Source organism: Capsicum annuum, chromosome 9 (genome assembly GCF_002878395.1).
Source record: "Capsicum annuum cultivar UCD-10X-F1 chromosome 9, UCD10Xv1.1, whole genome shotgun sequence".
NCBI lineage: Eukaryota > Viridiplantae > Streptophyta > Magnoliopsida > Solanales > Solanaceae > Capsicum > Capsicum annuum.
Window position 1 is genome coordinate 191,142,758 of NC_061119.1, and position 72,089 is coordinate 191,214,846.

The 72,089-nt window shown below is 35.0% G+C and overlaps 2 protein-coding genes across 11 annotated transcripts; both read right to left on the reverse strand.

Annotated features, from left to right (window-relative positions):
* Positions 1 to 22,816: 22,816 nt before the first annotated feature.
* On the reverse strand, positions 22,817 to 28,616 carry LOC107842314 (secretory carrier-associated membrane protein 1). Of its 2 annotated transcripts, none has more exons than XM_016686081.2 (13): positions 28,165 to 28,616; positions 27,010 to 27,069; positions 25,528 to 25,635; positions 25,371 to 25,433; positions 25,034 to 25,067; positions 24,805 to 24,927; positions 24,312 to 24,374; positions 24,137 to 24,230; positions 23,961 to 24,006; positions 23,808 to 23,875; positions 23,563 to 23,611; positions 23,281 to 23,346; positions 22,817 to 23,196 (listed from the first exon to the last, which is right to left on the reverse strand). In XM_016686081.2, exons 1-13 carry the CDS (start codon positions 28,225 to 28,227, stop codon positions 23,110 to 23,112), a joined length of 924 nt encoding a protein of 307 aa, XP_016541567.1. In that variant the 5' UTR covers positions 28,228 to 28,616; the 3' UTR covers positions 22,817 to 23,109. The 2 variants fall into 2 exon arrangements, with proteins under 2 accessions (XP_016541567.1, XP_047253099.1); XM_047397143.1 differs by lacking the exon at positions 28,165 to 28,616 and adding an exon at positions 27,286 to 28,158.
* Positions 28,617 to 37,723: 9,107 nt separating this feature from the next.
* LOC107842312 (protein STRUBBELIG-RECEPTOR FAMILY 3) lies at positions 37,724 to 55,651 on the reverse strand. Of its 9 annotated transcripts, none has more exons than XM_047397148.1 (18): positions 55,568 to 55,651; positions 54,399 to 54,436; positions 54,000 to 54,189; positions 52,814 to 52,943; positions 52,663 to 52,734; positions 52,499 to 52,561; positions 52,280 to 52,351; positions 52,131 to 52,202; positions 51,975 to 52,046; positions 51,834 to 51,899; positions 51,670 to 51,735; positions 49,196 to 49,596; positions 48,473 to 48,876; positions 46,198 to 46,469; positions 45,640 to 45,778; positions 39,137 to 39,273; positions 38,899 to 39,055; positions 37,724 to 38,258 (listed from the first exon to the last, which is right to left on the reverse strand). In XM_047397148.1, the coding sequence occupies exons 3-18, from the start codon at positions 54,103 to 54,105 to the stop codon at positions 38,163 to 38,165; spliced, it is 2,325 nt and encodes a 774-aa protein (XP_047253104.1). In that variant the 5' UTR covers positions 54,106 to 54,189; positions 54,399 to 54,436; positions 55,568 to 55,651; the 3' UTR covers positions 37,724 to 38,162. The 9 variants fall into 9 exon arrangements, with proteins under 9 accessions (XP_047253104.1, XP_047253103.1, XP_047253100.1 ...); XM_047397147.1 differs by lacking the exon at positions 55,568 to 55,651 and adding an exon at positions 55,148 to 55,253; XM_047397144.1 differs by lacking the exon at positions 55,568 to 55,651 and adding an exon at positions 54,988 to 55,096.
* Between the last annotated feature and the right edge of the window lie 16,438 nt (positions 55,652 to 72,089).

Consider the following 72,089-nt stretch of genomic DNA (forward strand, 5'->3'; position numbering starts at 1 on the left):
ATAGGTGGTGGTGTAGGTTAATCCCCGTTCCTTCTTCTATTATTTCTTATAGGTGGCATTTTCTATATACAAATGAACGACGAGTTAGAAAAGGGAATTCAATAAAGCTTATGGTCTTTTGGATGATATGAATATGAAAGAAAAGAAACTTTTATTAAATATATCATAGCCTCTCGCCAAAAAAGTGTGATGCGTTTCACACCCATGCACAAGACTCTACTTGATGTGGCTTTCAGAAACCTAGGACACTTTAAAACTCATAGGCATGATACTAGTTTGTCATGACCCGAGACTACCCTCTAGTCGTAACACGGTGCTTAAGGAAATAAGTGCAAGCTAACCCATAATCTGGTATTTTCTGTGAGAACTGAATAAAGTAATAATAAAACATCTTATAAGTAAGCTAATTGATAAAAACTCAAATAATATATAATACTGAAACAATACCCAATGTGACTGAACTTTTAATAAAAATTAAAAATAAGTCTGACTATCCGAAAGCCTCTAAAACATGATAAGTTAATGGGACAAACATCGAACAAACTCAGACTAACTCAAATAAAGAAAGTACTGAAAATAACTACAAATAACTTGTCCTCAAAGGATGAGGACTCACTATAACTGCTGCTGAGTGGCACTGAACTGTCTAAGGGCGATCAGAGAACTAAGCGTCCGAACCTATGTTATAAGACAACATTGCACAAAAAAGAGTATGTGATTAGTACTTTGAATATAATGCTATATGAGATGGGACTAACTAAAATAAATATAAGTACTGAGCATGAATGCATAAACATGTACAATGAATGAAAGACCAACTAAAGTATGTGCTAAAATAATCTGTAAAACTAAATAACTGATGAACTGAACACTTGGTCATGCAAACCTGAGTCGATGTGGTCTGAATATTGAACTGATATTGTGGGAGCTAACATTTAACCAGCATGCCCCAATCAGAACTAATTGGGGTCCAACTTGTAACCCCAGTTAGAAGGGTATCAATACCTTGCCACGGGTGCTGACACTGACAGTGTAGATACACAAAGCTAATGTCTCAAAGAATGAGGGTGCCAGTCCTAATCTGGCGGGTAACCCCTAAGAGAGTATCAGTCCAGAATTGGAGGGCGAACACTCATAACCTACGCTGGCTACGTAGTTCTAGAACTTAAGGACTTCTACTAAAGGTATCAGTCTTATACTAGTGGGTGAGCCTTCATCCCTAGGTTCACTCGGTGCTAAGTATTACTCTTAACTGAATAGACATAGAAGCATAAACTAGTACATGCACTTATAATTGATTTGCTCAATTATGGTATTCTAAAAATAATAGTGCATTTATAATTTGAATATAATGATACAAATATGGACTGAATGACTTGTGACTTAAAAATCTGAAACATGCATGAACATACAGGTATCAAGTTTTCATAACCCACCAACACTGAATAAAATAATAAATACAATAACATTATTTGAAGACTGTAAGGAAATTCATGATTTGAAAACCCACATAGTATATATCACTAAACCTATGAAATCCATGATTATGAGTATAGGAAGATGTTAAACTTATGAGGACAACATGCTCACATGATTCAATTTTAAGATTTGACTGCAATTTAAGAAAAATCATAGTTCACATAAAACCCTAAGCATAAAGAATGAATTAAACTTGAGATTTTTTGGAAAACTTTTTGACTCAATGGGTAAAAAGGACCCATCGATGAATATCCCACATGCTTGAGTTGCTTGAATTCTTGAAGAAAACTTGGAATTAAGACCTTGGGAGAGTGAATTCCTTGAAGAAAACCCCTTGCTTTTGTTCTAGAGTGTGAGAGAGGATTAAACATTGTTAACTGACTGAAAAGGGGCAAATAGTGCCTCTTTTAATGTTGTAAGCCGTGGATTGGGTGTTTAAGGAGAAAGGACCAAAATTCCCTTCACCCCATAATAAAGGTTGCATGATTTTACACTGCAACATGGCATAGTTCCTATTATGGAGGCCAGCCTCCGTGACACACTGCTTATCATGGAGGCTAGCCTCCGTGACACACTACTCATCGTGGTGGTAACCTTCGTGACATACTGCATATCACGGAGGGCCACCTCTATGGCATGTTAAAAATATGGAGACATACTATCTCCGTAGTCCAAAATCACCCCGAAGCTCTTCTAATAATTCTGAAACTCTCCCAGCTGACCCTTTTAATATTCCTAAACATATTTCAACTCATAGATCAATATTTGGAACATGTGAAGGCCAAAAATAAAATGTTCAAAATCTTAGGGGGTGTTAAAATGGCCATGTCACTTGTACTTAGTCTGAAATAATTTTTTTGGGCCCTTTAAACATGTGATAAATAGCTGGAAACTTGTCTAGAATCTTGGGGGTATTACACCACTAATCCTATACATCTCACACCAAGACGGGGTCTGCTAGACTATATTCACCTTGGCTTGAGTTTGTTCACACCTAATTTACTAAACTGAATCATCATTTGATTTGCAAGGCTAACAATTGAGTGGCCAAAGTTGTTATATTATCCACCTCAACCATGCCTATAGCTTTTCACCACAGCACTAGAAATATCACCATGCCAATTTGGATTACCTTGTGTAATTTTATTCAAGAGAGTATAAAGCTCATAATATATTTTCTCCAATGCTTGACCACTTGCAGCTTAATCTAGCAAAACTTTTGTGTTATGGTCAAGAGCTTCAACAAAAGTGTGAGCTAATACCTCATTGGTTTGTTGGTGATTTGGGAATTCCCTGAGAAGATATTTGAACCTCATCTTTGCATGATACAAGTTCTCATCTGAATTCTACTTGAAACTTAAAATATCACTACATAATCTTACAGTCTTGCTAGATGAGAAAAATTAGAAGGGGAACTTTCTTGCCAGATCATCCCATGTAGTGACGAATTTTAAGTGTTCTACATTCAACCATTTCTTTGCTTCTCCCAGAACTGACTAGAGAAAGAGAGTGAGCCTCACGTAGTTAGTGTGGACTCTAATGGGGATAAAGGTGTGATTAATCTCTAAGAAATTTAACAAATGGACCAATGGATCCTCATGTGACAAGTTAGTGAATTACCCACTATTGTGTAATAGTTGCACTATATTTTATTTAATCTTGAATCTACCTCCATGTTTTGGTCTGCGACTAGCATAGGTAGCATTAGTTATGAGTGGTATTGCCACTTTTCGAACAATCCTATGAGCTGGTTAATGTTCAACCATATTGGTGTAGGTATAGCTTCCTCCTGATGAATTTGAGATATTTTATAAAGAAGTGTTGTTTCTCTCCTTAGCTGATACAAGTGTCACTCAGGTTCAGGATATGGGTCGACCAAATCCCTTTCCCTTTCTAGCTTACTCAAGTTTCAAACTTGTACCGGTAAATCAAAAGCTAAGATCAAGTTATTAGTACCTATGAAACAAACTTAGCAAAACTAAAAATAAGACATTTTCCAATTTTCAAGTCCCCGGCAATGGCTCCAAAAACTACTTGTGTCCTAGTGCACACACAAGTGTGCATAGTCACCCAAGTAGTAAAGTTACCTTTAAAAGTCAAGTATCAACCTCACAGGGACTTTTTCTCTGTAAAAATCCAATTTTAGCATTACTAAAAATATTGAATAAGTGTTATTGTAACCAATAGCATTCAAAAGTTGAGAATTAAAAGTAACTATAACTATTCAAAATTATAAAGTGTTGGAGACAATAATAAGGAAGGATCTAAAGTCAATGCACTACGAACAATCTTACTTAGCTATATAATTTTGTTGGTTTAGTCAATTATCTTGGTATTTAATTCACGGGGTTGATAACATGACTATGGTCTTCCGATCCTCTAGTCGTCTATCTAACTTAGCCCCACATCTACATTGTTGAGTGAAGATTCGAGAACTAAGTTAAACGCATTTATATATCTTCCCATATGTAAACAAAATAGGGATAATTAGGTACATTCCTATCCTAAACGTAAATCCTAACTTCAATCCCTCGAACATTTAAGATCCCACTCGATATTAGCCCCTGTTCTAATATATTATTCTTCTTTTCGTGCTCAAAATAGAAATATAGATTTATTTCAAGGGATGAAAATACATATGATAGTAAATAAAATTATATATGAGAAAAAAAACATGATAATAAAAATAAATCAACTCAAATATAATCATAAGTATTCATGTTCTTGCCCTCAACCCTAGACGAGGGTGTTTAGCCACTCATGGTCTTGCAATGAATCGCAATTAAGGAATTCATGTATAAAAATCAAAATTAAACAAGAGGAAAGATTAATAGACCTAATTTCAGACTACTTATGTGTATTTCCATCACCAAAATTCGTCCAAGGTGTTTATAACAAGTACCAGGTATCCTATTTAAAATATGAGAAATGTTAGCCGTTTTGGTGCCTTGGCCATGTCACGCTTGTGTTGCTCTGAATTTAGGGTTGTGTCATGCCCTTAAAATGTATTCACACTGTTTTGGACACATTTATTTTGTATCTAAGGGTGTTTTACTCCATTATCTTGGAAATCCAAGGACATGACACGCACATGGCCTCAGAAATTCCAAATTTCAACTTCTTGAACCCCTTCCTTTTGTCTTTGCTTTCCTCAGTGTTTGTCCACTTTAATGTCAGATATTTTATCTTCAAAAAAATGATAATAACATCATTAATGGTCTCTTATAACATTAAACAAGATTAATTAGTGCATATAACACAATGAAATCCATCGAGATACACTAGAACAACACATAGCTCGAGTTAGTAACACTAGTTTTCTTGTCTAAACTCTAAATGATCATTTTGGTTCCAAACTTATTTTTAACACACCTTAAATATCATAAAAAAGTGTTTTAACACTTATATTCTCAATTGTATGAATATCAACTCACTACGAACACAAGAAGTCCTCTAAATAAGGCTAAACAAGCGTATATTATGACACTTAGGTGCATAAATCCACCTAAGATCAAGAAGTTGGAACAATAGGTTGGAACAAAGTTGTGTTATAACTAACACTATGCTATAATAAGATATATACTAGGATAAAGGATTAAAGCTCTAAATGGAACCCTTCTAACCAAAGGAACTGAAAGTAAGCACCACATTGGTGTTCCAAACTAATTTAAAATTCTTGTGTCTCATTTACTTTCTACACATTTCCTATTATTGTACTTTGTTCTTATTGTTGCTGATCTTTTTATTGCAGGATTTTAGTCGACTAAGGTATACACATAGTCAACTATGCTGAAACATTATTTTTAAAAGAGGGCAATTCAACCCCCCCCCCCCCTCCTTCTCTTGAATTTTAATTGGTATCCTTGTAGGTCTTACCTTAAAGTGTTTCTTAACCTTATACGAGTAAATATTAAATGGCGAACTACCAAATTCCAGGTGTAATCCTTCAGGATGGACACTCATCAAAAAATAGGCAACCCTACTTCAACTGCCAACATTACTCACATTGGAATAATAAATTCAGAATCTTCATTCAGTCAACCGACTTCCAAGCTTGGGTGGTCATCAAGAAAGGACTAAAACCAATTTCTGGACTCAAATATGAAGAAAGAGAATCTAGTAAAAGAATTAACCTTGAAACCTTTGAGGTCACTAAGGAACAACAAGAGGTAATTTAAACTAACACTAGAGCTATTAGTTTTCTTTATTATGCAGTTAGTGGATCAGAGTACGACAAGATCTTAACCTGTGAAACTGCCAAAAAGATGTAGGACAAACTTGAGGTTATGTATGAAAGTAACATACAAGTGAAGGAAGCTAGGGTTGGTGCACTCATTAATGAATATAAACTATTCAAGATGAACGATAATAAGGGAGTAGAATTAATATTCTCAAACTATAGAGAAATAGTCTGTGAACTCAAGTCATTGGAATAATATACTTAAATAGTTTGAAGGTTAAAAAATTAGTGAGAAGTTTTCTCAAAGAATGGGAAATTGAAGTAGCCATTCTGGAAGATGGAGATTTGCACAAAATGACATATGACGAACTACAAGGTAATTTACTTACTTAAGAACAAAATCATATCAACAGAGTACAACAAGGAGGAGAAAAATAAAACTATAGAGTTCATTGTTGCAAGTCCTGAAGAAGAAGGAAACATATATAAAGATAAAAGTGAAGGCACGGCTCTCATAAATCATGGAGTAAGACACATTCTAAGGCAAAGACAACAAACACCACAATAATCCTTCAGAAATAATAACCACTCAAGAAACAATGATTGTTTCTACTACTATGGGAAATATGTCATATCAGGTAAAATTATTTTGAACTAAGAAGAAGGTTGACCAAGAAAACAAACAAATTCAAAGATGCGAGCGATGAAGATAAAATAGAGGATGATGATAAAATTGTAAACTTGTACTTTATGGCCATGAGGGAATCTAGCAAGGAAGGAACTTACAACTGTCACAACTACAATACCTTAAAAATGGATTTTGATGTGATAACTTATGAACTTCAAAAGGTCATTGATGAATATAACAAGATTGCTCAAGGAGAGAAAAAAATGATAGACTCTCTTAAGCAATAGAAATAATGATGAAAGAAAAAATTGGCAGATCCAACTAGAACCAAGTCAGATAGAACTCAAATTGCTTCATCAAGAGCTTAATGATCTTAAAATGCAACTTAATAGCATCAGAAAATCACCAAGTCACAGCTCTGTCAAGTCAAATGCTTTCAAATACAAATGTACATCTATTTCTGATTCTTTCACATTTGTAAGAAGTTTCTTTTCTTATTATATCCTACTTGATAGATACGTGGTAATAAAGGCCACAAATCATAAATCTGCAAACAAAAATCTCATACACCATGGATTTGGAGACCCAAAGAAACTGTCTCTAATACTCAAGGACCTAAGGATATTTGGATACCTCAAAACTAATTTTTTTTGTTTTACAGGGTCACACTCAGTGATCATAAAAAAGGAAATATGGGTTATCAATAGTGCATGTCCCAGAAACATGGCCAAAAATAAAAAGACTTTCAAAACTATCAAAAGATAGATGAAGGATACGTTAGATTTTTTGATAATGCAAAAGAAAAGGTAGTTGGAGTGGGATCCATTGCCACCATTCCCTTTTTTGAAGTACTCGAATTATACATAGTTGATTGAATCAGACACAATCTACATATATTTAGTCAATTATGTGATGCAAGATTTGACGTTCTATTTAATGCTCACAAGTATACAATAAAAAATCTCTGCAAAAGTATTGTTTTAATCAGTGATAGTAAATAATACTTATGTCTTAAATAATGTTAAGTTGCCCACTTTAAACTAACTTACAACCATATCCAGTGATCCATTGTTGTGGCATAAAAAGCTTAACTATGCAACCATGCACGCCCTTGAAAACTATCTAGACTTGAATAAGTAATAGGTCTGCCCAAGCAAAAATTTAAAACGAACCACATCTGTGATGCTTGTCAGCTTGGTAAACAGATGCGTACCTTATCTAAAGCCAAGGACATAGTTACTATTTCTATGCCCCTCTAACTCTTACAAATGAATCTATTTGGGACCACTAGAATGGCAAGTATCAGTGATAAATGATACGTTCTCATCATTGTTGATGATTTCTCTAGATTTAAATGGGTTATATTTCTTTATATTAATAATAAAGCATTTACTAATTTTGAATCTTTCTATAGAAAAGTACAAAGAGAGGCAGGTTTCTTCATTTCTAAAATTCACAGTGATTATGATAGATATTTTGAGAACAAGGACTTTGAGTAATTTTTTAACTTGAATGGTTATACTCAAAACTTTTCATCTCCTTGTTCTCCTAAAAAATAGAGTAGCTGAATGGGAGAATTGATTCCTTCAAAACACCACTTGATCCATGCTTTTAGAACAAAGTTTGTCTGGTCACTTTTAAGTAGAAAAAGTAAGTATAGCTTGTCATATTCTAAATCGTTGCCTTCACCCAATCCTCAAGAAAACTCCTTATGAGTTGTGGAGAGGTAAAAATATAGGCATAAGCTATTTCCTTTTGTTTGAATTCAACTGCTTTGTCCACCATAATGATAAGAATAATCTTGGTAAGTTTGACCCATGCAGCAATAAAGGTATATTTCTTGGTCAATCATTTTATGTATTAAATTAAAGGACTCTAAATGTTGAAAAGTCCCTACATGTAGTATTTGATGAAGTTACTCCAAAGTGTGTAGATTACAGAAGAAGAACATGCAAGCACTTCTCAAAAAATATGAAATCTTATCCCAAAATATTGAGACAACAATCTCTGAATGCCCTTCTATTAGGCCGACTACAGAAGTAACGAGCCAACTCCTTAAACATTAAAAATAACGGTTCCTAGATATGGAAACATAATGCAAGTTTTCCAAATGAATTCATCCTATGATATCCTAATGGAAAAAAAAAAGTAAACAAAAGCCTCTCTTTGAAATCAAGCCTCACTTGCTTTGGTCTCTCAAATAGAACCAAAGCTCATTGATGAAGCACTAATTGATGAATCCTGGCTAAATGACATGAGAGAAGAACTTGACCAATTCAAAAGAAATCACATATGGAATTTAGTAGTGAGACCAAAAAATTATTTCATCATCAGAACCAAATGGTTATTCTGAAATAAGCATGATGAAGATGGAAAAGTTATTAGAAATAAGGCCAAACTAGTAGCTCAAGGTTACTCCAAACAAGAAGGTATTGATTACAATGAAACATTTTCTCCTACTGCAATATTAGAATCTATTCGTATTTTTATTAGTCTATGATTCATTCAAACATTTCAAGCTCTACCAAATGGATGTAAAAAGTGTTTTCTTAAATGGGCTTATTAAAAAAGAAGTTTTCATAAAACAAGCCCCGATTTTGAAAATCCTTCTTATCCAATTTATGTATTCAAATTATCTAAAGTTGTTTATGGTCTCAAACAAGCCCCTAAATCTTGGAGTGAATGACTAAGCACTTTTCTATTGACAAATAATTTTGTATGAGGAGAAACCGACACCACTCCTTTTATACAAAAGCTTGATTCAAATATTCTCATTGTTTAAATATATGTTGATATTATTTTTGAAAGCTCTAATACTCTAATTTGGGAGAATTTTGCAAATCTTATAAAAGATGAATTTAAGATGAGTTTCGTGGGAGAATTAACCTTCTTAATTGGGGATCAAATCAAACAAGCCTCGAGAGGGACCTTTATCAGTCAGATGAAATATACAATGAATTTGATATAGAAATTTAGGACAGAAAAAGGGAAGGCGTTCAACACTCCTATGATCCATTTCACATGTCATGATATTGATGCCCCAAGTAAATACATAGATGTAAAAAAATTTAGAGGTATCATTGTATCTCTTCTTTATATAATTTCTAGTTGGCCAGACATCATGTTTACTATTTGTAAATGTGCAAGATTTAAATTAAATCCAAAGTAATCACATATGACTGTAGGGAAAAGAATTATTTGATATCTTATTAGAACAAGGGACTTACTTCTCTGGTATTCATGCTCTAATAATTTTGATTTAGTTGGATACTCCAATGAAGATTATGCAGGTGATAAAAAGGATCAGAAGAGTACCAGCAGTACATACCAAATTATCAAAAACTCTTTTTTTTTCTATAGTAAGAACCAGACCTCAGTAGCTCTTTCAACTACCTAATCTTAATATTTAGCCGTTGGAAGCCGTGGCACTCAATTATTATGGATTATGCATCAATTACTTAATTTTGATTTATGTTATGAATCTCTACCTATGCAATGACCCTCCAAGTTAATTCCTTTATTTGTGTGTATTTTTAGTATTTTGAGCCTTTCTATAATGGATATGGGTCATTAATGATTTTTTGGAACTGTCGGTTTGGTTATTAGACAATTTATTAGGATTTTAGGCGTATTTCCTTATTTTGGAGCTTTTGATGTTTAGGAATTGGTCTCAGACCAAAATTATAGTAGATGACATTGAATAAGAATTTTGACAATGCCATCAACTCTAAAACATTAATTTTAGGATAGACAGACCTTGGTTCAGGTCTCTAGGCTTTCAAACTTATTTTAGGCTATTAGGCAGATTATGTGGAAAATGAAACTATAAGTGTTGGCCCAACAATTAGTTGAAATAATCTTGTATGAAAGTTTCAATGGTTCTATTGAGTATGGAATATTGAATTTTGTTAGGTAGCATAGTTTGTTTGCACATACAGGGTTCTGAACAAATCCCAAGCTTGCAGTTGAAGTCTGTGTTAGACTTGGGAAAAATCTAGTGCATGGCACTTGATAGGACTGCTTAAGAACCTATTGGGCCACTTTAGAGATAAGCACTTTAGTTCCCACAGGACTCTTTATCGAACCTGGCCCATTGGTAATGGTGCACTTTAGTTCCCAATGGTCACTAAAGTGGTGCCTGCTTTAGCAGCACCTATGAATTTCCACCATACCACTAAAGCGATTGATACGCTGGTATAGAGATAGGCGCTTTAGCGCTCAGGTGTCTATTTTAGCAGCACCTGTAGCCTTTTTATCACTATTTTATCCTCCTAATTTTTCACCATTTCTTTCACTATTTTCATACTAAATTAAGATCTCAAAGAGAGGAAAAAGTGGAAAATCATCCATTGAAGCTAAGATAAGCTAGCCTAATACTCCTAGGTCATTTTTCATTCAATTTCCATCCTAATTCATGGTAAATTCTTACAAATTAGGTCTTAAATTTCCAAACTTTAAGGGTTGATTTGAGACCCAATTTGTGCTCAAATTTTGAGCACACATTCCATGTCCTTCTAGGGATCTCGTGATGAATTCAATTTTGAATTTTATGTGCGGGCCCATTCTTGATCCAAATTTTTACTCGACCCTTAATATAGAAATATGAATATATTTTACTCCTACTGACGTGTAGATTACAATTTTAATAGTGTGGTGGAATTTTGAGACTGTAGTGCAAAGGCGGATAATTTATAGACGATTTGAGGATATGCAGTTTGGCATCGATATAGGCTCCTTTCTACTCTTATTCATGAGATAGTGTATTTTTTATATTGCATATAAGATAGGGATGTTAGAATGTGATTATGGGTAGAACACCATGACGTAGCCTAAATGATGAGTTTGGGGATAAAGGGTAGAATTCATCCTTAAGATGAATAACGTATTATGCTTCTAGGATTGCTAGTATATTAGGCTTAGTTGAGACTTATAGTCCTTTAGTATAAGGTTTACTATGTTACTCGATGGATTACGATCATTTCTCGAGTTATTATACAGTTATGATGGATATATATTATTAGGCCCAAGGTCATGATTATGCTATTAGTTGGATTACGGGAAGTGATTTATCCTTGTAAAGGACATGGTCTTAGTTTATAGATGTTTAGATGCTTCTAATCATATTGTTTGGATAATGGTGATGGCATGCATAGATTTGGTATGTTTATGCTCACTGAAGCGATAAATGGTACGATTCTAACTAAAAATATGGTTTTCCTACTATTTTCTAGAAAAGGAATGATTCTCACTTTTCTATTTTAAAATGGATTCTTTCACAACGGGAATTGTATCACCTTAATAAATGATTTATGATCCTTTAAGACTAAAAGTAATATTTTTGAGATTTGATCGAGATAGATTCTGGTCCTCAATTTTACTACTATTATTTACCTTAGTCGAGAGATATTCTGACCCTTTCTACACTTTTATAATAATTTAGTCTTGAAGTTTATCTCAAGCAATGATATATAGACATACAATATTTTAACCACGGTTCAAGTTCGTACATTTATATATATATATATACACACACATACATATCTCCTTGGTATTGGAAAGAATAGAGTGATGATGATAATGGTTATTTGAAATCCTGGATCGAGACTAGGTTGATGTATATGGGTACTCCTAAACCCCCTAGAGGCCCTTTCATTCGTAAGACATCGTGCCAGAGAAAAGAGGTCGTCGTAGGTCCTACCTCACAAACCGTTGAGCTAGAAGAGATATATACACTAGGTTACGTTATGATACTTGGTTCAGTTATAGTAGTGTGTATTATACTTTGTATTCATCCTTGCATGCGCATTGCCTATTACTAGTATGCGCCTCTTATATACTAGACTAATCTCTATATTGTATTCAGAGATGGGTTATATCAATATATTTACCTAGTACTTCATTTTATAGTCTTATTATGTTAGAAGATCATGTATTGATTCCACCAGGTTTTAGAACTGATTCATATATATTAACCTTTTATTATATTTATTCTGCATTCTTTCTTCATTTCTCTTAGTAGTCTGTTACTAGCAGTTCTAGACTAAGAGTTGGCTTACCTACTGATGGGCTATAGTAGGTGTCATTATGACCTGACAAATTGGTATTAGAGCTTAGGTTTACCAATGTGTTGGTACAAGAGCTAAGTGTCTAGTAGAGTCTTATGGATCAGAGCAAAGACGTTTGTTACCTATCTTTGAGAGGCTACAGGGAATTCTTAGAAAATTATATTCTTGACTTCTTGCCATGTGTACATATTTCTATAATCCTTAAGGATTTTCTTTGACTCAATTATATCCCAAATAAATAATGTGAGGTTGTCAATAGATGTAGGCGGTACTTTGGCATACGTTTCTAGAGATTTAGTGCAGCATCAGACAAGGGAACCATGGATGGATATTTAAGACCTTCGGCATCATCTAGAGAATTTAAGGCTATCCTAGGCTCCAATGGAGTTTACTATTGCTTTATCCTTTCAAAATTTAGTATTGGGGATTCCAAGCCTCTTCGTGGATACCTCCTAACCAGAGATGACATCTGGTTCATCGAGCAGCTCTTAGCTAAAGTTGGGTTTATTGGTGTTTAGCAGGGTTTCTTATTAATTTTAGAGTACGAGATTAGGTTTCTTGACTACACATAGCATATTCCTACGCTATATCCTTTAGAGCATGAGATAGTGTGTGGATTTGATAGAGTATTAGCATTGCCATTGTATTTGTCAACATAGTACTTGATAGCAATTGGGTCTTTCTTCTCTCAGGTTACCGAGCATGCGAGGGCCACAAAGAAAGTATGTATAGAGATTGTAGAGGTAAGATAATTGGCCATGTCGTTAATATAGTACTGGTGGTATTCCATTTGGGAGTGATGATCCTTTTGGCAGAGGTTAGCTTTGCTTGCAGTCTATCGGTTCTATACAAATGGAATTTCAAACTATGGGTGGCTCTCAAATTAGTCATGGTGATCACAGCGGGTAAAGTTCTCATTGAATCTTACAGAGTATTCGGTATGGGACTTTAGGTGGCGGTCATTCTGGATCAGTAGGGGCAGCATCTCAGACTATTCCAAGAGTTTTTTTTGGTTGTGGTGATATTGTACATTGGCTTAAGGAGTGCCTCAGATGTAATGGTTTCCCAAAGAGGGTTAGCATGTATGCCCTAATAGTCTAAAGCTCCTGAGGTTTGTTATGATTGTAGAGAGGATGGCTATTTTAGTAGAGAATGCCCTCGATGTCAGTTCATCAACCAATTAGGGTCAACTTATATTTTTTGCTAGGTTAGGTCTGTAGGGGTTCATTACGACTATAGAGAGATCGATCACTGGTCCAGAGAGTGTCCCCGATATGGGACTAGTAGTCACTTAGATCATTTAGATTAATCTCATAGTGTTGTGTCACCTTTAGTCATAGTCAATACGCTTAGCGCCTCAATTAATAATTCAGACACCAATTTGAGTTTGGACCCGCTCAAATTCTTATTCTCTCAAGCACAGGCATATGACTTTGGACTCTACTATGATATGTTTGTTTTTATTTCTAGGCATTACCTTTTGTTTATGTATATTAGCGTCCTTATACCTATCGATGATTGTGTTCCTTGGTAGATTTATGTTTATTGTTGGGTTCCTTGATATAGAGCTTGTGATTATATGACTACACCTGTAAAAGATTTTATTTAGTAGTAGATAGAGTGGATTAGTGTTGATATTTCCCGGGGGATGTAGCATTTGGGTTCCAGTCCTATTATCTTGTCATATTGACCTTTTTGTGACCCTATAGTGGTACTTTTGGTCTTGCCTACTCTTTATATTGACGTTTATACTATTGTTGTTATTATTATCACTGTTTGGTGTTTATCAATCCTTACTTGGTAGACAATTAGACCAATATTATCTAGTTAGAATTTCCTTCCTCGTGATTCTTATTTGTTAGCTTGGGCGGCGAGTTTGGCTGGATAATTTCTCTTTTATAGCAAGTTGAGGTTGATTATTTCCTCTTTTATTGGATATGCTACGTTAGTTATGGAGTGGATTATGGAAGTGAAGGTAAGTTGACTTTCTATGGTTCTATTATAGTTCCAGAGTTGGTGATTGGGTTGTGTGGCCTATTTTTGACATTGACCAATTTGGGGTTCGTTCTTTTGATTTGACTAGTCCATCACATGATAGCGGTTTTGATGTTGATGTAGAGAGGTCTTAAATTCACCTTTCAGGCTTTTGGGGTTTACCTTTTTGTGGTTTTTGTTCTAAGTAAGGTTAGAGAGTTAGAGATAGGTAATCTTTCCTGTGACCATTTCCTAAGTTGGTGAATTGAGTATTCATTATTGAGATGGAGTATTGGATTAATCAGTTTCTGGCTAAGGTTGCATTTCTCCAAGTTGCTAGAGATTTGTCTATTACCAGCATGGTTTGCGGCCTTGGTGGGTTCTTTAGTATGCCTTGATAGTTCATGCTCTCCAACAAATATAAAATTGATTACTCAGATTTTTAGCTAGTGATTAATACTCCATGCTGATTTGGGCTTCAGCTACATTTCGGTTTAGGTTCTGGTATGATTCAGTAAGGATATATCTTATTAGGATAGTAAGGTCGATTTGAGTATTGGGCCTTAGTTCAGACTTGTTAGCTCATTTTCAAACTTGACACCTTAGAGTGGCGATTTGGAGGTTATGATGGATTTGGACTATGGATGTTTACCCATATTTAAGTTTGATTTTGGTAGTGGAGATCGATCGGCCCAGCCTTGGTTTTGAGATTTCAGCTAGAAGTCAAAGAGTATAGATGCAGCCTTTGTTTTAAGATTATTGGAGTTTCATCTATAGGCTAGCTAAGCCTACTCCGTGTCTAGCTATTTGGTCTTCTTCAGTTTAGATGGGTTATGGTTGATAAGTGTTCAGATGATAGTTTATGGGCACGATATTGGTTCCTTCAACTTTGACCTCTGGTTTTAGTTATTGTTGGGGTTTCTAAATTATTTACTCAGCAAGAGTAGTATGTGTGAGTCAGATTCAGCATAGCTTCATCCTTAATTAATGGGACATCCTAGAGAAGATTGTTCAGTGGTGAGTGATTTTCCTTCAGACTCTTGGCTTTCAGGTTTGAGGGTTATCCATTCCTCATGTGGCAGTGGAATGGATTGCAGACCTTGGTTAGCTCTATTTGTGTTCCCAGGTAGCGCCTTATGGGCTTATTCTTATGCTTGCCATTATTGATTTTTGGTAGATTAGCTTCTGTCTTTTAGTTTATTGTGATGGGGTTGTGGGGACAGGACTCAGGTGACTTTCTTCTTGGTTTAGAGTGGATAGCAGGTTTGGAAAGGAAAAATACATTTATGTTTGGAATTAGGAGTTGATCGCATGACTCATGCCTTGGTATACCTTTGGCTTGGATAAGTCTTCGCTTAGTTGTACTGGTATTGATATGGTATTAGTGTGTTGTGGTTTAGATTTGTGCACATCATCCTTCCTCGATTCCATTGGAGGCCAGTTGGTAGTTGAGGTTGAGTTTTGTTGATTTGAGAAGTAAAGAAGAGAAGTTGGTGTAAAAAGGGAAACCTATAGCAAAATCCCTTGAAAGTGTTGTCTCTTCTTAGAGGTTATCTGGGGAGTCTTACTAGGACCATATGAGCCCATACCTCATCCCCTGGAAATTTTTGTGCTTCTTCTATCCATTGACTTTTGCGAATGAACGTCCTTTTAGTTGTGGATATTGTTATGTCACTCCAGGTCATTTCCTTGATTTTCATGCATTTTTGGTATTTTGATCCTTCCTACAGTGGTAAAACGTCATTTATGACTTGTCAAAACTATTGGTTTGATTATTGGACAGTTCGTTTGGATCTTAGGCTCATTTCCCTATTTTGGAGCTTTTGTTGTTGAGCATTTGGTCTCGAACAAAAAATACTAGGATATGACCTCAGATGAGAATTCTGACAGTTCGATCAGCTTTAAAATATTAATTTTGGACTAGAGGGACCCTTGGTTCAGGTCCAGAGGCTTCTGGACTCATTTTAGGTTATTGGGTGGATTGTGTGAAAATGAAACTTTAGGTGTGGGGCCCATATTTAGTCAAACAATCTCGGATGAATGTTTCAATGGTTCTATTTAGTTCGAAATATCGAATTTGGTATGGTAGGATAGTTAGTTTGCATGTACTGGGTTCTGAATGAATTCCAAGCACCTGATCGAAGTTCGTTTGGACTTGACAAAAATCTTGTGCATGGTACCTGATAGGACTGCTTAAGCACCTATTGCGCCACTTTAACCTAAGCATTTTAGTACTTATGGGCCACTTTAGCATCCCGAGCCCATTAGCAGTGGTGCACTTTAGCGGCACCCGCAAATTTCTGCCAAGACCGCTAAAGCAATAGAGATAACGCTTTAGCGATAGGCGCTTTAGTGCCCTGGTGTCCTCTTTACCAGCACATGTAGCCTTTTTATCCCTAATTTCTCCACCCAATTTTCCATAATTTTCATACTAAATTGAGGGCTCAAAGAGAGGAAAAAGTGAGAAATCGACCATTGAAGCTAAGGTAAGCTAGCCTAGCACTCCTTGGTCATTTTTCATTAATTTTCCCTTCAATTTTCATCCTAATTCATGGTAATTCTTAAAAATTAGGTCTTAAATTCATAAATTTTAAGGGTTGATTTGAGACCCAATTTGTGCTCCATTTGTGCATAACTTTTGAGCACACATTCAGTGTCCTTTGAGGGACCTTATGATGGATTCAACTTTGGATTTCGTTTGCGAGCCCTGTAGGCCCGTCTTAACTCAAAGTTAAATTTAATACTTAAAATAGCAATATAGGTCTCAGTTTACTCCTAATGACGTGCAGATTAAGATTTTGATAGTGTGGCGGCATTTCAAAATCATGGAGCAAAGGCGAATGATTTGTAGTGATTCAAGAATTTGTGGTTCGATGTCGAGGTAGGCTTCTGTCTAATCTTCTTCATGAAATAGTGTATTGTATATATTGCATGTTAGATAGGGATGTTAGGATGTAATTATAGATAAATATTATGACTTAGCCTAATTTATGAGTTCGGGATTGTGGAGTGAATCAACCCTTAAGATGTATTACGTATTACGCTTCTAGGATTCTATTACCATAGGTTGATAGTATGTTAGTATTAATTGAGATATATAATCCTTTAGTATAAGGTTTACTACTTTACTAGGTAGATTTTGATGGTTTTTTGAATTATGATATGGTTATGTCCGATATGTATTATTGGGCCTCAGCCATGATTATGCAATTAGTTGGATTTTAGGAAGTGATTTATTCTTGTAAATGACATGACTGTAGTTTATAGACATTTAGATGCTTATAATTGTATTGTTTGGATACTAGTGATGGCATGCATAGATTCGGTACGTTCATGTTCACTAATGTAACACCCCGATTCGCTGAACCGGAATACTACACGGTGCTCATGACCCCGAGGGACCACAAGCTAACCCATGACTGATATCTGTACCTGTATATTGCAAATCATGATATAATAATGCGGAATACATAGAACTGTAAGGCCATAACGTTCAACTGAATAAAATCATGTGGGTGAAAATACCCAAAACAAATAAATCTGAAAGCTAAGTCTGAACCTAAATCTGAAAACCTCTAAACTATCTGAATAAGGAGTTGAAGGAACATGTCTCCAACTAACTCCATAAAAATAAACTGAAGAAATAAATGTATCAAATCATATTATCCTCGAATCAATGAGGACTCACTGTGTCTCTGCGACTGGAATGCTACCGCTACTGCTGGGATGGAGCTCGTGTCTCGGAACCTATGGTGTAACATGAAAAGAAAGCACCATAGCGCAAATGCGTCAGTACAACTAGAGTACTGAGTATACGAGGAAGGTAGCTGAACATAAAGGGTTTCATGCATGAACAACAATGACTGACTAATATGAACGTGGGAGTGCAAACACACATATATAGAAATTGGGACCGTGAATACGTGATAACATGACCTATAAGCTAATACATGGTTTACTGATAACTGTCATGACTGATACTGAAACTGATAATATGGACGACTGTATTTGACAGTCTTGTATATACTGAAATCTGAAGAACGCCCTGAGTTCTTTTACTGAGACAGATACTGAAACTATGGGAAGTAGTGTTTAACCGACATGCCCCATGTATGCCGTTATGGCTAAGCTGGGGTCCAATCTTTTCCCTGACTAGAGGGGTGTCAATACCGTGCCACTGGTAAGGACAGCCTATGAGTGACCCTTATCTGGCAGGTACTCAATGAGAACGATGGGAACCCTAAACTGATGGGTTAAGCCACCTCATCAAACCTAATCTGACGGGTTAAGATGTCTCAACCTACGCTGGTTATTTAGTTCTGGAACACAAGGATGACTACTAAGAATCACACCCTGAACTGGCGGGTGAGTTCCCATCCTTGGATTCATTGGGTGCTAACCTCTACTCCCATCTAGAGGGACTGGACATGAATAACTGACTGAGCATGACTTAATTTTACTGAATTTCGTTGACTGGCGGAATGTTACTGATATCTGATAACTGACTAAGATCATGAGGTTTTTCTGAGTCACATGACTGACTGAAGTCTATGGAATCATAGCTTGAGTTCAGATATCTTGAAACATGACATGGCTCTAGGCACACAGCTATAGTTTTCGGGTACAAGTACCCCCAGACTCGATGGAAAGAAACTGACACACATAACTGACTTGATCATAAGAGTAGAGTCCACAATTTATAATATCATAAGTAGGAATCCATACTAAGCATGGTTATCAACAATGTATTGCATGGAAAGGATTTCATATCATATGGAAGTACTTGCACAATCTTAATATCATGTTCATTGCATAATCATATTGGCAACACATACCAATAGCATGGAAGTTCATGTGGATTGCATGGTTATCATACATCTTGTTCATAAGTAGTATTTGCAAGTAAACATAGCATAATCCCATAAGAATAGTTCATGAGTATTCCAACAACATTTACAAGGCACATTATCAACATAGAAGTCATTGGAACGTAAGGGCATATCATGAATTCTTCACTTAGTCATAATTTAGCTATATTGCATGATCTCTAGCTTCTTAGGCATTTTATCAAACACCTTACATGCACCTCTTAAGCATAGGTGAAATCATCAAATTCATACATCATGAACAACCCAATTTACATATTTCCAACTCATATGATATCATGAAATTCAAAACAAACATATAAAGATTCCATCTTGGGAATCACCTAATATCAACAACATGATCATCAACACCCAACAATATAGAAATCATACTTTATAATGAAAAAAAGGGTTTTTGAACTTTATGGATGAAAGGGATCCATAAATCAACTCATGCATACCTTAGAAGGAAGATTCTTGATGATTAACGGAGGAATTTCCTTGAAATCGGATCTTTAAGCTTAGTTACGCAACCCTAGTTGTTTTTCTCTTTTAGTGCTCTTGGATGATGAGCTTTGAGATGATAATAGGGTTGTAATATGATTAGAAGCTATATATTTCGTAGGGTTAAGTTTAGGGACGTGTAAGGAGTGTTAAAAGACTTAATTACCCTTAAAATAACTCAAAATGGAGTGTTTTTGGCACCTGGAATTGACTTAGGCGGCGCCCAAGTGATTGCCTAAGCCAGGTTAGGCGGCGCCTAACCAATCGCCTATGCTAGGGTTGGGCGGCGCCTAACCAATCACCTATGCTTACTGTCTCTCACGAAAATGGGCATAACTTTTCGCTCGGGTATTGGATTAAGGCGAAATTTGTATCGTTGGAAAGCTAATTCGATTCTCTACAATTAGGTGGGTCTAAATCAGCCAAAATACCACATTAACATCAAGTTATACTCGTTCAAAGATGACCCTTGCAAAATCAAACACTAAAACTTGATGAATTCAAAAACTCTTAGCTTGAATTACCTTAAGTGACTCATATGAACATGCTTAATGCATCATAAGCTATCCTATCCCTAGGATATTCATTTTAAGTCATGTACTCAAGTATAAATCATAGGATAGGAGATCTCATACGTACGAATACTTATTCACTTTCTAGCTTAGAAACATGCGGGGTATTACAACTAAAGCGGTATAGTTCCAAACAAAAATATGATTTTACTACTATTTTTTCAAAAGAGATTTATTCTCACTTTTCACTTTTAAAATGGATTCTTTCGTAAATGAAACCGTACCATCTTATTGAATGATTGATGAGACTTTGATACTAAAAATGATGTTTTTGAGATTTGATCGAGATAGACTCCGGTCCCTGGTGTTACTACTATTATTTGCCTCAGTCAATAGAGATTCCGACCCTTTCTATACTTTTATGATGATTTAGTCCTGAAGTTTATCTTGGCAATGATATACGGACTTACACTCTTTTAGCCACAGTTCAAGTACGGAAAGGGTCGAAATTTCTCTTGACCGAGGCAAATAATAATAGTAACACCAGGGACCAGAGTCTATCTCGATTAAATCTCAAAAACATCATTTTTAGTATCAAAGTCTCATCACTCTGATCCGTCCAGGTTAGTAATTTTAATATTATGTTTTATATTATTTTGTAAATTATATTATTTTTATATCAATTCATTAATTTTCTTTATATTGGTGTAGATAAAGATTATTTAGTGGACTCAAATTATCCAACGACGATTGGTTATTCAGGACCATATAAAAGGGAAGTGTTATCATCTCCTTGATTTCAAACGTAATTCTAACTTCAGAAATTCAAATGAGACTTTCAATTTCTTTCACTCCAGTTTGAGATGTACAATTGAAAGAACATTTGGAGTTTGAAAAAATAGATTTGCTCTCCTACGCTCAATGTCATCTTTTAAATTCGACACTCAAGTTCATCTTGTTAGAACTACTATGGCTATACATAATTTCATACAACAACGCTCTACTACTCATAAAGACTTTAATTATTATGTTAACAAAGACATCATCACAGAGTTCGAAGAAGGAAATGAGTCTTCTGGTAAACAGATCTTCTACTAGTATGGAGACATTGCGTGATAAAATTAGAGATGAAATCATTGAGATTTTTTATCATGCTTGAAGGACTAATTATTTTTGTCGTTAATTTTTTCATATATAATGATTTAATTTATGGAATAATTTTTGTATTTATTTTTGTTTGATGTTTTTAATTAATATTTAAATTATTTAAGTAATATATCATTATTTAATATTCTTAAATATATTTATGTATATAAATATTGATTGAAAATTCTATATTACGTACTTAATAATTAAATAAAAATAAAATTTTAATTAAAAATTAATAGGTATTTAAAATAAATTTTCTCTATAAATTGATTTTAGTAGTAAAAGTCTATTGATACATGTCCTTTTTAGTCATTTGTCTCAAAATAAAACACTTCTTGAAAAAGATTATCCAAACATAATCTGTTTATCAATAGAACTTTTCAAATGAATTTATCAAACATTAATTATTTTTAAAAAAAAAAGTACTTTTTCTGAAAAACTATTTTATAATTTTCTAACAATCCCAAACCGGCTCTTACTTGTATTATGTCAAATTGTTTTGACAGTCAATGATAATTTCATATTCCAACAATGTTCATTAGCATTTTAATTAATTTTGCGAGATCTTTTATCAGTAATCCTTGTATGAAAATTTTTCATTTTGAATTGCATAACAGTCGAATATTTATATGATGATGCATTGGTAGGTATCCGACTGGACTGCAGAGTCATTGTGTGAGTGGTTTGAAAAATAAATTTGGCAATGTGGCGAAAACACAAAGTTAAAAAAAAAAAAAAAAACCTACTATTAATAAGTGAAGCTTCATGGTACAACCAAGGTCATACTTGATATTATCTCTGTTTTTGTGGGCAATTTGACAATTCCAATTTCTCTTCTATACCCGTGTTTTAATGTAGACAGAGAAAACTTCTTTCCACCTCCTCCTTCCATGAAGCTCTCTATCTCTGTATCGACAGTGTCTTACTGCATAATCTCTCTATCTAATGTTACTATTTTCTTTCTTTCCTTCTCTATGTAGATCTTACTGTATAATTTCCATCAATTCGACACCAAAAGCAGGAAAAACCCTTTTCCTCCTCAAGGTTCCATCATCAAAACTTCATTAGTGATTAAAAATTAACTTTCCGCTTCGAATTGTGAATTCGAAGAAGAAGAAGAACGCCATGTGACGACCCTTTTCTTCCTTTATATATTTTTGTTAATTTTCCGCTTTGATAAGTTTATTATAGTGTAAGTAATAAGATCAGCTACTTGAAAGTGAGCCTCAGCACAATGGTAAAAATTGTCATTATGTGACCAGATCACAAGGTTCAAGCGTTTGCATCTGAAAAAAATACAAGGGTAGGCTGCTTATGATAAGACCAAATGTGTTCTAAACTATGGTATGAACATCACCTACTCTTCCTCTATTCCATTCCGTTGCTTGACAAGAAATGCCCCAGCTCCTCCAAGCACATTGCGCCAACAATTAAACAAACGATAAAAAACACAGTAGAGCTATTCAATGATTTTTGTATATTTGCATATGGTAATGTTCTTCTAAGAGCATGCAGAAGATCCCCAGAGACAGATAGGATATGATACCAATTAACATCGATGTTCTGATAATGCTTGCGACAATACGTACTAGTACTAATACATCATGCATATATATAGCCGGTTCTAACATGACTATGTACTTCCGAAATCACATTTCCAGCGCTCGAGTGTGATATATGGTGTGAGAAGAAAGGAATCAAAGAATTCAACAGCCTGGGAGCACAAAAACTGCATGCCTTTGCGACCATATTGTCATAGTGCTGCCATCATTGTCGATCTTGCAGCCTCTTTCTTCATCTCAGCAGCTTTGCCACTCCCTCGGAAATACATGTACACTTGCTGCAGATCGTACAACGGATGGAAAGATGTTCAGGTAAGAGAAGACAGCAAAAGCAATGAGATAGGAAGGGCAGATGTTTCAACCTGAATAACCCATATGCTGGCCAGTGATTCAATACAGAAGAATGCAAACCCGATGAAGTAGAATATCTGTAAGTAAAAGCAATGTTTACAAGTTTTTTTGTTCTTTCAGAAAAGCAAGCAAAAAATAAATACCCTTTTAACCATGGGAATAAGACTACACAAAAAATCCTACTATAAGTCAATGAAATGTCTAAAAAAAACTTGTTAAAGTCAACGAATTGAAGACGATCATTTGACTGTATTCCAGTTCAAGTTAAATTTTAGACAGCAAAAGAAGCTTACCCCAACCAGACCGCTCCAGCCTAAAAGATCAAGTGCAGGCAAGATACCACTGTTAAACAAGAGAATACAAAGAGTCATTACATGTTAGCATACATAGAGAGTTAAAACGTATACATATAAGTCAAAGTATGAGATCAACCAAACATGGTCCTATGATGATAATGCAAAAGGATTCCATGTTCTAGAATCTAATTGTAATTTGTACCAGCACAAATTGCTTGTCCCAATATGGCAAAGCAACTTACGCTAAAGATTTTCCCTTGAAGAAAATAGGAGGTGCCACCGTAGCAATGATGCAGAATCCAATGTGAAACTACAATATGAATATAACAATCAGTACTGTTTCTCAATAATCAACTGTACAAAGAGGAAACTGCGAAGGGCGATGTAACATTTACGAGATAACATAAGAAGAACCATCCAAACTTCAGTGCACTATCCGTCCTGCAAACAGAACGAACATAGCAACATAAACATTTCGCAAGGTGGAGGATAAACATTTCGCAAGGTAGAACTGCATTACCTAAAAAACACTAGAAAGGTATAATGTGAAAATAATTTCCCAGAATGGTACCTCATTGCACGATAAAGGGGACGATACCACAACACATAGGCTCCTGGGACACCAGATATTAAGTAGATAATAGCAAGAAGCCAGATAGTTATACCTACAATGACAAAATGAAAACTAGCTGGTTAGTTTTCATTTGAAGATTTAAGGAATTGTTTAAATCTAGTTCAGCAGCAACCTTCTCCTTTGATCCAAGCTGAGGTAACTGCTATAAGGTTCCATAGAAGACAGCCTGCCAAACCTGCAATTCACCATGTGCAAAGTTAATCGATAAGTGCATTAACTAGAGAGACCAATTAAAGTTATTAAAAAAAGAATTCTGATAAGCCTATACCTTGACCTAAATCATTCTAATAAACTATTTAGCACAGTTTCCCCTGTTTTCTTTTATCTTTAGTTGGAGTGGCAGCTTTAAGAAGCAATTTTTTTGAATTACTACCACAAACATGACTTACAAACCTAATCAAAACACCAAAGCTATCAAAAAAAAAGTTCGGAATAAAGCCAACCAACTATAAGTAGCGAGAATTATCACTATGCATCTCAACCTTCAGTTGACATGTAACTAAAAGGTTGAAGAATATTTGCTAGAACGGTTAACTAAGAAGCCATACAAGTATCCGTTCACTAGGGGCTATGCAGAAGACATTAAGGGAGTTAGATAGACATACCCAACCACGTAAAAAATGCAGCATACTGCAACTGCTGTAGATGGACTGGAATATCATTTGCAATATCATGATGAATAATGGGGAAGAAAGGTGGCCAATTCTTCTCCTCTATGATAACTCCAGCTGTAATATAAAACAAAAAATAAAATCAACATGTTAAAAAAAGGAATCAAATGGCTTAATTTAGTTCATATTCACAAAAATTGTATATGTAATGCTGGAGAACTACCTCTTGCTATAGCATCTTCCCTCCTTTTCAGGTCCTAAATGAAACCAATAAAACAGCCAATTAACAGAATATAAAATGCCTAAGGTAAATATAGTCAATTCCATAGACTGTTTTAAACACTAAATCGAGAACAAAAAATAATTTCCCTATTAACACAAAAGCAAATGAGGTATAACAGCTGCCAGAGCTAGACACGACAATCACGTGATGTTCATAGTTAATGAACCTCTGAACTGATGAAAGATCGATGACACAACAGTGAACTTACATTGTTTCTAATATATAAGAAACACAGAAGCATGATAAGTAGCAACAATAGGGTGTAACACAAGCTTGCCTGTTCTCTTTTTCTTAGTTCAGCTTCTCTAGCTTGGAGTTCTTTTTCTTTATTCTTCATATCCTGAATTGTTATATGAAAGAAGTATCATTCAACACCAGTATTGTGGTCAAGCGTCGAAAACTGTACAAACATGAAAGTTAACTATCTGTTTTACCTTAGAATTATCAAGAGGTATATCAACTGTTGCAGCATGATCATAGTCAGCGGGTTCATGAGGAAGAGGTGAAAGCCTTGAATTTGTAGCAGGAGGAACACTTGGATTCTGAAAATTTAGTGAGTAAATAATGCATAAGCAAGATAATACACAATCATTAATTGGCATGAGAACAGAGACATGTAAATCGGTATTCTCACAAATTCAAGATCATGAGCAAGCCCTCATGTTAATATGTAGAGAAGAAAAGGAAAAAGAAAGACTCAAGTTCACTTTAACATGATAAAGGACTCCTGTTCCATTTATATTAGAGTTCAAATTAAACTATATCATAAACTAGAAGCTCGGAGCAGTCCCTAAATTAAGTCATGAGAAAAGGACAAGGGAGGAGGAAGAAAACACAGCCTTCGTCCTGAGGTAGTGTGGATAGATATCTTGATGTTTTTAACTTATACAACGGGTAAACGCTAAGGTCTCAGAATTAGCTACAGTACATCATAGGAGAAAGGTTAGACAGGTATAGAAGACAAATACTGACCATAGGAGAAAAGTAGAAGGTTTAAAATTTGTAACAAGACGACATAAAAGACAACTACTACCCCCTTCATTTTGCTAACCATTCACTAGTTGCAGCTGAAAAACAAATAGCATCTTGTATAGCATTATGAGGAATGCCTGATTTGTTGAGAAACTCTTGTCTTCCTTTATGGGAGGCGACAGCAGGAGACAGGATCAAGATATATATTTATCTGGGGACCCCTTAAATAATGGTGTTATTCACTATACTATAAAATCAATTTAATTATTTGTATGGTGAAAACAGTTCCTACTAGGAACTACAAGGATAATTCTGACTCTGGTATTCCAGGTTCATTGTTTCTTTCTAGGTGATGGGGGTACTCCTCTCACAAAACAAAACCCTTAGCCTCCGCCTTTCAAGCAGGATCAATGTCTTTTCATGATTTTCATGATCTTTACCCATTTACATATCTCAGATTATCCGGTTGTACCACCTCCATCTCAAATTTTTTTATCGACATTCTTTCATTTCTGGGATGTCCAAGAATGTTGGCTACATTTCATTTCTATACATCTTTCACAGCTTTCAAAAATTCATATACATTAAACTATGTCTAACTAATTTCAATCACTATTCTAATGTTTTCTAAAATCACTAAATATAACAAAGGGCAAGTATAATAAAGGGCAGCCCGGTGCACTAAAGCTCCCGCTATGCACAGGGTCCAGGGAAGGGCCCCACCACAAGGGTGTATTGTACGCAGCCTTACCTTGCATTTCTACCTAAGGCTGTTTCCAAGGTTTGAACCCGTGACCTCCTGGTCACATGGTAGCAACTTTACCAGTTACTCCAAATATAATACATGAGTCAAAACCATAACAACCTTCATATAAAGAGAGACAAAGAGACTATTAGTTCTGAGCAAATCCGAGTTTCAAACTGGGAGAAAGTAATAAGCTTACCGTCATATAAAATGGACCACTACCATAATCTGGTTGACCCTTTCCTCGAGCCCCTTGGTCCTAATAGAAGAAATATGAGATTATCTTATGAAGAAAAAATCTAGAATGCACAGAACTAATCGTGTTGGTTACAGAAATGAAGCATGCCAAAATTTAGAAAACTTTTACAATAAAGATTTCTTTATGAGACTACAACACATAATGACTTCAGCATTCAAACAACAAGAACTACGAATCCAACAGAGTTATAATTATGATCCTCCCCTTTTTAATTACCATTGTTCTCTTTATGATATTTTTTTACCGCTTCCAGGGAACTCTCACCATTTTGCTCCCTGATGACTCAAAACCAAAACCTTAGGTTTGAAGGTGGGGAGTGCTTACTATCCAAGCAACCCCCTCTTGTCCTTGGATATGTTGTGGTTCAACGACATAAAAATTCTCTCTCAATCTCCAACAAAATCATTCCATAAGCTTAAATCTGACCATGTAATCCGATTGCAACCAGCTTTTTAGACATTGAACGCATCCATCTTGTTACATTCTTAGTCAAAATCAAGTCACAGCTCAAGTCTACAATAAGAATTCTAAGAAAGATAATTCAATGAAATTAAAATCCGACTACAACCAGCTTTTTAACCGGTGAACGCAACAGTCTCGTTATATTTCTTTAGTCAAAATCAAGTCGCAGCTCAATTCTACAATATGAATTTCAAGAAAGCCAGTTCAATGAAATTAAATTAACTCCTAGTCCTAAAGAACAAAAAAAACCTCAGCGTTTTTCAGTATATTCTCTGAACAAATGAGTTGTTGCATACTAAACAAAAAAACGAAATGCAATTCACACATCAAGAAATTGTACCAAGCAAAACAAACACAAATCAACACCCATAATTTTGCTGCACCAATACATTGTTCCTAAAAAAAAGGAAGCCCGGAACATCAAAGCTCCCGCTATGCGCGGATTTTAGTACTTAACTGACACAAATACATTGTTTCTAACACCCACAAAAAAAAAAAAAAAAAAAGAACCACCGACAAAACCCACATTTATCTTTGAACCTAAATCACACCCACGATCATTCATCTAAATTACATAGGAAAAATATAAAAAGAAAAAGGAAGCAACAAAATTGGACGTTAATGTGAAATTACGGAAAAGGGGTTATGTTCTTGTTCTTCATCAAACGGATTGTCATTGTAATAACGTCCAGCCATGACCAATAAACCCCAAAAGATAATCAGAAATTTATAGAAAATGGAAATGTGACAGATCTTGAAAACGGAGGTTGAATGTAGATCTTAAAAAATGTAAAGGGGGTTAAGATTTGGAAAATGTATATCTTAATAGACGTGATGGTGTATATTTCTTCTCTCTTTTTTTCACATGTATTTATTTGCTATTTTTATAATTCCTTTATGTGAAAGCATGTTGTAATTTGGGGGAATTCATGTGAAAGAAAAGGCTGAAAGAGAAGTCATTTCCCGGGAAGGGAGAAAATCTTGAGGTGGGGGGGGGTTTATATAGGTTTTGAGTTCTATTATATTGTGGGTTGGTGGAGATTAGGAAAGATGGATGTTAGCATCTCTTCTTTAAAATTGAATGTTTTTAATTGTTCAATAGGAGTATCATGGGTTCTTAATGTAGTGGTGTGACTGCTACCCTTAACCGATTCCAATAGTGCAAGATTTAAACTAATTGAAATTCTAACATGTGTATCTAGGGTGTGCAAGAATCGAAACGATCGATAAATCGAACTGATAAAAATGTTATTGATTTATTGTTATTGAATTATTGGGTTAACAATTTTTTAATGATTTTATAAAAAAATTTATTGGGTTATTGTTCAGTTCGATTTTTTCTTATTGGATTATTGGATAAATCGATAACCCAATAAGAATATATATATGACTTAGTATATATTTCTCTTAATTTCTCTTTAGTTTCTACAAATTAACAAACCCATTATTTTAACTATACAAACTCTTAATTTCTCCTAACAACGTTTAGTTCAAACTTGAAGGTTCTTGTAAATTAAAACACATCATGTAGGATTTTTTGTGGCAACTAAGATTCGTTTTTTTTTATTAGTTACTACTCCCTCCGTCCCAAATTATGTGTCATCATTTCCTTTTTAGTCCGTCCCAAAATAAGTGTCGCCTTTCCTTAGTAGGCAACTTTTTAAAAATACAATTACTCTTTTACCCTTATTGGCCCCACTTAATTAAAAAAAAGATATTGGCACATTTTCTTATAAAGGATAATTTGGTAAATTTTACCAAGTCTTCCCTTTTTACTTAAACTCCGTACCCGGTCAAATGGCGACACATAAAATAGGACGGAGGGAGTACTATTTCTATTTTATGAGTATTTTCTTATCGGTTAAATCGAAAACCAAATCGTTAAGGACTAAAATCAATAAAAAATATCTTATTGGTTTAGCAGATTTAAAAATCGAGAACCGATAAATCGAACTGATAATATATAAAATTGAACCGAACCGACCGATGCACACCCCTATGAGTATCGAATATTAAAAAGTAAATCAAAAAAGGAAAAAAAAAGAATTATGAGTATAAAAAAAGTTGATTGAGTGATAAGTAAGGAGCATTAGTCTCAAAGAAAGATTTTCGGATATAAATATAAAATGTTCGAGCCTTAAAAAGATAAAAATAGGTAATATCTAATTTTCTTCCCTACAAGAATGATAATCTTATGATACACTAAGCTCTTGTCTACTTCAAGTTTGCACTTAGATTCATATAAATTTGTCTTTCAAACTATGTCATATTGAGTTGCAAAGACTATTAGGACTTTGTTCTGATGTGCATTTGCATAAAGTATCATGTGTACCTTATCTTCAAAAGCTTACTAATATAGATACTTGGGAATTGCAATTTAGTTGATTACACTCCGCAAGCAAGATTGGACGAGGAGAAAAGGAAAATCTTTTGGGAGGTTTTGTTAGGATCTCCTAATTTAGGTGAATATTTTCTTACGTATACAAAATATATTTTCTTAATACTTTAGAGTTTTTTTTTTTGTTGGGGGGGGGGGGTGGGGGGGGGTGTATGTAATATTTTGTTTCCTTTAATTGTTAAGATTTAGGGTTTAACCACTTGTATAAATAGAGGTGTTTGTACAGTAATTATTCATTCAAGAATATACAAAGTGATTCTTTCACATATTGTCTTTTTTTCCTCTTATTTTTACATGGTATCAAGAGCAGTGTTATTTTTTTCATCTAAATATTTCTGTGTTTTTTTCTCTCTTCCGTTGAGCATTCATATTCCTGATTTTTTTTCTCTTTCGTTTAGTATTCATCTTCTTCTTTCTCTTATCTACTGAAATGAGTGATCAATATCTTTCAATTCAAACTACTAAAAGAAGTGATGGAATCCCTGCAATTAATGCATTTGATTCGTCACATGCTTACTGCATACACCCTTCTGATCATCTTGGCATGAACCTTGTTTCTATCATCTTTTATTATAGGAGTGATGGTGGCTGGAGGAGGGCAGTTATGATTGCATTTTCAGCTAAGAACAAACTAGGATTCATTGATGGGTCTCTAGATGTTTCTACTGATAAAAATCTTCGCCTGGGCAAGATGTAATAACATGGTCTTGTCTTGGCTCTTGAATTCCCTATCAAAGGAGATTGTGGAATTTGTCCTATATTTCAAAAGTGCCAAAGTCTTATGGTCTATCCTAGAAGATACATTTGGTCAGGTCAATGGAGCAAAATTATTTCATTACAAAAGAATTTAAATGTTATAGTTCAAGAAAATTCAAATATTTCTACTTACTTCACTAAAATGAAAAGTCTATGGGATGAGTTAGATGCTCTTAACACCTTTTCTGCTTGTAGTTTTGAGTGTGAATGTGGTGCAAAAGAAAATGAAGAAAAAACCCATCAAGATGGGAGGTTGCTCCAATTTCTTATGGGTCTGACTCACTCATAGGGATTAGAAGTAATACTCTGTAGTCTTCCCCTCTTCCTAATATTGGTCAGGCATATTCTCTTATGATTCAAGATGAAAAATAGAGAAAAATTCATGTTACTCGTGCTTATCCAGGAGAATCAGCATCTTTTCTTGTTAGTAATGGAGGTGGTAGAAAATTTGATGAGTATAAGACTCAACAAGGCAATCTCATTAAGAAAAATAATCTGACATGTAACTATTATAAGAAAGTAGGGAACACTATTGATCAGTGTTACAAAATTCATAAATTTCCGGCAGATTTCAAATTCACCAAGAACAAAAGGTACCAGAAAGGAGTTGTGATTAATAATGCTTTTGGAACAAGTGAAGAAAGTCCTCATAAATTGAACAATTCTGCAGATAGTATGTCACTCAGTCAAGAAAATGTTGCATAACTCATACAGCACTGATGCATCTACTAATCTCACTTGTGCCGGTATTACAAAGTTTTTCAATTCACATGCTTGCTTGTTTAAAGTTGACAATGATTCTTTGATAATGGACTCTGAGCACATGACTTTCAAAAAAAAATCTCCTCTCTAATATAAGTCTCATGTCCAAACCTAACATGGTTACTCTTCCTAATTTTCATAAAGTGAAAGTTACTCATTCTGGATCTGTATATCTTTTAAGTAATCTACTACTACATAATGTCCTTTACATTTTTTTTTTCAAATTCAATCTTTTTTCTATTCACAAATTGTGTAAACAATTTTAAAAATTCATACTTTTCACTCCTAATACTTGTTTCATGTCGCAGGGTCCTTCACTAAAGAGTCCTCTAGTGCTTGGTAGAAAACAAGGAGGTCTATATATGTTTAAGTAAACTCAATCAACAATTTTCACAAAGAGTAAACCAGCCTAGTCTACAGAAAGTTTATCCAATTTTAGCTCGAGTAGTTTGTCCTTTTCAAATTCAGTAGCTAATGTCTTTACTTCTTATTCGAGTTTTTTTATTCCAATGTAAAAGAAATTCTATGGCATTATAGGTTAGGTCATATGCCATTAAGTAATATGAAGAAAATTGTTTCAGTTTTTTTATCTTGTTCAAAATTTTCTTCTCCTTGTGCTATCTGCCCAATGGCTAGACAATCAAAGTTACCTTTTTCTAAAAGTGTTATTTTCACTAAAGCAATTTTTGATCTAAAATATGTGGATACCTGGGGACTTTATAAAATCGTCATACAAGATGGTTTTACGTATTTTTTAACAATTGTTGATTATTTTAGTAGAGCCACTTGGACTCATCTTCTTAGCACTAAATCAAATGTTTTTCCCATTTTACAGTCATTTCTTTTCATAGTAGAAAGATAATTCAATACCAAGGTTAAAATAATCAAAACAGACAATGCTTTTGAATTAGGAAGTGGTAAAATACAATCTGATTTTTTCTTAAAAAAGAAATCACTCATCAAACTACTTGTGTTTACATTCCACAACAAAATAAAATAGTAGAGAGAAAACACAAACAGTTACTAGAAACATCAAGGGTTTTACTATATCAATTTCATTTATCTATTACTTATTGGAGGGAATGCTTGTTAACACCAACTTACCTTATAAATAATTTTCTTCCTCAATCTTACAGCATAAGTCACCTTTTAAAGTTCTTTTCAAATCTAAACCTATTTATTCAAATCTCGAATACTTTGGTTGTCTATATTTTGTTTCCACCTTATCTAATCATAGAACAAAGTTTGATCCAATGGCTTTACCTTGTGTATTCTTGGGATATCATTATGGGGAAAAAGGATATAAGATAATGAATCTCAAAACAAAGAATATTTTTATTTCTAGAGATGTGATTTTTCATAAAGAGTATTTTCCTTTTTTGGATAAGTCAAATATTTCTCAAAAATTATTTCTTGTCACTATTTCTTCTTCCTCAAATTTTAATATTCTTGATGCGCCTACTAACCCTAATTTTTCTTTATATCTATCAGAATCCGAATTTGATTGTCTTACTTCAACTTCTACTTTTCAATTATTGATCCTACCATGCCAATTCTGATTCCACTAAGTCAGTTCCTTATTCTCCAGTCTCTGCTTCATCCCCTTCTCCTACTTCTACTGAAGATTGCACTTCTCTTTGTCTGGATTAAATCTTGGACATCATGCTTAGGAAGTTTTCTAGGATAACTAAAACATCATCTTATCTTTAGGATTATGTTTGCAATGCTCTTCAATTTACAGATGTGAGTTCTACATGTTTTCTTAGTCCTGTGACCCCTATTTCTTTTCCTTTTAATGAATTGTCTTTTTCTAACCAGTTCATACTCAACTCTGTTTCTAGTATTCATGAACCTGTTAACTATGAGCAGGCAGTGCATATTCCAGTATGGCAAGAAGCTATGGATAAGGAAGTAGCAGCTCTAGAATTGAATAAGACTTGGAATATTGTTGCTTTACCTCAAGGAAAGAAACATTGCCCTGTAAATGGGTTTATAAGATAAAGCAACATTCAGATGGGAGTATTGAAAGGTTTAAGGCCCAATTAGTTATTAGAGGTGATATACAAAAACAGGGAGTGGATTACAATGAAATATTTTCACCTATGGTAAAAATGACTATTGTGAGATGCATACTTGTTATTGCTGTGAAGAAAGAATATGGCCTTTTTCAATTGGATATTAATAACGCTTTTTTACATGGCGATCTCAATGAAGAAGTATATATGAAATTCCCTGTTGGGATTACCCCACCTTCATCTAATCATGTTTGTTTGTTGAAAAGGTCTATTTATGGACTTAAATAAGAATCCAGACAATGGTACTCAAGGCTTACTGCAGCACTCAACTTCAAAGAATTCAGCCATTCTTTAAATGACTACTCTTTATTTTTTAAAAAATCAAATAATTCAATTTCTATTGTTGCAATTTATGTCGACGATATACTATTAACAGAAAATGATGAAGCAAAATTACAGGCTTTGAAAATCTTTTTAGATGCCGAGTTCAAGATTAAAGATCTTGAAAAATTATATTTTTTCTGGATTTGGAAGTCATCAGAGAATCACATGGACTGATTCTATCTCAATGTAAGTTTATCAGAAGTTGATTCTTTACATCTTTCTCCAGCTTCTACACAGTTGGACCCTTCTATCAAATAAAAGGCAGATATGGGAATTCCAATTAAAGACCGAACGTTGTACAGACATTACTTGGAAAACTCCAATTCTCCATCATTTCAACCACTTACCTTTTGTGAATTTGATTGGGGTACTTGTTCGGATTCCCAAAAATCAATCAGTGAATTTTATATCTCTCTTGGCTCTTCTCCTATCTCGTTGAAATCAAAGAAGCAAGTTTCGATCTCACTCGGTTTAGCTAAAGCCGAGTATAGATCGATGAGATGAGTAGTAGCCAAACTTACCTAGTTGGTGCGTTTATTCAAAGATTTTTTTGTTCCAATCTCCTTGTCGGTACTTATTCACTCTGATAGTCTAGCTGTCATCCATATCGCAAAGAACCCTGTTTTTCACGAACGGACGAAGCATGTCGAAATTGATTGTCACTTCGTCCGTCAACAGTATCTTGCGGGGTTAATTTCCTTGTCATTTGTGAATTCATCTTCGCAACTAGCTGATAACTTTACCAAATCATTGACGAAACTTATGCATTACTAACTCCTTGCAAGTTGGGGGTTTCTTCCCAACCTCCAACTTAAGGGGGTGTTGGGATTTCCTAATTTAGGTGAATATTCCCTTAAGTATACAGAATATTTTATTATTGTACAGAATATACTTTCTTAGTACTCTAGAGATTATTTTCCTTTTTGGGGTGTATGTAATACTTATTTCCTTCAATTGTTATGATAATGTACATGATGATTTTGATTTCGAGGAACAGAACGAATGAGGAGCTTCACTTTTGGATTTTGTTAGGGTTTTTGGGTTGTGGGTGGTGAATTCGAGCTTTTCGAAGAAGGATGAGTACTTTATTACCTTTCGTAGTTCAGTGATCAAGACCCAGATAGACATTTTGCTTTTTAGAAAAAGTGATATGTAAAGACTGTAAAGTCATACGTAGTGAGAATCTTTCGACCCAACATAAGTTGTTGGTGATGGACTTGGTAATCAAAATGGGCAGAAAGAAGAGAGGTGTGAAGGATCGGCCCAGGATTAGGTGGGATAGCTTGACTTTGGCCAGTTCTTTAGAAAAAGAGGAAAAGCTGACGACTATATGAACTTGGGAGAGTAGAGGGGGTATGGATAGTATGTGGGAGACGACAGCCAGTTGCATTAGGGAGACTGCTAGAGAGGTTTTGGGTGTCTCAAAAGACCTGGCAAGCATTGGGAGGACTAGTGGTGGAATAAAGAAGTTAAAATAAAGGTGGAGACTAAGAAGGTGGCCTACGCTAATTTGGAGCAAGGATAATGAGGAGAAGCAGATGAATAAAGTGTTATAAGTTAACTAGGAGAGAGAGGCTAAGTTAGCGGTTACAGAGGCTAAGTTAATAGCTTTCGAGAGTTTGTATGTAGTTTTATAGGAGAAAGGTGGGGATAAAATGTTGTAGAGGCTTGCCAAGACCAGAGAGAGGAAGGCCCATGAACTTGATCATGTGAAGTGCATCAAGGAGGAGGATGACAAAGAGTTGGTTGAGGATGTCCTCATTAGGAAGGGGTGGTAGTCCTATTTCCATAGACTTTTGAACAATGAGGAGCACAAAGGTTTTGTGTTGGGGGACTTGGATAACTTGGAGAGGTATCACAATTATGGTTATTGTAAGCATATCAAGGTTGAGAAGGTCAATGTAACTATTCACAGGATGCGTAGGGATAGGCCAACTGGACAAGATAAGATTTCGATAGATTTTTGGAAGTGCACTAGTTGGGCAGGTTTGGAGTATTTGACAAGGTTGTTTAATAACATTTTTAGGGCGGTGAATATGTCCGAAGCTTGGAGATGGAGTGTGATGATTTCATTATATAAGAACAAGGGGGATATTCAGGGTTGCAACAACTATTGGGGTATTAATTTGTTGAGTCATACTATAAAGGTTTAGGAAAGGGTGGTAGAGTTGAGGCTGGGGAGGATCATAACTATTTTTTAGAATCAGTTACATTTCAAATCACGTCGTTCGACTACTAAGGCCATTCACAGTGGAGCAGTTTAGGGATAGGAAGAAGGACTTGCATATGGTGTTCATTGATCTTGAGAAGGCATATGACAAAGTCCCAAGAAGGGAGATTCTGTGGAGGTGCTTGGAGGTTAGAGAGGTGCCTGTGGTATACACATGGCCAATTCAAGACACGTGACAGAGTAAATACAGTGTGAGGATGGTAGGAGGAGATTCAAAGCTCTTTTTTATTTTGAGGGATCGACTCTTAGCCCGTTTTTATTTGTCTTGATGATGGATGTTTTGACACAAAGTATTCAAGGAGGGGTGCCTTGGTGTATATTATTTGTTAATGATGCTGTACTGATTGGCAAAAATTGGGGGAGAGTTAATGATAAGTTGGAGGTTTAGAGACAAACCCTTGGGTCTAAGGAATTTAGGTTGAGCAGGACCACGATGGAGTACTTGGAATATAAGTTTAGTGATTTGTCGCATGAGGCTAATATGGTAGTGAAGCTGGATTCTTAGGTCACTCAGAAGAGGGAGAGTTTCAAGTGTATTGGATCTATGATTCAGAAAAATAATGAGATTAGCGAGCATTTCACGCACCGTATTGGGGCAGAGTGGTTGAATGGAGGCTCACTTCGGGAGTCTTGTATGGTGAAAAGGTATCTCCTAAGCTTAAATTTAAGTTCTACAGAGTGGCAGTCCGACCATCTATGTTGTCTGAAGCGGATGTTGGTCAGTTAAGAACTCCCACATCCAAAAGTTGAAGGTGGCGGAGATGAGGATGTTGTAATGGATGTGTGGACTTACCAAAAAAGATTATTCGGGAGAAGGTGGGAGTGGCTTTGGTGGAGGACAAGATGCGGGAGGTAAGGTTGCGATGGTTCAGACATATGATGAGAAAGTGCACATATGCTCCAGTATGGAGGTATGAGAGGCTGGCTATGGATGGTTTTAGACGGGATAGAGGTAGGTTGATGAAATATTGGAAGGAGGTGATTAGGCATGATATGAAGCAATTACAGCTTACGGAGGACATGACCTTGATAGGAAGGTGCGGAGGACTCAAATTAGGGTAGATTGTTAGCAGTAGGAGTTCAGCCGTTATAGTAGGGAAGAGTGTTTTGTTTATATCTGCACTTGGAGTTTCTTGTTCATGGTATTTCGGTGATGTCTATGATTTTGGATAGATAGTTTATAGTAGTACCTTGTGAGTGTCTTATTTCCTTTATTATCTAACAGCGTGTTATCTCATCTTCTTGGGTGTTTTTCTGTTTTTTGTTTGTTATAATGTTATATGTCCTGAGCCGAGTCTTATCTAAAACAGCCTCTCTAATTCATCTGAGATAGTGGTATGAGTTGCGTACACTTTATCCTCCCCAGGCCCCACTTTATGGGAATACATTGGGTATGTTGTTTTGTTGGTTTTACTCCCAAACATGAGGGATTTTGTTATGGATAGGCAATACTTAACTACATATGTGTGTGCATCCTTAAAGGGATACAAATAACTCTTTAACAAAGATAAGGTAGGACTTTTAACCGATGTTGAACTTGCTTCTTACATCCAATTTACATATTGTTACATGGTTGAGTGATTGTAGGTCTTCCATCCCCCGGGTAATGACTAGTAGTAAATAGCCCTAAAGATTGGCCACCGACGGTGCATGACGAACGAAAATATCCTTATACAACAAAATGTAGTTCACATGTACATCAAGTAAAGATATACAACTTCAGTAAACACTCCTACACTAATTAACAACAAATAATAATAGTTTTCAGACAAATGGGATCAATGAATTTTATGTATTAGTGCTCACATGTAGCCTAAATGAGCATTAGAATGATTCAAGTTGACAAGAATCAGATGAAGCAAAGCTGTGTTTACAGGTCATTTCAGTCTCCTGCATGTGTTGGTATTTTCATGAATCGTGCTGCTTTGAGGTGCCCTTTTGCTTCAGTTTGAAATTGTGTTATCAAGGCACTTAGCCTGCAAACTGCCTTTCTTTTCCGCGTAACGCAGCTCCTTTGATAAATAATAACCTTCAGATTTTTCTGGTTCTCATGGGCTGAATTCCCAGAATGCGCGTCTAACTCAAATCATTCACCATCAGATCTTTTGTGAGATTCTCTTCTTATCATTTGTATGAGGTCCTGAACAACTTCTGACATTGGTGGCCTGAATTCTGGCTCATGCTGCACAAGAGCTCAAAAGTTGGAGTGAAATATGAAGGCAAACTAGTTCAACAATTAGATCCTATAAATATCCTAAACTAACATGTAGAAGAGTGACTAAGTTTGTACTATAGTAATAAAAAGTTAATTTACTAAGTATCGAGCACAGATATCATTGGAACATGCTCACCTAGGCACATGACACATCAGCACCCGTTTTGATGAAATATAGGCTGGTAAAAAAAGTGAGCAGATAAAGCATGCCTTTGCAAAACAAAATGAAGAAAAGGGAGGAGCGGGTATGAGGAGCAGTGGTATATTTATATGATGGGCGTCTGAGGATGAAGAGGAGATGGGAAATAAAAAGGTATACGGAATGAGTTCAGAGAAAAAAAAAATCCTAGAGTTGTATCTTACGTGATGAGAGGAGGAAAAAACAAAAGAAATCTAGACCCCACAATGGACACTTGTCAATTAAAGAGAACCCTCGCACAAATGATTTGCTGTTATTTTAACAGGCATGGAACAGAGGAATTTATGTCCAAACCTTTCAACATATTGAAATGAGACATCTAAGACTATCCGATCCACTCAGAGACTAGACAATGCACATTAGTAAACGTTTATGTGCTTCACATAAAGGCATAACAGAATAACTAACCTGAACACAGCGGGAAATTATGTCAGCAAAATGTGACAGTGATTTAACAGGGTATTTTCCATCGAGAGAAGGATCAACCATCCTTGTCAAGAGATCAATATCGTGTAGCTGAGGAATTGCCCACCTGACCAAGAACTGCTCACCTCGACTCCGTGTCCTGAATATGATATGCAAGTGTGTTAACTGAGAAAAGAGGCACAACTACATTGCTTCAATAGGATGCAGAAGGGCTACTTACCAGTCATAGGACATTCTGCCTGTTAATAGTTCCAGCATCACCACGCCAAAACTGTAAACATCACTTTGGGAAGTGTAAATCCCTGACTCGAATTCTGGAGCACCATAGCCGTATGTTGTTAGAAGCTGTCCCGACAACTGAAAAATCAGTGTGACATCAACTTAATATCAGTTATTAACATGCCTTAAACTTTAGGTAAAAGTAATCAAACCCAAGGTTAAGCAAGACTATATCAAAATAACAACAAATAATGACAAGGCAGCAGAGAGATGATCCACATGCATCCTAGAACAATTTTCTTTCATGTGAAGCACGTTGGGGGAAGAGCACCTTCACCAACTTTTTTTAAGCTTTACAGAAATTAAACAAGGAGAAATAATGAAGTTTCTTAAAGTAACTATAAGTCATATTTCATGTTTCTGATAATCAGAAGCAAAACGCCAACATAGCTTCATAAGCACTAGGCCTTGGTCAAACTGACAATGTCATACTGTTCTCCACCCATCCCATAAAGTTCAAGAGTTCTATTTGATAGCAAATGAGGAAAACTTGCTTGCACCAAGAAGTAAAACCTACCAATGAATAATATAAACGACACTTTCTAATTGTCGGTAGTTGTTCAGTACGGTAGGGGGGACAAGGACAAAGGCAAGATGTGATACGAGCCACATGGCCATCTATGCTTTTGAAGACATCATTGGATGACAACGCATAAAGACTCAAGACTTGGTAACCTCGAGGACACAAGAACATGCATGGAGGACCCGTTTTGAGCATGACATAAAGCAAACCCGTGTGTGGAAGATTGCATAGGGGCTTACCTTTGATGCCAACCCGAAACCACAAGTGCTGAAGCATTACCTCACGGTTGTGGAGCATTGAAGAAGTACCCTTCATTAACAGTATTTTGGGGATTAAACTTGTTGGAAAGACACTCCATGGCCACCCCTTTCATTAAGGGTATTGTGGTCATTTTTGTTATGTAATAAGCTAGCCTATATATAGTCTTCTATTAGGTCATTTGCTTTTTAGTTTTTGATGATGAATATTTGAGAAACATATTCTTGAACTCCATTGGGGGTGTTCCAAGTAGTGTAGGGCTTGGAAAAGTCATTAGTGTAGGGCTTGGAAAAGCCATTATTGATTATTGCTTGGAAACAGTGGTTGTAAGCGGAGTTGATTCCCTTAGCGGTCACCGTAAGAGCTTGGTGTTGTTATTACATGTCTTAGGGGTCTTCTCGTTTGATACACGGTTTGGTTACTAATTTTTGTAATCTCGTATGTTAAGCTATCTAACTTTACATTATAGCATTTTTGTTATCTTGTCTCGGTTTTGTGTGTTGCTACCATAGCTTGTTTGTGTCTTGATCTCGGCTTTGGCTTGTTGTTCTTGGCTGGTTTATATGTTCGTAGAGTGTCCCGTATCATTTGGTATCAGAGCAAGGATTGATTTTGCTCCTACGAGATCAATCTTGGGCTTGCTATCTTGAAAAATCACAAAAAAAACGTGTTGGAAAAACTGAAAAACGCGAAAAAATTAATGTCCAGTTTTTGTGTTTGGGCTGAGATTTGAGGCTTAGTTTTCTTGTGTTTTATTGTTTCTAGTGTTAGTCCCTTCATCACCAACACTAATAGAGTCTACGTCTAAATTTTGAGCTAAATCCAAGAGGTTCTTGAATGTTGGAAGGTTGTTGTTGTTGAGGACTTGAGCTTGAGCCGTGTGTTGTTGTTGTTATGGTTGAGAATTGGTCTTGAAATTGTGGTATTGTTGTTTGGGAGATCATGTGTGTTTGAAAGATTCAAAAATCATTCAATTTGGAGGTCATTTGCTTAAGATGCACATTGAGTGTTCTTGGTGTTCTTCACCATCTTCATAAATTGTTGAACCAAGAACCCTCCAAATGTGTTGTTTGATCTTGAACAAAGTGGAAATAAGGTGTGGTCTTTTGTTTGTCTTGAAAACATTTTCAAGACAACACCAAAGAAGAAAGTAGACAAAAGGCTTTCAAAAAGTCTTGTTGCCAAAAAGGAGAAAGGGGCATCTTCCAAGGCTTACAAAAGAGGAAAGGGAGACAGAGACTTTAAAAAGTTGTCTTGCCAAAAAGGTGCAAGGAAAGTCAAAGACTTTGAAGTTTGAAAAAGGCTCCAAGTCTTGTTCTTTTTCCCTCCAAAGCCAATTTCCACTCTTCCACATTAAAATTGACCAACTCAAATTGCCAACAAGAAAAATAAAATTTCCAACGTCAAAACTACCACGTCACCAATTGCCATATCACCAAACTGCCACATCATCAAAGTTGCCACATCATTAAACTTCCAAATACTTTGAAGCTCAAATATAGATTCTAAGTTTCTTTCATTGATTCTTTGGTTTCTTGTTTTTGATTCTATTGCTAATTAGCGACTAGTAATCACCTACTTAGTTGTAAATTAGTTTTTGAATCCGTTTCATCGTGTCTTCGCTATTTGTGTGCTTTTCTCATTTTTAATTCGTCGTAACTTTTTGTTTCAAGTCCGTAAGCTAATTTTTTTTGTTTTGTGTCTTGAGTCGACCAAACAAGAATCTATTCCGGCCGCTAAGTAGGATTGACATCTTATTGACTACCGGAGTATAAGCAACTTTCAATTTTTGCCGCTCCAATTGTGAGGATCACAAAGGTGAGTGCATATGAGTGTTGGTGAGGAGCTTTTACCACTAATCTTGTTTGTTCATTTTGTAGGTACAAGGTGTTATAAGGGAAACATGTCTTCGATAGCCGTGGATTATTGTGACTACGACATGGGAGACTATAATTGTAGTGAGGGATTTTATGGCTACGAAATTGTTGGGGATTATGGGAGCTATGAAAATAGCCATGATCAAGGCACGGGCAAATTGGAGGGTTACGGATTTGAGGGGGAAAATGAGGTGAATGAAGTGCCTAATGCTTATGGTGAACATGGAGATGATGAAGAGCCTTGTGATGGTCTTTATGATGAAGTTGGGACGTATGGGGGTTCTTACACTTCCCAAACCGAAACTAGAATTGGTGTAACGTATAACCCTTTCATTTGCAAAGCTTATGAGAGCTATGGTGAGAGTGCACGTGTGGAGTGTGAAGATTCATATTCTTCACCTTGTAGTACTTCTTATCAAGGTCGACATGATGTGAATGGTTTTACTAGTTATAGCGGAGGTTGTTCCAGGAAAAGAAAAAGGTATGCATCTCCAAAGCCGAAGGGTGATCATGTGCCTTACAATGTTGATCCAAGAAGGAATGTTCACTCCGGAAAGGTGATCATTTATGGGGTACCAGGCTGCCTCATTGTGATAGATGATAGGCACTATAGAAACTACATCCTTCCATCCGTGGTTAATTATTTGGGGCTGTTTCGAGAGCCTTTACTTGTTCCATATTCCTTGAATGGGTTTAAGGTTACCGAGAGGGTAAAGATTTTCTTCTCCCAATTTAAATACCATAAGGAGGTGTGGTGCGATATTTTTCCCTTGACATACGGTCATGTAAGCTTGGGTGACTATTGGTTTGCACAACATAAAGTTCCAAATATGAAAAATTGGCCTAATGTTGTGAGAGACTGATGGGGAAATCATCTCATTATGTCTATTCAGTCCAAACCGCAAGGAGAAGTGTTCACCTACTCCAATCCGAATGACTATGAGAGAGAAGATTGAGAGGAGTAAGGGTGTGCAAGGTGGCAATCCGAGAGTGGAAAAAGGAGAGGTTGTGACGAGTGAAGTGAGGGGATTGCCACCAAACCAAGCTAACAATGTTTGTCCTTCTATTTCTAAGGACATTTGTGTAGGTACCAACATGGCAAGCGGAGGAGCACAAGGCCGAAGAGAAGTTGTTGCCGAAGCATGCGAGGAACCTTCACACCATGGCAAAGAAGAATCTACTCAAGAACTTCAAGGTAAAATAGCTAACTCTTACACTTTTGTGCATGTGAATGATAATTGTGTGGCTAGTAACCCATTGAGTGTGAGTTGTAGTTTGCCTATATGTGAGTCTATTGTTTCTTTGCCACTTGATGATGATGTACTTGTTGTGAGTGTGGATACACTAGTTGATCCTATTGATGACCGAATAGACTCTTCTTGTAAGATCGATTTATGTCCACCTAGTGTTAAAACCATTGTGTTGAATAAAAGTACATCGTCTTGTGAAATTTGTGTTGATCAACTTTTGTGTGAAAATTACCCACCACTTGAGGTTGTGTGTGATATGATTAATGAATCTAAAGAGTGTGATGATGTTGAATAGGAGTGAACCGGTGAGCTTGCCCTTTGATTCTAATGTTTGCTTGGCTCATAGGAATAATCATGTGCTTGAAACATCTTTAAAACTTGATAATGAACTTTTAGAGAGTGAACTTGTTCCAAATCTGCCTGCGGGATAGATCATGCTCTCTTTAGGTATAATGTCTTGTTTGTAGATGGTATAATCACTCCCAATAAACCTAGTGGTAAGAATGATGGTATAGCTTGTCTTGAAGGCTACAGCCTATATGCTAACCCACTATGGTGTGACAACATTCCTCCTAAAGATGGAAATCTCTTTTTGCAAGATGAGAGTACTCTTAAGGGTAAGGAATGTGTAGTCCTTCTTTACGACCCGAGGGCAAAGGTGTCATTGACTCCTTGGGGTAATGTTTCTAAATGTGCATCCTTGCTTGACACACTTGTGCTTAAATTGCATGAATCCCAACTTATGGATGTCAAGTTGTCTATTTATTTGAAGGAAAGAAAGTGTATGTGCTGAAATGCTTTGTCTTCAACCGTGCATGTCTTTACACTTGATTCTTTCCTATATTACCGCTTTGCCTATGATGACATCCATGCTAGTTTCAGGTTTGCATTAAGTAGAGGTAGGGGTCTTGTTGGTTGGTCCACTTGTTTGAATGACAACGCTATGTGAGATTGGTGGACTTTTGGACCAATAGTAGCACCACGTTTGATGAGGCCACTTGAAGAGGTAATGAAACAATTGTGTTTTATGGTTCCTAAGACAAGGGTAGTCTTACCTGTAGGACTTAGTGATACTATTAAAACCTTTGTAGTTTCTTTATCTCTTGAAACTTGTCGTAGCCATTTCCTTTGTAACATTCTTACTAAAATTTTCAAGACTAAGACAAAGGATTCATGGTTATATCTCAAGTATGTACCACCTTGGCATGATGATGTTATTTGTTGTACTAACCCTATCCCTCATGCCATGAGGAAGTTGTGCTTGTTTGTCCTTTCTTTAGTTTTGCAAGGTATGGATTTAAGGTCGAATCCTTTTCAAGAAGGGGAGGATGATACAAGCCAAATGGCCATCTATACTTTTGAAGACATCATTGGATGCAAACGCATAAAGACTCAAGACTTGGTAACCTCGAGGACACAAGAACATGCATGGAAGACCCGTTTTGAGCATAACATAAAGCAAACCCGTGTGTGGAAGATTGCGTGGGGGCTTACCTTTGATGCCAACCCGAGACCACAAGTGTTGAAGCATGACCTCACGGTTGTGGAGCATTGAAGAAGTACCCTTCATTAACAGTATTTTGGGGATTACACTTGTTGGAAAAACACTCCATGACCACCTCTTTCATTAAGGGTATTGTGGTCATTTTTGTTATGTAATAAGCTAGCCTATATATAGTCTTCTATTAGGTAATTTGCTCTTTAGTTTTTGATGATAAATATTTAAGAAACATATTCTTGAACTCCATTGGGAGTGTTCCAAGTAGTGTAGGGCTTGGAAAAGCCATTATTGATTATTGCTTGGAAACGGCGGTTGTAAGCGGAGTTGATTCCCTAAGCGGTCACCGTAAGAGCTTGGTGTTGTTATTACATGTTTTAGGGGTCTTCTCGTTTGATACACGGTTTGGTTCCTAATTTTTGTAATCTCGTATGTTAAGCTATCTATCTTTACATTACTGCATTTTTGTTATCTTGTCTCGGTTTTGTGTGTTGCTACCATAGCTTGTTTGTGTCTTGTTCTCGGCTTTGGCTTGTTGTTCTTGGCTGGTTTATGTGTTTGTAGAGTGTCCCATATCAAGACGAGCACTCAAAAGGAGTTATCTTCTCTTTTCCCTGGTTCATCCTTTATCACTTAGATTTGTATGAAGACATTGAAGGGAATGAAAACTACTAACTTGAAAAATAGCAGAGTGCTATTAGACTAGCTTAGTGAACCAGATCTCCTCCATTTCCAAATTTATAGGGAAAAGGTGATTTCTTAGGTTCACCCAATCCTCTATGGCACCGGAAGAGAACAACCCGTTTCCCAAAATATAACCTTCATTACAGGATTCTTATTGCTCCTTTTTCCGAATCTTGTTTAAAGTACTTTGACCATCACCTACTGTTCCTATTTATTATATATTCAGCTCACATGTCCACTTCCATCATACAGTCGGAATTTTTTTTCTTTCCACTTGCAGCTAATAGAGAAAACTAATAGTCCAAGGAAGCATTTCGATTTTTTCTACTCCATAACATTAGGGTCGCGAGATACCTGACTCACAGCACCAGATGATATTAGTGGAGCTAAACCACAATCTGAAACATGAACAGCCAACTCATCATCAAGCAGAAGATTGGCAGACTTGAAGTTTCTGTGGATAATAGGTGGCTCGCAGACTTCATGGAGATACCTGCAGGTCCATCAAACAAAAATGATTAATTTAAATATGCTGTAGAAGTATATCTCATTTTCTCATGCAGATTTAAAAATGAGAATCAGACCGCTTAGCATTGCTAAGCAATAATTTAATTTTTTTCATTTTCTGCTTGGAACATCTGACCTTTTGTATATAGTCAAGACCATTCCAGGTCATTTGAGTGGCTTTCTATAATGTAATATAAACCACGCAAGAAAGTTCAGGACTAAAATGAGCTTCTATTGAATTTGTCACTACAACGGAACCATTCTTTTAGGAGCACTGATTTATCTAGTATGCGCAGAAACACTTCGTATATGCCAGTAACGAAACACTTATATGCACACGCATGGACATGCGCGTGCACACATGTGATGTGCATAAATAAATGAACATAATGTTATTTGACTTACTCCAATGCTCTTGCAGCTCCAAGAGCCATCCTGACGCGAGTATTCCACAAAAGTTGTTTCTTGAATTCATCGTCAGAATGCAGTGCATCTTGGAGTGTCCCATTACTGCAATACTCATAGACTAGAAGTCTTTGACCATGCTCTGCACAATAGCCCATCAGCTCAGCAACATTAGCATGACAAATTCTGTCAATATTGTTTACTAGGTCAAGAAACTCATCATCCTTTTGGTGATCGCAAACTCTTTTGTCCAGCTTTTTGACAGCAAGCAACTGCAGAAGCATCCAAAAGGAGCATGTGTCAGAAGTGAAATGCTGCAACCACTTGAACGTGCACAGTGCAAAAGAAGGAAGAGCAGTAAGAATGCGTACCAGAGAAATGCATATACATCAAACAACTTTTATCAATGAATCAACACGTACATGCAATATACTTTGATAGTTAAAATCATGACCAGGAAATGATGTATCAGTATCTGGCTGTCCCACTTATAAAGTGAGGCAAAAGTTAGGGTAGAAAACATACTAGAAAAATAGTAATAACATATAGCTAGAAGGCTGATTTTCGTTTTAACAAATTTAAAGTACATTTCAAGGACAAGATTTCGTCCATGATGTTGGTTACTGGAAAAAAGAGAGTTAAGGTTAATTTGGAACAAGAAAAGAAAAGAACCAGAAGAAACCTAAGAGGGAAAATATTGCAATTAGTAGCCGTTTGGTTATTGTACAAGGGCTATCGTAATCGATGAATAACTTGGCCATTCATGTATTATTTTTATACATTGTTTGGTAAGTATGGAAGATAAAAGTTATTCATGGATTATTTTTATACAATGTTTGGTTGGTAGGTTTTCAAATGTTGTATGAAAGTTATTCATGTATTAATTTTATACGGTGTTTGGTTGTGTTTTTGCAGTCCTATATAATTAATACTTACATAACTTATTAGGGAATCTGTGTATAAAATTTTATGCGGGATAGAAGGTTGAATAAGTTATGTGCTTATTAGTTATACATGAATTAAATAATAAAATTACACATTTATCCCTATCAATTTACTTTTAAAATATATATTTTTTAATTTTGTGTATTTATTTAATTAACTGTTGTATTTGTATTTGTTCCCACTGTCCCACATGGAAAAAAAAATCCGCTTCAACCCAGAACTGGTTGAGCTTAATTTCTTTTTCCGCCCTCAATCCCACATGAAATTTGTTCTCACTGGTGACAAGTTAATGTATTAATTTCCAAAGATAATTATTTATTTTGGTAATACAATTACAAGATATTTCTTATCCTATGAATGGAAGAAAAGAAAAAAAAAACTTTGATTCAAAATCACCAGTTGAAATGTGTGATTTAAACTGCCAATGTTTATATCCGATACAACAATAACATACCCAGTATATTCCCGCATAGTTGGGTCTAGAAACACTATATCAGATACAATAGGTAGAATTCATTTAATAGATTTGCGGAAGAGTGCTCTAGTTAAGGATATATGAAGGTGAATTTTCCATAAAGAAACCCTCGTTGCATATAATTGTTCTTGTATCACAACCATTCTTAATAAAACTAAGCAATCTAACAATTTGTATTGAGGAGACTAAGAGTCAATTGGATGCTCAATATTCAACAACAACAAACCCAGTATATTCCCACATAGTGGGGTCTGGGGAGGGTAGAGTGTACGCAGTCCATACCACTACCTCTAAAGAGGTCGAGAGGCTGTTTCCGATAGACCCCCGGCTCAAGACAAAAGACAGTATGAAAGAGCAACAAAAGCATAGAATAGGATAAAATAACATATGTACGACATCCACAAATATATTGTAAATTGCCAAACACAGAACACCAAGTTCAACCTAAATACTGACTGCGACTCATTCACACCCTTAGCCCTCTATCCTAATGCTATTCCTCCATAACTTCCTATCCAGGGTCATGTCCTCAGTCAGCTGTAACTGCTCCAAGTCACGCTTAATCACTTCTCTCCAGCATTTCTTCAGTCTACCCTACCCCGCTTGAAACCTTCCAAGGCCAACCTCTCACATCTACGAACTGGGGCATCCGCGCCCCTCCTAAGAGTCAAACTGGATGCTACTTGCTCATAATTTAGCATTCAAGAATACCAAACATGAAGGAGAAATAAAAGTAAGAAGAGCGAAAAGGCTGCAAGCCTAGACTCCAGAAAATCTAGTGGAAGTAGGAAACAACAGTTAATAAATCGGTGCAGCATAAATTCATAATAAATTCATGCTGATTGAAAGGTGTACCTTTCCATTCGGAAGCTCTACCCTGTATACACTACCCAGCATTCCTGATCCCAACAGATTATCTTGAGAGAAGCTATTGGTGTATTGCTGAAGTAATGCAATTGTGTAAGATTTTACAGAAGTTGGTGGAAGTGGCCTGGTGGGAGGCTTCATTGCGGTATCTTTGGCAGCTGCAATTGGCTTGACAATAGCTCTCTCTTGTGGAAGAGTCGGCTGAGGAGGAGGATGAGGAGGCGGCGGAGGTGGTGGCATCAAATTAATATCCAATCTGCTAAGGTTTATCTCACTATTATCCTTCTTTGACACTGCACTCATGGTCTGCACATTTACCTGCTGCTCATCCTGTGGCTTCGGATTTGGAGCCAGTCTTCTTGGTTGTTTTTCTTTTGGCGGCACTGGGGAAGCTGTTTAACACATAAGAAGCCCATTTATCACTAAAGAACAGAAGGTTAAACTTTGAGATTCACTAACTTTTCAATTCTAAATGCTGCACAACAGACTTCCAGCCTCATGAAGATTCTAGGAGAGCATTTCAAAATGTTAAATGACAATAGAAGAGCATTTGAGAGATATCACAAACTTTTGTATTCAAATGGAACCTAAAATAAGGTGCAACAATTTTTTTTAAAGAAACCAAGGGGGAAAATGTTGGACCTACGAAAACAGTGACAATAGATAAAATAAAATTAGCATGGATTATAGATGTTGAATATTTTCTAGCACCTTTCTCTATGCCATGGCCAGGTTGGACTAATGAACCACTATCTCCAGGATTCTCTCTAGCACTCACATAAGGAGCTATTTCATGGTGTTTAGGGGTTCTTTCAGTCTCATGCCATTTCCTGAGGCACCTTGGCAGAAAGAGAAGGATTGCTAGAACCAATATTATAAATGATAAAACTGCTGCAATCGAAATCCAGACCACCCTTTTAGCAGATAAAGACTTTTTGCGTCCCGTTGAACCTGATTCTGCAGATCTTGATGGTCCATCAGCCTGTTCTCCAGGTTTTCTTTGAGAAGGTGGCGTCTGTGCCGAAATTGGAGACCCAGAAATGGGAGGTGCTGATGATGATGTGGGTGGAGGTAAAGGAGCAATACTAATGTTGAAAAGATTTCCATCTTTTCTGCACAAATAACCAAAGCGAAAATAAGACAGCATAAACCATCACTGATCATAATCGACAATGCATGTTTCAAATGGTAACAAAATGATCCTACAATTGATACATCCATCCTTGCATATATCAAATACTAGTTATCCGTAGCCCGTGCTAAGCTCGGGCCCAAACTCTAAATATAAAAATAACAATGCTTTAATTAAAAAAGTTTAATTGATATTATATTCTTTTATTGCATAATTAATAGAACCTAATGACATGTCAAAATGAATTGTTCATAAATTTTCAGTATTACTAAATTTGTCAAAAATTTATAATGAAAAAAAATATAAAGAGTAATTTAATTGGCTTTCTTATTCATAGTTATGGTATTTTTATTTTTGACATACTCCATAAAAAATAATTTTCCACCATAAAATAAAAAGTAATCTTCATTACGTTCAGAGGCGGAGCCAGCACTCTTTAGGGGTTCGTCCGAACCCCCTTCGACAGAAAAATATACTATTTATACATGATTAAAATTATTTTTATGTGGTTATAGTAGATGTTGAACCTCCTTCGATTTAGTTTTCTTTGAATATTGAACCCTCTTACTTGAAATCCTGACCCCGCCTCTGATTATATTATCTTAATTAAATAGTAGCAATTTAATATAAGTTTTTGATTATGTAAAAATTCAACTATCTCAAATTTAATTTTCAAAAATATTATTAAGACCATCATCATTATATAAAACATATTAATTACAAATTAAGTATAATCATTAAAAATAAAATATAATATAAATCAGAGAAAGTAAAGAGATAAAATTCATAAAAATTTGTTACTCCTTCGTCTCAATTTAAATGTCTTGCTTCTTTTTTGGTATGTCCCAAAATTAGAGGCTTTTTCTATATTTAATAAATTTTTAAAATTTTAACATTCTACATGACAAGTTTAAGACTACAAGATTTAACAACTGGATGGAGTTAATATAAATCAAAGGAAGTAAAGAGCTAAAAAAATCATAAAAATTTGCTACTCCTTTATCTCAATTTTAATGTCTTTATTTCTTTTTTGATATGTCTCCAAAAGAGAGATTTTTTCTATATTTACTAAGTTTTTATAGTTTTAATATTCTACACGAAAAATTTAAGACCGCAAGATTTAAAAGCTACCTATTCCATCCATCTCATATTAGTTATCCACATTATCAAAAATAGCTCAAATTATTTGTCAATTTGCAAAACAAAAGAGAATTAATTAATTTTTTTTATTTTACCCTTACAATTGAAATTCTTTTTGAAGTGTATGCAAGTTTATAATTTTTTTTTTAAAAAAAAGAATCATAAAACTACTCTTCTTATTTATGGAAGGGCATGTGAAGAAGAAGGTGGACAACTAATATAAGATAGAAGGAGGGTATCTTTAATTTAAAACCACAAAATTTAAAAACTTCAATTGAAATGGAAGGAGTACAATGTCAAAGACTCAAAATACACCAATCATAAATATTCATGTAAAAAATAAAAATTAAAAAAAAAAAAAAGAATTGAGAAAAGAAAAAAGAAAAAGACAAAATAAAAAAATGATTTTTAGAAATAAATAAAAAAGGCGAAAGAAAGAGCCACATGGAACCACTTGAATGGATAAAAATTTTTGTGAGGACTATCAAAACTTGGTATCCTCACTTATATTTAAGTATAATATGTACCAAATTGTATCAATTTAGTTCAGCGGAATAAATAAGACCGCTTGACTTCCATGATAAATTTTGCATGCGAAAGTTAAGGGCTTGCTATATGATTAAGGTGGGTGACTTAACTTGAGTATAGGCTATAGCCACCATGGAATATGAACTTAAATTATGATCAAGTTTAGCCCAGGAGCCAGCTTGCTAAGCTAAATAACTTGAACTTTTGTCTATTTTACAGGTCATGAGCATCATAACTCAAACGCCAAGACTAAAATTTAACATGGATGTGACTAATATTTCCAACAAACAGCAAGATTAAAGTTTAACATACAAGATGCTGACTCAACATAACAAAAACTAAAGCAAACAACGAGTATATGAAAGCACAAAATGAATGTACTAACTTGAAATTGGAAATAGATAACAATTTCGGAGGTATGGGCCCAGAAAACAGGTTGTTTTCCACATTCCTAGAAAAGACACAAGAAGTTTAGAGAGATGTTAGTAAGATATCATCATTCTAACGAACTGAAAATAATATTTTATTTAAAGTAGTTTGAAAGAGTACAAATCTTGAAGGGGAAGATCCTGCAAAACATCGAGAGTTCCAGAAAGCTGATTATCCTGCAAATGTCTAGAAATCAAGAAGGTAGCTTTATTAGATCGACCAAAGTTGTAAGCCAAATGTATAATAGGTTGAATTACTCACAGAGCAGTCAAGGAAGACATATCTCCTAATGTTGGTGGCAATGGTCCACTTAAATTGTTACTTGACAAATCACTGTTGAAGATAAATACCAAAACCAGTTATCCATATGAAAAAAACTAAATGGAAGTATGTAAATGCTTATGTTTGTTTTCATACAGATTGACCAATGCGGTAAGGCTGTGAAAGGAATCAGGAATTTCTCCAGTCAAATGGTTGTCATTCAGAGACCTGACACACAGCGAAATACCTGAGCAGATTCTTTATGACATAAGCAACTTTTAATCTACACCGAAAGCGAAACTTACATAGCTGAAAGTCGAGTCAGGTAAGATAAAGAAGTAGGGATACTTCCAGTGAACGCGTTAGCCGAAAGAAAACTGTCCAAGGTAAAGAATATCAACTGCTAAGCTCAATAAGTAAAGCTAGGTTATCAACGTGTCCTCTTTCTTTTCTTTTCTTTTCTTTTCTTTTCTTTCTTTGTCCCTGGTTTTGGGGATCCTCATCGGTTAAATAGAAGAACTTACATATTCTGCAAGGTAACTGGCAGATTCGGAATGCTTCCACCAATATGATTGTTGCTCAGATCTCTGCCACAAGATAAAGCCACAATTACTATTCAATTTCATTATGAAAACACGTGCATATAAACAAGCAAAATTTTAACCTAGGAGATATGCTAGAAGCTTACATTGTTTTGATAGAAGAAAATGAGCCTAAGTTATTCCCAAGTTCACCTCCCAAGTTAGCACCATTGAGTCGACTGCAAATGAAATGAGAAGCAGGATTAGCATTTCAGTTCCACATCTATGAAATGTTTGCGGTAAATGGGAAGTCCTTACATTGTTTCTATGTTGTTTGTCTTATCACATGTGACCCCTTGCCAACTTTTATTACATGGGTCTCCATCAACTTCCCAGCCCGGAAGGGATGGTGACCCCAGAGCAGCATATAAGCTACTAATTGCAGCAACTTGATTGACACAAAAGGAAAATTTCGTCAAACAATTCCAAACATAAAGAAGAAGGTGCATTTACTGATCCATGAAACGACATAGAAATCTACAATCCAAACCATTACAGACGAAAACCATATGAAAAATTAGAACCCAATCAATTAAACTAGGTTAACAGCAAACTTCCCTGAGAGGCAATTAACCAAAATAGGCACAAAAGCTGCTAGTCCGCAACTTTTCAAACTCAATAAAATGCCAGGAAAATGCACGTGAAGGTACAACGTCTTAGTACTAAACCACAGGACAAACTTAATAAGAAGCAAGAAAACTACCACTACCTTGGATAATTACATAAAAGGGCAGCGTGGTGCACTAAACTCCCGCTATGAGCGGGTTCCAAGGAAGGGCCAGACCACAAGCGTCCATTGTATGCAACCTTACCTTACATTTCTACAAGAGGCTGTTTCCACAGCTTGAACCCATGACCTCTAATCACATGCAGCATCTTTACCAATTACTCCAAGGCTCCCCTTAGAAAATTACATAGTCTAACATAATCAGCATTGCACAAAACATGAAATCAGAATTCCCCATGAGCATTTGAAAAGGAAAGTACTAAGGGCCCGATTGGACATGAATTTGTTTTCCCTTTTTCAAAACGTTACTCCTATTTGGTTGGCAAACATACCCAGTGTAATCCCACAAGTGGGGTTTGGGGAGGGCAGAGTATAAGCAGACCTTACAATAGACCCTCAATTCAAGGAAAAGCATATCAAAGCAGATATGAAGGAAAGCATGAAAAAGCATTCTAACAACAAAGAAGAACAATATTTTGGTTAGGTTTTGAAGATGAACCCTGAAAAACTAGTTTTTTCAAGTGAAAACCTTTCCTTTCACAAAATTTCAACTTTTTTTAAAAGTGAAATGCACGTCGAAACACAACGTCAATTTCTAATACTATGCGTCAATTTCTAATACTATGTGTCAGATCAACTGCAAATACTATTTTTTCTCATATATCACTCAATTCATATCCAAAGGCCTACTAAGAATTCATGACTGTCGTTCCTTACCATCTCCGGGGTCAACTTCATCTGAAAGTTGTACAGCAAAGGCTAAAAGAATCCACACCAAAATCTCCAAATTCAAAAAGCATACAACAAATCTCTTCCCATCCATTGGCCCAAAATACAATCTTTTTTCTTCAATCTAATCTGTCTTTGTAGAACAACTCTGCATAACCAACACTTAAAAGTTCCCAATCTGCAAATACCAATAAAATAGTCTCTCAATGTCAGTGTTCCCCTCAAATCTTAAAAAATGAAAGACACACAACAGCAGCACACTTGAAATGCAAATCCAAATAAAGAAAGTGTAAAAAAGGGCAGCTCAGTGCAATACAGCTCCCGCTATGCACGGAGTCCATGATAGGACTGGACCACATGCATCTATGTTATGTAGCCTAGCCATACCTTGTAATTCTACGAGAGGTCGTTTTCACAGCTTAAACCTGCGTCACATGACAACAACTTTACCACTTATTCAAATAAAAAAGGGTTTAAAAAAAATCAATGACCTACAACTAACAAAAAGGTAACCAAAAAGAACATACAAGAATCAAAAGCCAACTTCTTAAAAACAAAAAATTAGAACTGTTCATAATTCAGAAAGAAAAAGTACAAAAAAAAAACACCAAAGATTCAGGGAACTATGAGAAAATGATGAAAATGAAGGAGGAGAAAGCAGCAAGATTTCCACATACAAAAAAAGACAGGCTTTTCCACTGAATTAAGCAAAAGCAAAGAGGATAAAAAACAAGAAAATTCAGTTTACATACAAGTAAGCAGTGATTAAGAATCCAATTAAACTGATATTAGTTGTAAATTTAACAAGTAACCAAAAGGGAATTTAAAAAAAAAAAAAAAACATACAAGAACCAAAAGCTAAATTCTTGGACAAAAAAATAACTTTTGAAAGGAAAAAAAACCCACCAAAGATTCAGTGAACTATGAATAAATGATGAAAATGAAGGTGGGCAAACAGCAAGAATGTCATACATACCAAAAAAAAAACAAGAAAAAAGGGAGGCTTTTTCACTGAATTAAGCAAAAGCAGAGAGGATGAATAACAAAAAAAATGAAGTACATGAGAAATGTAACCAGTGATTAAGAATCCAATTAAACTGAGATTAGTTTTAAATTAAGGGATAAAAAGACTTTACCTTTATAATTGGTGGAAAAAGAAAAAGTTTTTAAAAAAAAGAAGTAAAAAAGGGCTTTTCCACTGAATTAAGCAAAAGCAAAGAGGATTGAAGACAAGAAAATGAAGTTTACATGAAATGTAAGCAGTGATTAAGAACCCAATTAAACTGAAATTAAGGGATTGGTTGGAAATTAGTTATTACAAATTAATTATCTAGAATTATTTATTTTCACATAAATTATATTTATATATATATGAAATAACTTATTTTATCATTCTCACAAAAATAAAGAAATAAATAATCAAAAAACTAACTAATACTATCTTTTATGAAATATATAATTAAATAATTTTATATTTATCTTAAAATTATTATATCTTATACCTCACGTCAAACCACTCCTCACCATAAATTTATTAAAAAGGAAAAAGAGTTTACCTTTGTAATTGGTGGAAAATGAAAAGATTAGAAAAACATTATCTTGGAAAGTTCACTGAAACATTTCTTCTTCCGACTTATCTCTCAAAGAATAAAAAATGTACTTAAAAGGAAACAAATAGACATTAGTGAGTGACAAGTCCATGCATGTCTAATTTTTTGAGTCACTTTTAGGAGGTAAATTGATTTACCACGCGCGACACAAGCGTGTGTATATACTCGTGTCGACTCTCCTCTATTCAAAATTAAAAAAAAAAAAAAATAGGATTCAAAATGAATGAATTTTTCAAATAGATAAATATAGTAATTAATTTTTTAAAATTAATCTTCTTAAGATAAATTTGAATCACTTTGAGAGGTAAAACTTTTACTGTCACACACAATAAAAGCGCATAGTTTTTACTCCTTCCGACTCTCCTCTATTCAAAAAGAAAAAAAAAATAGGATTCAAAATGAATGAATTTTTCAAATAGATAAATATAGAATTTAATTTTTTAAAATTACTCTTCTCTTTTAATAATTTTTTCAATTATTTTAAGATAAATTTGAATCACTTTGAAAGGTAAAACTTTCACTGTCACACGCAATAAAAGCGCGTTGTTTTTACTCCTTCTGATTCAAAATAAACTCAAAATGATCTCGTGCACCTTTGTACTTGTTCCATTTATAAAGTTAACACTTCTACTTAGCTCTTTGTCATCCGAACTCCTCAACTCATCAAAATCAATATTATGAATCCTTGTGACCATCTGTGTGACTCACTCTCCTTTTAAAAATGTCACGTCATATCCACGTCACTGACATGTCATAATATATTCGTTAAATAATTTGTTGAATTATTAATCAATAATATTAAATAAAAATAAAATAATAAATTAAAATTTTATTTTTTAAAATAAAACTCATCTCCATCATATTTAAAAAATTTAAATAATAATTTATATCATATTGATATAACTTATTCAATTTATAATATAAATCAGAATTTATATATCGCAGAATTACGATTCTAAATTATAAGATCTCATAATTTATATTATAAAATGAAAAGCTTCAAGAACGATGATGAGATTTTTACTTGAGATTTCTCCTATATATCATATAATCAAAAACTTAAACAACAAAAATTTCATCTCTACCATTATTTTAAAATTTTTATCTCTACCATTAAATAATAAACTAAAAATTTATTTCTAAAATAAAATTCATCTCCATCATTATTTAAAAAATTAAAATAATAATTTATATTATATTAATATAACTTAATCAATTTATAATATAAATTAAAATTTACATACTATAAAATTGGGGGAGGGGAGTTTGGCTGATGTGGTGTGGTGGATGGATGGGGGTGAGGGGAAAGGAGAAAGGGTCAGTGGAGAGGGGGGGGCTAAAATTTAAATCCTTTTTTAAAATTTATTATTTTTAAATTAAAAATACTGAATCACGATCTTAAAAAACGTGCGTAAACACGCATTTTATCAACTCAACAATTTAATGCAACATATGCATAAGAAGGGTTCAAAGTGTTGGATTTTGATGGGTTGAGGCTTGGGGGTTCAGATGACAAAGGGTTTGTAGAAGTGTCTACTTTACAAACGGAAACAAGTACAGGGGTCCACGAAATCATTTTACCCAAAATAAAAAAAAAATTTTACTTCTTTTATGGCTAATGGATTTTCCAAATTCAAAGATGTGTTGATTTATTTTTTCTAAACTTATTATTTTTGATGAGTTTTTCAATTTTATCTAGTTTTTTCATATTTGATAAATTTTTCAATTCTATTAGTTTTAAGAAAAAATTGAGAAATTTAACTTTTATATGGAGTATGTAACAATTTAAAATTTTATATTTTTAAAATTAAATGGAGAAACATTTAAACAGAACGATTGCAAAAATCTTATATTCAAAACAAAAAAGAGTTTAAAATGCTCTTAATATATCGTAAAATTTACCGTGTAAATGATTCAGAAATGTGTTTCTCTTGCCTATTGAATCAAAATTTCCCTTAAGTATTAGATAATGACTCAAAATACCCTCATTTCAAAATTAAAAAGAAACATTGCTAAGGAAGGATTTAAATATTGTTTTAATTTATTTGTCTTAGTGATTATTTGGAGTCAGGACAGTCAAATGATATTTTCCTTAATCAAATTTTTTAAATGCTTACTAAATATTTAGAATTGTTAGCTAATGTGTCTTAGAATATTATTTATGTAATTTCTAAATATATAAATTTCATATAAAAAATTAAAAATTCTACATCTAAATAATTCATATTTTAAGTTAATTATTTTGACTTTTATAATCCGAATCAAGTCAAACAAATTTAAACTTAGAAAGCAAATAATTTCATGACGTAGTATTATGATATGTAAAGTCTAATTAGTTTTACATGATAGTATATACAAGTACCCTATAGTCTAGAAAACTTTAAACTAAACAATATGTAAATTTATTTCATAAGTAATGTTATCATTCTTCTTTCATATTTTAATTTAGGCAAAATGCATAACTTACTTCTTTCATATTTTAATTTAGGCAAAATGCATAACTACTTTTCCCTTAAGTATTAGATAATGATTCAAAATACCCAAATTTCAAAATTAAAAAGAAACATTGATAAGGAAGGATTTAAACATTATTTTAATTTATTTGTCTTAGTGATTATTTGGAGTCAGCACAGTCAAATGATATTTTCCTTAATCAAATTTTTTAAATGCTTACTAAATATTTAGAATTGTTAGCTAATGTGTCTTAGAATATTATTTATGTAACTTTTAAATATATAAATTTCATATAAAAAATTGAAAATTCTACATTTAAATAATTCATATTATAAGTTCATTATTTTGACTTTTATAATCCGAATCAAGTCAAACAAATTTAAACTTAGAAAGCAAATAATTTCACGACGTAGTATTATGATATGTAAAGTCTAATTAGTTTTACATGATAGTATTAGTTTTACATGATAGTATATACAAAGTAACCTATAGTCTAGAAAACCTTAAACTAAACAATATGTAAATTTATTTCATAAGTCATGTTATCATTCTTCTTTCATATTTTAATTTAGGCAAAATGCATAACTACTTTTCTATTCTACCATCATATTTTTAGTTACACATTTTTTCTTTAAAAAGGTTCTATTATCACCCCCCACCCCCGATCCCACACCCCCTAAACTTTTGGCAAAATGCATAACTCAATTACACATCTTTTCTTTAAGAAGATCCTATTATCCCTCTAAATTATTTTTTCTTAATTATTTTCACCTTTTATGTTGAGCTGGACAAAAAACGCAGTTATGATAAATGGATTACATACACTCGCATCAATAAAATGACCCCACCCCATTTTCTTCTTTTAAACAAAAATTATTATTATCTAATCATTAAAAATTAAAGAAAAAAGAAACAATATATATTTCTCAAATGTTTATATTTATTCACTCTCACTTTTGATGAAAGTCATATCTGTTGAAGAAGCCAGTCAATCCTAATCATTTAAGGTTAGTTTCTCCTAATAATCGACATCAATAGAGTGAAAACGAATATGTTGCTTTAAACTTCATTCACTCGAAAGTCTTTGATTTCACTCCAGCTCTACAACTAGGACTTGTTTTAAGATACTGAAAAATATTTATTTGCTCTTGACTTATCATTGATGTATTTCTTAGTGGCAACAGAATGAAATAGAAATTAATGTTAGAGTTGTTGTTGTTTCTATAATTCAATTGCACATCTTAGAGTTGTTTTTTTAATAAGAAATTGCAAATCTTAGAGTTGTTAGGAGTATTATTATATTTTTGAAAGTACAACTTGTGGTTTGACTCTTTTTCGAATTTCATGCATAGCAAAAAATTTAGTGCATCAAACTGTCTTTTTTACTCTTAACATTATTACTTCCATATCTGAGTAGTTGGAAAAACTTGTTACATGATAATTCAATTAATATCATCCATACATGATTTATAGTGATGATATTAAGTTTTACTCTCGATAAGGGTTTTATGAAAAAACACATCCAAGAAGCTTCAGAGCTCTTTGAAAATGGCTAAGAATAGTTTGAAAGGTTTTGAAGTAGCACGGACTAATTTAAAACTTTCTTTTTGAATTTTACACGCTAAGATGTGGTGTTTTCATGCTTTTGTCCAACTCAACATAATAGGACTTTCTTAAAGGAAAGGTGTGTAATTAAAAAAAATGATGATAGTGTCACGATTTGATTTATCAGATCACGATGGCGCCTACTATAACTCACCAGTAGGCAAGCCAACCCGTAGTCCGGACCGGCTAGTAACGAGCTACTCAACAATATAAGAAAAAGAATGCAAAATAAATGACATAAAAATCAATACATAATAGAATTCCAAAATCTGATGGTATTAGTTCAGGAGCTTCTAAATATATTTAAGAGTACAAAAGTGGCCCATCAAAATAAATGACATAAAAATCAATACATAATAGAATTCCAAAATCTGATGGTATTAGTTCAGGAGCTTCTAAATATATTTAAGAGTACAAAAGTGGCCCATCAAGAGAATTACACTGATACAACTTATCTCTGCATTCAATATAAAGACTAGTCTAATACAAGGAGAGAGATGAGTAATACGCCAAACGTCAGGAGTTCACTCTAAGTCTCTGAACCATGGCTGCTCTGCACAATGCACAATCAGCGATGATAACCCATACTATAATATGCGGGCTGCAAAAGTATAGTATGAGTACTAAACGAATGGTACTCAGTAGGCAACTGTCAACTGAGCGCCAAAGATAAAGCAGATATGTACAACATATAAACAGAATGGAAGCTACACCCAAGAGTCTAGAGCTTATATAACAAGTCAATGAGAATAATAAGGGACAACCATCTTGTTCAAGTCCAAGAGTCTAACATAATAAGACTAAGGAAGTATCAAGGTGAACTATCCTATTCCAGTCACATTCATCAGACGTCAATACTATACAGTATATCCCTAGCCAATATACGAAAGAAGAGTGAAAGAAAAATATATAGCAATATACAAGGTCAGAAATGAATATACAATATGAACAAGCGAAGGAAGGGATATATGGCAGTGCCATAGCTTCATATAGCTAGATACATATATACATACACGTAAATATGAGGTCATCTCAAAGAGTAGTCTAGACCATCATATCCTCATTTTAAGACCTCATCATGATACTATCAGGATTCAATACGATCATACTCAGGGTTTCTAATTCACATGGCTAAACATGCTAATCGTGTACAATAATACCGTCATAAGATAGAAGAGGCCAAAGACATACCTCAATTCTCGATACCAGATCAATGTCCAATCTGTTATAAGCTAGCAATAATAATTATTATAACAATGATAATAACAATGTCAATAACAACGCGAATAACCAGCTACTCCGGATAACCAAATACCTAGTCGAGCCTATGCATACCTCCACTAACCCAGACTCAGAAAGTTCAATCAACACACAATAATACAAGTCATATTCTTCACCCATGTTTATGCAATAGTCCCACACCAGATGATAGACATAGGTGCATACTGATGATAGGCGATGCACATGCAGAAATGAATGCAAATTACACAATCAATATCATAACTCATCATAACCATCATCATTGTAATCAACCTCCGGCCTTACCGGGTATCAACGTATCATCATAATATCCTCCGACCCTGTCCGGTATCAATATCATCACAATAGTATCCTCCGACCTTGTCGGGTATCAATATCACATAGTATCCTCCGGCCTTGTGGGGTATTAATATCATATTAGTATCCTCCGACCTTGTCGGATATCAATATCATAATAGTATCCTCTGGCCTTACCGGGTATCAATATCATAATAGTCATTACAGAATAACATCTACTAATAACCTCAGGAACATAATCATATCACTAGAAAGTATCTATCTAGTCAATACTTCCCAACTACTCGTCATTATCTAACCAACGCTTATTATAATGAAACCACTAGTCCACTAGTCATCACATGACCTCTAGTTATTAGCCTAAACATTAACCTTATTATGGGGTAACAACTAACCATTATTTATCAAATAAGCAACATCTAACATCTGGCCAACGTTCATGACTAGACCATAATCGCCATTTATCCACTATTCAAAATTATCAACAAAACAACATATATCTGTTAACCATTATTAGACAACACATAACCACTTATTATCTAACCATCCTTTATTAAATGACATCATTCATTAACTAACCATCATTCACCATCAAATATTTATTTAACTATTCATTAATCAACCATTTAGCAACTATTCATCATTATTAACTAGTCACCTCTCATTACCAACATCACTTATGATCTAGCCTCGTTAATACACAACTCTTCATTCTGATAACTAATCGACATTATAAACTTAGTCATTAATATCACTAATCTTCACCTAAGCTAAACCCGACATCATCATTATCCACGTATCAACTATCGATAGCTACCATGTTTCAACTAAGCAAGACTCATTAACTAATACATTTAATTCCTAGCCACCAAGTACTATAGTCTCCTTATAGACAACTAACTACCACGTAGCTTAACCCTTAATTAAGCAGAACAATCATAAGATCATATTTCATCTAGAGTCACATAAGTTACCGATACAATAACTATGAAAGTACCAAATCTATGCATGCCATCACCAGTATCCAATCAAATAAGTCGTAAGCAATACACTATATCTTCCTTCGTCCCATACCGGAGAGATGTGTATATAAAACATGTATATGAATCCATAAACTTTAATCGTATCTTTTACAATGATAAACACTTCTCGAATATCCAATCATTATCATAACATGTCCCTTGGCCCAATAATATATTCGAAATAATTACAATATCATAATCGCGACTTTAGGCATACATACGTATTCGAAACTCATATCGACAACCATATTTATAAGCCATAACATATCTATAATCATCTTACATATAGGAGGCATCTCACATATCAAAAGTATAATATCAATAAGCATATCACCTCTATTAGATATCTCATATCTATAGGTCATACATCATGACCAAGAGAAAAATCATCTCTATAATCCCAATAATCATACTAAAAGGAAAATCATCTCCATATACCAAATATTATAACTAAGAAAAGAATCATCTCCATATACCAAATATTATAACTAAGAAAAAAAGCATCTCCATATACCAATTATCATAACTAAGAGAAAAATGCCTCAAACGGAGCCATCTAGATACTGGAATGATAGCTGTTATTATATGAGAACTCAATCAAAGGTAAGTGGTCATCCCAACTACCCTTAAAGTCAATGACACACGCTCTTAATATATCCTCTAGAGTCTGAATGGTCCTTTATGCTTGACCATGTGTCTGAGGCTGGAAGACTGTACTAGGATGGACTTGGGTACCAAGACCCTTTTGGAAGTATTTCCAAAAGTGAGAGGTGAACTACGTACCTTTATCTAAAATGATGGACAACGGGACACCGTGTAACCTAACCAACTCTCTGATACAGAGCTTGGCGTAGTCCTCGGCTGAATAAGAGGTATGGACTGGCAAAAAATGTGCGGACTTAGTCATCCTGTCTGCAATGACCCAAATCAAATCGTGCTGATGACGAGTACGAGGCAAACCTATCACGAAGTCCATGTTCACTTATTCCCACTTATATGTGGGAATACTGAACCCCAGCATAAAACCACTAGGCTTTTAGTGCTCAGTCTTCACCTGCTGACAAGTAGAGCACTTAGCCACAAACTCTACAAGGTCTCTCTTCATCCTACTCAACCAATAGACTTCCCACAAATTGCGGTACGTCTTAGTGGCCTCTGGATGAATAGAGTAACACGCAACATGCACTTCAGCAAGAATTCGTTGTCTCATGTCATCAACACACGACACACATAGCTACTCTAATAATGCAACACACCATCTTCTCCTTGGGAGAAAACCTCTACTTTTGGGTCTCTGACTGGCTCTTTCAGCTTAACTAAACTGGGATCCCTGTCCTACTTTGCTTTTACCTCAAAAACTAAAGAAGATTCTGAACTATTCTGAACACAAACACTACCCTCAATTGAATCAACTAAACGGACACCTAGTCTGGCAAGATGATGAACTTCCTGAACTAACTTTTTCTTACCATCTTTCACGTGAGCTACACTATCCATGGACAACCTACTGAGGATGTCTATCACTATATTGTCCTTGTCCGGATGATACAGAATACTTATGTCATAATCTTTCAACAAATCTAAATACCTTCTCTGACGCAAGTTTAAGTCTTTCTGCAAAAATACATACTGCAAGCTTTTGTGGTCTGTGAACACATCAGCATGCAGCCCATACAAATAGTGCCTCTATATCTTTAAGGCAAATGCAACAACCGCTAGCTCAAGATTATGGGTGGGATAATTCTTTTCATGGGGCATAGGTTGTCTAGAGGCGTAGGTTATAACCTTATTTCTCTGTATCAAAACACACCCCAAACCAACTCTAGAAGCATCACAGTATATGACAAATTCATCTGAACCATCGAGCAAAGTTAAAATTGGAGCTATAGTGAGTCGGTCTTCAACTCTTGAAAACTTTTCTCATAAGAATCTGACCACTGGAACTTGACTTTCTTCTGGGTCAATCTGGACATGAGGGATGCAATAGACACAAAAACCTTCAACAAACCATTGGTAATAGCCAGCCAAACTGATACAAGAAAGACAAGGGATACACAAAATCGCACTCCAAATAGTCCACAAATCACAATATTTGAGAACCTTTTAGAGACAAACTCTCAAATTCAACAAACAACAACAAGAACACAATGTATTATGGTGTTTAACACCTAAAAACAGCCAACAACAAAGTTAACAATATAAAGGTGAAGAACAACAACAATGGAACAAGAACAACAAGTCACGGGTTTGGATTACAAGAAAATAAACAAATGATTACAACATAAACAAAATAGATAGATAGTTAGACCTTGGTTGGTATAATCTAAAGAATCTATGAACATATTTCACTCTTGGACCCTTAATACTACACACAACGATTAACCTAACTCCTACGTTGACACAAGAGGAACTTTACCTCCTCTAAACACCAACGTATTAAGCTAATATTTCAACACAAGTGATATCCACACTTGTTGCCATCATTTTAGTGTGGTGGCTATTCCAAGCCCTCAACTAAAGGTGTTTCATGTTTCAAGTCTTACATCAATAAATAAATAAGTCCTAAAAACCCTATCTTATTCTATTTATATTACATTAGAAAAGAAGACAAATGACTACACTACCCTTAATGAGAGGGGTGGCCATGGAGTTAATTTTGGGCGAAGTGAAGTGACCAAAATTCCCTCAATAAAGATGGCCCAAAACCGTGAGCTATTAAGTATCCAAAATCGTGAATCCTCGAGTCTTCAATATTTCAAGCATTCTTTCACTCACGGCCTTGATGAATGGTATGCTCAATGATAGGCTCAAAATGGGTCTTCCTTGAATATTCTTGTGCCCTCGGGTTAACCAAGTCTTGAGCCTTTAAGTGATGGTCTCCAATCATGTCTTTAAGAATTAGGGTGGCTATTTGACTTATATCACAAACCCAAGAAACTCCTGATATCTAACGGAGAGATGGGTCTGGGCTAGTTTCTCACTACTTCAGTCTTTTGAGGATCAACTCTAATGCCATCACCGAAAACTATGTGACCAAGAAAAGCTACTGACCTTTGCCAAAATTCGTATTTACTAAATTTGGTAAAGAACTGATGGGCTCTGAGAGTCTGTAATACTATTTTAAGATGGTCTGCGTGATTATTTTCATTGCGGAAGTAAACAAGAATATCATCAATGAAGACTATGACAAACATATCCAAGTACTGCTTGAACACTCAATTCATCAAGTCCATAAAGGCTGCTGGGCATTAGTGAGACCAAAGGATATAACTAGAAACTCAAAGTGACCATACCTGGTTCTGAAAGTTGTTTTCAAAATATCACATTCTCTTACTCTGAGATAATGATAGCCGAATTTGAGGTCTATCTTAGAAAACTAACTAGCACCCTGAAGTTGGTCAAATAAGTCATCAATTCTAGAAAGTGGGTATTTATTCTAGATGGGGACTTTGTTCAACTGGCGGTAGTCTATACACATTCTAAGAGAATCGTCTTTCTTTTACACGAATAGTACTGGTGTACCCCAGAAGATATGTTGGGCCTGATGAACCCTTTGTCTTGGAGGTCTTTCAACTATTCTTTCAACTCTTTAAGTTCAAATAGAGCCATTATATATGGCAGAATAGAGATGGGCTGAGTATCGGGAACAAGGTCTATTCCAAAGTCAATTTCCCTTTTGGGAGGAACTCCGATGAGATATTTGGGAAATACATCTGGAAATTCACTTACAACTGGAGCTGACTTAAGATTAAGAGTCTCAGAACTAGAGTCTTTAACTCGAACAAGATAGTATACACACTCCTTTGATATCATTTTTCTTGCTCTAAGGTATGAAACAAATTAACCCTTAAGTGCTGAAGTACTACCCCCTATTCTAGGACTGGTTCATTCGGGAACTGAAAATAGACAACTCTGTTTTTACAATCAACTGAAGCATAGCATGAATGGATCTAATCTATGCCAAGAATGATGTCAAAATCCATCATCTCAAGCTCTACAAGGTCTGCTGAAGTAACTTTCTAAAACACCATAACTAAACAGTTCCTGTATACCCGTCGAGCTATGATAGAATTATCCACTGGGGTAGAGACTGAGAAAGGCTCAGTTAGGATTTCATGATTGACTCCAAAGTTGATAGAGAAGCTCCAGGATCTAACAAAGCATAAATATGTAAATGAAAGACTTGCAACGTACCATTAACTACATTAGGAGAAATTTCCTGATCCTGTCGGGACTGAAGTGCATAGAGCCTGTTTGAGCACTACCCACTAGTGGTACTAGAAGTGGCGCCCTGCTGAGATAGGCGACCGAACTGAACTGAGAAATGGTTATACTGACTCTGTGAACCCACCTGAAGACATTCTCTAATCCTATGGACTGGGTTACCACACCCGAAACACACGTCTCTGCCAGCCCTACAGACACCCTTATGGTTTCTGCCACATTTCTGGCAAAGAGGATTTATTCGAGCACTGTTCACACTATTCTGAGATTTAGAACCTGGCACCATATTCTTATTATCATTCCTGAATTTGGCCATAAACGCACTAGCCAAAGACAAAGCTGGGACTGAAGATTTTAGGCAAAATTGAGAATGATTACCACCCTCTGACTTTGTTTGAGCAAAATTAAAGCTGCCTATTCTAGCCATCTTGTTCTCCCTTTCTTTTTCCTTAGTCTTCTGTTCCTCAATCTGTTGAGCATGGACCATCAACTAGACACGTCTATTTTCTTAATCAGTATTGCGGTGTTACATTCGTTGACCACACTATCAGATACACTAGACGTGAACTAGCTCATCTTAGGCCTGCTATCAGCTACCACATGAGGGGCATACCTGGCCAACTGAGTAAATTTGAGGAAATACTATTTCACACTCATGTTGCCCTGCTTAAGGTTGATGAACTCTAATACCTTAGCCTCTCTCAACTCCAATGAAAGAAACCTATCTAAGAAGGCAGTAGCAAACTTCTCTCATTCTATATGTCCTGCATCTGCGCCCTTATCTACCTTTTACTACGTAAACCATGTAAGAGCTACTTCCTGCAACTGATAGGCAACTAAATCAACACTCTCACTAGCAGTTACCTCTATGATATTTGTTACCTTCTGCACTATGTCGAGGAATTTTTATTGATCCTCTTCAGACTTAGACCCTGAAAATGAAGAAGGGTTCATTTGAGTGAAATCTCTAATTATAGCTGCAGCATTATTGGCCACTGGGTTGGCTTGAACAACAGATAGTTGAACATTCTGAGTTGCCACAGAATGGGCTAGGGTGGTAAATATTGCTCTGAATTTTGCATGAGAAACATGCTCATTCAGGGGGTCTTCCTGAATGGGTGGAGGTGCTGGCAAGTTCCCAGTTCCTTTTCCGTTAGTCTTTCTGGGGGCATGTTCTATAAAAATAAGGAAAAGTTAGATTAGACAAAGATTTTAACTTGAGCTCATGCTCACTCACACGATATGAACACTAAAAGAAGGGAACTTTTCCTAAAAACGTCTCATAGCCTCTTATGTATAAGTGTGGTGTGCTACACATCCATACACAAGACTCTACTTGACGCAGCTTTCAGACTCCCTAGGATACTTTAGAACCTTAGGCTCTAATACCAAGTTTGTAACACCCCGATACTATACCCTGGATGTCACACGATGCTTACGACTCCAAAGGACCACAAGCTAACCCATGAATGGTATCTGCTGTGAGCACTGAATAATAATCAGGAAACATATGCGAAAGTAAAAATGAAAACACCATAAGGTTCATAAAATTGAATCAATACTGAGTACATCTGTAGAATAACTGCTACTGTAAATATCTAAAAGCCTCTAACATCTAAAATAAAAGAGTTGATAGGACAGGCCCCAACTAACTCAAACTATTGTCTGAAAATAACCGAAATACTAAAAATACTATATATAACACAATAACTAAATATGTGTCACGTCCTCGATGGATAAGGACTCACTACTATAGTTACGGCTGACAGAATGATCTGGCTAAGTACGATCAGGAACTCAAGCATCCGAACCTATAATATGAGGCATCATAGTGCAAAGAGAGTATGCGTTAGTACTTTGAATGTACTGGTATGCTAGGTGAGGTTAGGCTAATATGCATGGGTTAACGTGTATGAGAATAACAACTAAATATCATGAAGTAACTGGATGAGAGTATATGGAAGGCTGGGACTACTGTAAGTACTGAACATATAATACTAAGTATATATCATCTGTCTGAATTAGTTTGAAGCTGAAGTAGTGAGTTTCTGATAACTGATAACTGAAAGTCATGGTCGTGTAGAACTGAACTGAGTTCTGTACTAAATACTGAATACTGAAATTGTGAATGTGAGAGTTATCATCTAATCGACATACCCCAATTATAGACTGATTTGGGGTCCAACCTGTAACCCAAGTTGGAAGGGTGCTAGCACCGTGCCACGGGTTACTAACAGTAGCTGGGTCAACCCTAATCTGGTAGAAGACTCATGTGATGTATATAGTTACATCAACCCTTGTCTAGAAGGAAGACGATTTACCCTACACTGGGTACGTAGTTTTGTAACTCAGGGACTGCTACTAAGGGTCAAACCCTCTACTGGAAGGAATGCCCCCATCCCTGGGTTCGCTCGATGCTGAATCCTACTCCCAACTGAATCGACATTGAACTGATCACTAGACTGCACTAGGCTTAACTGAACTCACACTGATTCGGTTGACTGACCAAATGCTACTGTTTGGGATCCTACGAAATCATTCTATTTCAACTGGAGACTGGGTAAACAACTAAATTTTGGGTATTCAATACCCCCAGGACTCGATAGCATCGATAATAGAACCATATCTTAACTTTAAAAGTATCACACATAGATTATCATGCATAATTCCTTCACGTAGATATTTTGTCAAACACTTTCGATGCATAAATCTTGTACATGAGAATAAGTAATATATGAATTTCATGTCTACTATATCAATATCATAATTTAAGGATTTTACATGAGGGTTACATAAATCAACACACATTCTAGTTTATTCTCATGAAACTAAAAATAATCTTGACTTGCAACCCACACAACAACATATACATGAACAAAATTCCATTCAAGATTGTAAATCATAATCTAAGTTTTAAAAAGGATTCTTGAACTCCAAGGATGGAAGAAACCCAAGGATGAACACCTAAACATACCTTGATTATTGAATTCATGAGAATTGTTGGTGAATTCTTGGGACTTGATCTTAGACTTGATGAACTATGGTTTTGCTCTTGAGAGAATTTGTGAAATAATGAGTGAATTTTGCCCTTTGGGATGCTTAATTTCGTGATATGGCTCAATAATGTAAAGGGAAAATGACCCATTTATCCCCACAAGCCCATAACTTAATACACAAAATATGCCCAATAACGTGATAGGTGATGCGTCGCGTCGATGTGATTAATCACGCGTCGCGTAGATGGTGATGACACGATAGCCAAGGCGACGCATCCTGATCGCCTTGACTTGCTATTTTGGTCACCCAAATATGTCTCAAACAATGTCTAAAAAAATCTAAAACTCACCCGAGATGACCTATAGATAACCCTGATCATGAATCAATTTAAAAATCAGCAATCTAAGGCCAAAAAGATAAAAAATGAGATCATTGAAATATCGACGCCAAAAATGAGACTAAGTCTTAATACTGAGATTAAATTTTCTAAGTTTGGGACCTCTTTATGCATGCTATAAAGAACATGGGATAGGACTTTACGGGGTCTTACATATCCCTTCTTCAACCAGCACTCATATTCTACTTACAAAATAGCCAACTCAACTTAACCACTAACTGGTCTCCAACTGAACTAAAAAGGTTGATGCACACACATTTGAATCACATTATGCTGATACCATCTCTATATCCACATAAATTAATAAAGGCTCATCCAAGCCAAAAACAAACCAAGAGATGAGTCATAAAACTGACTCAAAATTCAAAAATAACCTTTCTTTATATTTTTGCTCCTAATATCTACTCCAAGCCAGGAAGAAAATCACTTGAGTTACGTCCACACATTCTCATCACGGAGAAGTCAAAGAACTGAAGCTGATCCACTGAAAGTCCATAAGGCAAACATGAGAATAAGCTCATAAGGCTCTATCTTAGCATATAAATAGAGATAATCATGGAATGCAATCCATGTCAATGCTCCAACCAGTTCGGATGAAAATCAAACCAAAATCTTGAAATCTATGGTATAACTACTCATCACTGAACATTTCACTCTAGGATGTCTCATACATCGATAATGAAGCCACACTGAATCCATCTCAAGTATATTACTCCCATTGAGTAAATCATCCAAAATTTCCAAGGAAAATGAAAAAATCTAAGTCAAGACTGAAGTAGCCAATACGGGGCCCATGGACTGTCATCTGAACACTTATCAACTATTATCCAACCGATGTTTGGAAGACCGAATTGGCAAATATGGAGTAGGCTTAATCGACCTATAAATAAAATCTAAACAAAGACAAGTCTAAAACAAAAGTTGTACACAAGCTCTACAATACCAAACTAAAATCTCAATACCAAGGCTGAATCGCTCGGTCTCAAATATCTAAACCAACACAAAAAATGGGTAGGCATTAATCCCCAAATCTATCATAATTCCAAATCGCCATTCTAAGGAGTCAAATCCAAAACTGAGCCAAGGAGTCAAATTCGAGATCGTTTCACTGAAGTTTTTGCCCAATGACTATTTGGAACCAATGAAGACTTCAAAATAGGGAGTTGACTCTAAATATCAAATGAACTGCCCGGTAACTAAATCATCGGTTCCAGCAAGTCATAAATGACTTGGAACAGCTATGGAGAATCTCAAACGGTGGAAAAAATCGTAAATATGAAAAATGACTTGAAGGATCATTACAGATAGGATAAGAGGGTCGTTATGTATTTTGTCAAAAGTTTAAGAGGGTAATAGGCCATTCTTAAAGGAAAGGTGTGTGAAATACTAAAATTTAAGTAAATACACAAGTTAACTTTTCCTTATTTCATAATATCCCACGTTTCAAAAGTAATTACAAAGATCTCAAATTAATTACACAATATTCCTTCCTTTTACTGATTCTCTCTCTTGAGTTCTTACACATCAAAACACACAATTTTTCCTCATATTAATAAAATGGTAAAATTTATTTAAAACTAAAATATAGATAAGTTAAGTAAATAGTCTTAAAACATGATTACGGAACATTAATATCACTAGGTTATTTATTTAAAATTTAAAAGAAGAAAGCAAATAGAATTTTAAAATTTTTCTTTTTTTCTCTAAAAATAAATAAATAAATAAATAAAATAAAAACTTATTTAAAAATGTGATTCTATTTTTGTAGTTTTCAAATTTTTTAAAACAAATTTAGTAAAAATAAGATAAACTTAAAATATCTAATTTAGATCCTAAAAAAATAAATTGAACCCAAAGATGACGAAAAAACACTTAGATTTGATAAAAATTTAGGTGTTTACAATTTTGTAAAATAATTATTATTTTGAAATATTTTTTGAATTAAAAGCACTTAAAGGGGACGAATTCGGTATGTGTATTATGCAATAATACTAATATATTTGATGTAATTTTATAAGTGATTTCGAAAAAAATAAAGTATACTTAAACTACTAGCGAGATTGTTTCTCAAATATTTTCACCATCAACTCGAATATAACATAATAACAAGCGAGATTGTTTCTCTAATATTTTCACCATCAACTCGAGTATTACATAATAACAAAGAACACAACAAATTAAAAGTAGAGATCACGTAGCAAATCATAATGAA

Excerpts from the sequence above, each read along its gene's own strand:
- LOC107842312 (XM_047397148.1), bottom strand. The coding sequence starts at position 54,105 with ATGGATGGGAAGAGATTTGTTGTATGCTTTTTGAATTTGGAGATTTTG. Across the intron at positions 48,877-49,195 it reads TGGCCATGGCATAGAGAAAG|CTTCCCCAGTGCCGCCAAAA; the intron begins GTGCTAGAAAAT and ends TGTGTTAAACAG. Across the intron at positions 45,779-46,197 it reads GGAGCTGCAAGAGCATTGGA|GTATCTCCATGAAGTCTGCG; the intron begins GTAAGTCAAATA and ends ATGGACCTGCAG.
- LOC107842314 (XM_016686081.2), bottom strand. The coding sequence starts at position 28,227 with ATGGCTGGACGTTATTACAATGACAATCCGTTTGATGAAGAACAAGAA. Across the intron at positions 24,231-24,311 it reads AGCTTGGATCAAAGGAGAAG|GTATAACTATCTGGCTTCTT; the intron begins GTTGCTGCTGAA and ends TTGTCATTGTAG. Across the intron at positions 23,347-23,562 it reads GCTGGAGCGGTCTGGTTGGG|ATATTCTACTTCATCGGGTT; the intron begins GTAAGCTTCTTT and ends TTTTACTTACAG.